The sequence below is a fragment of the Aythya fuligula genome, chromosome 4, assembly GCF_009819795.1.
Source record: "Aythya fuligula isolate bAytFul2 chromosome 4, bAytFul2.pri, whole genome shotgun sequence".
Classification (NCBI taxonomy): domain Eukaryota; kingdom Metazoa; phylum Chordata; class Aves; order Anseriformes; family Anatidae; genus Aythya; species Aythya fuligula.
This window is the reverse complement of record NC_045562.1, coordinates 27648965-27708369: the sequence shown is the minus strand read 5'-3', so window position 1 is coordinate 27708369 and position 59405 is coordinate 27648965. Positions and strand designations below refer to the sequence as shown.

The following is a 59405-nucleotide window of genomic DNA, read 5'->3' as shown; positions in this document are numbered from 1 at the left end:
TATGATGCCCTGTTCTACAAAAGAAGTATATGTGCACGTGTTTTTATAAGTACTCATTCTCTGATTTGTTTGTTTGTTTTTTGAAGGGGAAATGTTACCAAACGTGGAAATTAATGTAAACCCATTCAGGTCTAGTCATGATACTAATTTGATGTAGTAGAATTCACTGCTTGAATAGATTAGAAGAAAAAGCTGATTTCTGAGCCCACTCCTGTCTTTTACTGACATTGCATTTTGGGGGAACAAATCCAAAGGGAAGCCAGTGAGAGTTGCTACGCTGCACTAAGTTCTGTTTGACTGATCAGAAAGTTCTCCAGGAAATGACACTGTAAGTCTAAAAGCACAGCATCAGCAGATTTGTTTATGTATAAGGCATAAAGGAAAGTGGCAGAGAAAAGAATATTTAGCCTGCAGTGTACATAGCCCACAAAACAGATAAAGAATATAAATCTTTTGAAGGCTCTGTCAGCTATCTGTATTTGCAATTCATCTTGAAGCTCTGAGGGTGTTGCACATTTGCATGTAATTTTAAAGTGGCCTGAAGTCAAAAACAAATTTGTAAGGCAACTTGTGCTGCTTGGGAGGAGAAAGTCAGAGGGATGGCTTTCAGTGATTCTAGATCTAGACAGATTGTGGAGTGAGGAAACAACATACTGGGTTGTCTCTACATCCAAATCCCGCAAAACGCTTAAAGCGAGCTTGAATTTGTGTTGTCACAAACCCAGCGCTAACACGATATGGTATGATGGGCATCTCGCACAGTTTTCCAGCAGTAAGAAAGGAGAGCTGAAGGCTCCAAGGACTGCTCAGAAGGTGTTTTTGTGCACAGTTGTGCTCCTGGAATTAAACAGGGCAGGGAAGTTGAACATGGTGGCTTTGAAAGATGGTAAGGACTGGGTGAGGTGATTTTTGGTTCTCGCTAGGAAGATACACATCGAAAAACCCAGGGCTGACAGTCAGGGCAATGAAACATACTGAGTGCATATGAATATACACATTTAGATATACAAGTATTTATTTATTGTAATTGCATTTTTAGGTGTGAGTTTCAGATGCAGGATGAGTTTCCAAGCTGGTATCGCCAAGTGGCCACGCAGATGTTCTCCTAGAAATATTATTTCCATTATCATCTTGGTTGGAACTAGACAACCCGTAATTCAGGATAATATCCATAGAGTTAAAAAGGATTATTACCAAAACTGCCTGCGAATGGATTCAGTGGAAAAGGATGTTACACAGCCTCACCCTTTTAAGTTAGAAGGTGGGGATAAAAGAGGTGTCAAACTGGGGATGAGGTTCTCTTTTTAGAGATGGGCTGGATGTGTGATTTTCAACTCTTCAGTATTTTGAACCTCTGAAAATTTTCAAGTAAGGCTTTGTGTCCTTTAAAAACAAATCTGCTATGGAAATTGCTCTTTAGCATTTTTCTTTTATGGGTTGTTGTTTTGGGGCAGTTTTGATGTAGTCTAAACGCCTACACTTGTATAAGCAGGTTAAAAAAATGGATGGTTTCTGCTGTCCTGCAGCATTGGAGCTCTGTGGCATGTGGTGATGGTGGCTCTTTATAAGTACCTGAAAGGAAAGTGTGGGGAACTGGGGGTTGGCCTGTTCTCACAGGTAACTAGTGATAGGACCAGAGGGAATGGCCTCAAGTTGCACCAGGAGAGGTTCGGCTTGGAAATGAAGAGATATTTCTTCTCAGAAAGAGCAGCCAGGCACTGGGATGGGTTGCCCAGGGAGGTGGTGGAGTCACTGTCCCTGGGGGTGTTCAAGGAAAGGGTGGACGTGGTGGTTGGGGACATGGTTTAGTGGGTGACAGTGGTGGTAGGGTGATGGTTGGACCAGATGATCCTGGAGGGCTTTTCCAACCTTAATGGTTCTGTGGTCCTGTGATTCTATTGCGAGCGGCTCCCCCAGAGCCCCATGGAGCAATCCAGGCTGTCTTCTCCGTGTGAGCAGCCTCCAGCACCAGGTCGTGCCTTACCCGTGGCTTTCTGCGGTGCACCAAAGTCACCTCCATGATCTCAGTAACCCCCCTGAGCCTTCACTGCCCCCAGACATGCCCCGTGGTGCAGAAACACAGCCCCCCTTCACCCCCGGGCAGCAGCAGCAGGTGCTGGCGGGGCTGGGCTGGGCTGGGCTGGGCTGGGCTGGGCGGCCCGCCCCCTCCTGCGGCTGCCGCGGCTCCTCCCGCCGCCCCTCCCTCCGTCTGTCCGTCCGTCCGTCCGTCCTTCCCTCCCTGCCGGGCCGGCGGGAGCCTGAACGCGTGTGTGTGTGTGCGCGGGGATGGCGGCTCGGCTGCTGCTGGCTCTGTGCGGGCTGCTCGTTGCCTGCCGGGCGGCCGAGCCGGCGGGGGCGGGCGGCGCCAGCCGGCGGCGGCGGCTGAGCTCCGAGGAGGGCATCTCCTTCGAGTACCACCGCTACGCCGAGCTGCGGGAGGCGCTGGTGGCCGTGTGGCTGCAGTGCCCGGCCGTCAGCAGGATCTACACGGTGGGGCGCAGCGCCGAGGGCCGGGAGCTGCTGGTCATCGAGCTGTCCGACCGGCCCGGCGAGCATGAGCCCGGTGAGGCGGCGGCGGGCGGGGGCACGGGGACATTTTGTGCCGGGGGGGCGCGGACCTCGGGCGCTGCCACCCCCGGGGGGCAGAGCCGGGACCCTGAGTGGGGCACCTGCGGTTGTCCCCTCGCCCTTCTGGGGGTTTCGGAGCAGGCCCCGAGTGCTGGGTTTGTAGCTGGAGACGGGCTGTCCCCGGAGCGGGTCCCTGCAGCCCCCTGAACTGGACCCAACTTTCTGCATCCTTAGGGGGCTCACGTTTTGACTGACTGCTTAGGGCTGCTGCTGGCACTTCGAGGTCGTTTATTGGAAGACAGAGGAGGGAGGCAGGGTAACAAAGCATCATCTTGCAATAAAAACGTGTAGGAATTGCAGTGGAAGCCAAACAATTTCTCCGTGGTATGTTGCCATCTCGATGCAAAGGGCGATCCCGACGCTAAGGCTTAACCTGTCACCACTATGTAATCTGCATGCTAAAATGATGCACGGCTCCTGTTGTAACTGAGTTACTGGGAGGGGACGGTCCGCTGCAGCTCTTTTTTTTTTATCTGCCACTTCCGTCAAGCCAGCTGAAATGGGGAGAAAAAGAGCCCTGTGTGTGGTCAGAGATGGAGGCTCCTTCTCCTCCTGCTGCTGCTGTTGGGGATATGGGGAAGGGCTTGTTGCTGGGCCCAGGGAGAAGAGAATCTGGCTTTATGTCACTGAGCGATATCAAACTGCAGAAACAAACATTTCCTCCAGACTGCATCCACACAGAAGCTGCGGGGAGCATGAAGGGTGTTCCGTGCTTCCTATACTGTGCTGGGTCCTTCACAAAAGGAGGCCCGTGGATGAAAAAGCCACATGTTTTAATGCCCAAATCACATGTTGGGGAATGTGATGAGCACTGATGATCTGTAGTGGTAGATGCTGAAGATACTGTGTGTGTGTGATTTTTTTTCCCCCCTCCCCAGAGGATTAGCTAGGATTTGAACCAGAGCATGCTCGTTGTTTTATTTAAACCCTCTGTATCCTTCTGCAAGGTACGGGGCATTGCTCAGAAAAGCAGAGAGCTGCTGCAGCCTCTGTTATCTGCAGTGGCACATGAGAGACTTGGGATCCCTTCAGGAAGGACAGACTCGTGCCTAGCTAGGGCTGTGCTTCTTCGAATTAATCGTAAAGGCATTGAAGCATCTGTGCTGCTCTGTTCCAGAGCCCAAGCACCTCACCATGATGCTCATGGTTGTTTGTATTAGAGGGGCTTTCTTCTTAATAACGTGCCCTTTCTTCTGCTGTGCAGTGAAAGGTAGCACTGTTTGTTTTCCTGTGTGTGTTTTTTTTAAGCTGTGCATTAAAAGAAGTGGAGCCTTGTACGAGCCTTGGCAGGAGCTGTGAGGCTGATTTTGCAGTGCTTACCTGAGCAGGGGGGATCCTTGCTCACTGTGAGGAGCCATGCTGGATTCCCAGGGCAGAACAGGAATATTTTGGGTGATTAAAGCTTCCAGGATCAGGACCCATCTAATTTATTATCATCTATTATTAAAAAATGTTTAGCAGATTCATAGACACAGGCATACGTATAGATTTTTTTTTTTTTCATGACAGGTCAAGGAGTTGTTATTCCTGAGCATAACCTGTTTTTACAAGACAGGATATGTGTCACGGGGTTTATTTTTAAATATATATCTAAATGGGATATGATTTACTTACTGGTTTATGATCTGTAGAGAGCTCGTGCATCTGGAAGCCTGGTGAGTATGCAGAGATGATACCAGAACTATCCAGTGAGCCACCATGAAAACACACAAAAAAATGTTTCTGCTCACTTAGTGAGCAAGTTGATGACAAAATAAATCCGCAAAGTGTCAGCAGAGCATCCGTAAAGATGCTTTATACTGAGTAAAGAGGCTTTGCACTGAATAAATCAAATCTGGCACATACACGCATGCATTACATAAGCACATGTATGTTATGCCCGTACAGCATTGTGTGAGTTCATTCAGTCACACGTGGACATAAGAGTCAACTTCTGTTTTAGAATATCAGCTATTTTTCAAAATAAATTAGTAATACTTGTGCAATATTGAAAACAAATTCAGGAAAGAAATTGAAAGAAAAAACTTAGAAACATACTTTAGATTTCCAGAGCAACTGGAAGAAATCTTTAATAAGCAATCAAAGTGAATCATTAAGGCCTCATCTTTTGGTGGAGTAAATATACACTGGGAGGACTTTTTTTTTTTTTTTTTTTTTTTTGTGAAGCCCTGATACTACATTAGAAACTGGAGCAACTCCATATGAGCAAGTCTGATTTCTTCCATAAGCATTTAAATGTATCTTGGCAAATCTTTGAAATACAGATCAGTTACTTGGAGGGTAAGAGTTGCTGAACTATTCCCATTTTTTGACATGCTAAATGTCAAAAGCATGAGAGTGCTGAAAGTTTCTGATCCCTACATTAAATGCTAGGAGAACGTGTCGCCTTCTCTGCAGATGTGGGTATTTCACTACTCACGTTTCCATTTTGGTTCATGCTACAGTTTGTTCTAGTATTTTGTGATATTTTTTTTTTTTGGCAGTAGTTTCTTTAGGCTAATGGAAAAGAAAGTATTGAATAAGGAGAAGTAAAACCTGGAAATTAAGATGTCTGAACTTTACCAAACAGTTCTACACTGGGGAAGCTGTGCCTTAACAGAAAGTTAAGGCAAAGCAAGATGTGAATGAGCTTGTATCAGTGGTTAGGTGTAAAAGGTGTTGTATGACCTGAGACTCAAAGTGATCAAAACATTTTAGAGTGGTTTTGATTAAGTGAGAAAATACCATTTGGTCCCCGTGCTTGCTAAAAATTGGCAAAGTTGACAGAAGACAGCAGAGGGCAAGGCGAGATAAAGCAAGGAGAAAGAGATGATGGGAAACTGATGATGCACCAAAGGAAAACAGAGAACAGTTGACAGTAAAGCACAGGTTATTTCCGGGACAAAGTAAATAATGTTTTGCCTTAATTGCTGTGCAGGTGCGACTACTTGCAAATATAGCAAATAGACTCTGGCTTCAGATATCTGATGTGCTGTTGAAAAAACACCAAGTAGATGCTGATCTCTCAAGGCCTTTTTATGCCCAAAATGAGCTTATTTATAGTCATAAGTTTGTATTCTTTAATAGCAGTGAAATATATTTAGAATCGATTAATGCTCAAAGCAGTTCCTCCACCATTAATGTTCAGCCACTTGTTTAGGCGTGCTGCCACTTCTGACTCATTTGTACCATTGATTTTGGTGGCACAGGATCAGTCCTCTCCATTACCGCTTCCCTTCTACCTGCTGAAAATGAGACATCTGAGATTCTTAATTTTTTTGTTCTTTACCTGAAAAAGTTGCAACTAAAAAATTATCTCAAATTCTACTTCGTTTAAAAATCAAGCAAACATTTATATATACATATTTTCAGTGTTGTAGTTTTATGAAATTCTGCAAGTAAAGATTATTAAGTGACTGGTTGCGTGTGGTATAGATGCATGCCCCAAAAATTTCTTTTGCACCAAGTGGAGAGAAGAGAGGATGGATGAAAATACAGGCTCTGTGACAACAAAACGATCTGCAAGTTTGTGGCATCTTCATCAGATTACTCATGCTGGAGAAGAGCACACAAGGAATCCTGAGAATGTTGGCACTTCAAACGCAGTGTTTCGGAGTTTCTCAAACCAGCCCATAGTTCAGAGTAGTTTTTCAGTTTTAATGATTCTGCTGTTCATCCTTCACCTCGCAAGTGTCTGTGAAAGTGGGATGAGGTGCGAGCACGCCATGTGTGAGGCGGGTGAAGGACGCCTTTGCCTGGCTGTAGGAGCCTGTGGGTGTGATGGCAGCAGGCTGTGAGCAGCCTCGCCAGGCCTAGTACGGCCGCCTCGACCTCCTCAACCTCTGGCACCACCACTCTGTGCAAGACCCCTCTTGGCACAGCGGGGAGGTGGGCTGGATGGGTCACTGGTGGCACAGAGCCAAAATAAGCTTCTTGGCTTTCAAAATGGCTTGGTGCTCCCCTGTTCCTGTGCTGGTCCCATAGAGGAGCCCAATGTTGGGCTCTTACATGCCTCTGCCCCAGCCTTGCCCTGCAAGGTCAGCAAGCACTGGAGCCACTTCCTCCTGAAAAAATGTAATTCAAGTCTGCCTGAGAGAGAAGTGAAAACCATGCCTCTGCTGTGTATAAATGAGTGGGGAAATCCAAGATCTGTCTGATAATACAAAAAACGTACCTAGGTCTTATTTCTGTCATCGAAGCACTCCTGCACTCAGCTGTGGCATCAGCCATCTGGGGTAACACTTGCTGGGACAAGAAGTTGTGGTAAGTAAACCTGACAAATACATGGGACAGAGAGTGTTGTTCACAATGTTTGTATTTCAGTGTTGAACAGAAGCCCATATAATTTTTTAATTTTTTAAAATGATTTTGGCAGTTTAAGATTGCTGCGAGCAAAATGTTGGTCTTTTTTGAAAAACAAAAAATACAAAACCAGCAGCAGCAAAGAGGAACAGCTGTGCAGGAGGCTGCCATGGTTTCAGCACAGCGTGGACAGGATCCTGCTGTGCTCCTGGAGCACTGTTGGGACACCACTCAGTGTCACCTTGGGACCTGACGGGCTGCTTCCCTTCAGCTGGGTGCTTGCTGCGCTGGGGTGGGCAGCGAGATGTGGTAGTGGTGGTGATGTTAGGAAGCATGCTGCTTGTCTCTGGGTTACAGTGATGTCGTCAGGTGATGCTGGTCTAATTTTGTCACTTACAATTTAATTGTTAAAATTGTTAAAAAAGTTAATTGCACTTGGCTTTGTAAAGCTTCTTTTCCTTACTCTTGGAATTTACACATAAAAATCTTGTGAGTTATTTGATAGCTCGCATTAATGGGGTTGCGTCCCATGCAAAGTCTACCTATTGCGTAGGTAGCCTTCGGCATTTTGGATTTTTTCTTTTGTGCATCAGGAAACAGTTTCTTTCTGTCACAGGGGATATGCTACTGACTCACCTTCTGGGAGTGCTGGTGGTCTAGGGCAAAGTGGAGGCTGGCTGCACCTTGCTCAGGCTGCGGGAGGCTGAGAGGCTGGAATTAACTTTCCCATGAAATTACAGAGAATTTCAAACCTACTTGTCAGCACACATTTTTTCAAAAATAAAAATATTTTCTTCCTTAAATAATGTGTTCGTGTTATTTCTGGATTCATCACGTCTTCCTATCCTGACTTTAATGCTCATTTAAATATAAAGAGGTACAGAATACCCGGAGAAAAATATTGTTGCTCACAAAACTGATGCAAATAAAGGAGAGGTAGCTACATTTATAGATCACATTTGCAGTTGATTGGTAATGCCGTTCACGTTGCTATTGAAGTGGATGGAAATTTACAGTAAGTGTTGTTGGGCAGCTGTGCTAGACAGTCTCTGCAGTGTTTCCTAGAGATTTAATACCCTTTCTCCAAATTGCTTCACTGGCTGAGGTATTTCATGTCTTCCATTTTTGTAAGATTGTTTAAAAAGGGTGAAGAGAAGACTGTGTGTTACCTGCAGATGCACTATAGATCCCAGCTACTGCATCTAAAAAGTTTCCTTTTTACTTTCTGGAATAACAAAAAGGTGAAATGATCTGTAGTGAAAAAGGCTATAATCACAAGGAGCATAGCATGACTCCACAGAAGGCAGCTATTTTATTTTTCGGGTTTAAAATTAGTCTGGGAGTGCAGAAGCATTCTGAGTTGGTTGGTCTGACTCAGACTGGTTTTGACCATCCTACTCCTTTTGAAAGTGCTGATTATTTTGACTCAATTTCTTTTAGAGAGAACAGTTATCCTTCCCACCCACACCTGCAGAATGCCATAGCAGTTCCCAGTGAAAACAGGAGGTGAGCCTGTTCTCTTGTTACTTGCATTAAATGGATGTTTAATTCTGGTGCAATTAATGTGAACTCCAGAGAACTAGTGAGGAGTATATACAGCACAGTGATTTCCAAAGATTTTGTGTGATGTTTTGTTAAATATGTAAGTTGTAATCATGGGATGTTTCAAAAAGGGACTTTGCTATTATATTGATTCTTAATTTACTGTATTCAGGGTAAACTATAAATTTGTCTGTAATTTAGAGATCAATATCTCAAACCTTTAAATTTCACTTAGGGCAAAAGGTGCAAAACAGGTCTTCCTATTTTATAAAAGTACATTTTTTTTCTGTAACAGAGGATCTGCCACTAGGTTCATGCAACAGGTTAGTATTAAATCTAATTTAGAGCTAGTTCTATGTTCATTTTACCTAAGTTTTGTCTTTCAAAGGGGGTACAAGCCTACATGCTCGACATTCATATTCATAATATATTCTTTTTTTGCTGGTTAGTAGGTAGACTGTTAGTTGAGCTGCAATGCCCAAACTGACATGCCCTGAACATCTCTCTTCTCCAGTGACTGTGAGAGTTGCTGACATTGGGCAGGCTTTTCATTCAGCAATATGTGCAAGAGCTTGTTGGAAAGACCTGATGAATACCATCCTCAATGTTTCATCATCTAAAAATTCCTGTTTTACTGTATATGCTTGCTTTGAAAAAAATGCTGTTCATGAACCCTACCTGACCTTTTCTCAGCATTTTCAATTCATATTGTTAAGTCTCCATAGCTATTTCATTCGTATTCCTCCATGTCTCATGTCACGTTTATATATATATTTTTAAACAAAAGTCTCGTATGTGTATTACCACAGACTTGTGGTTATTTTTTCCATTCAGTTGGGAGGTAAATTGGAAAGGCTTGTAGCTGAGTCCTCTTAAAATTTAGTGGAATCAAGGAAAAGTGAAAATTGGCATGTGTACTTCAAGACTCCTGGGTAGGTAATTAAAATGATGGGTAGAGTTTTGAGCAGGGGAGTTGCATTTGTTTTGAGGTAAGTTGCAAATCAAAAGATGGGATTCACTGAATTCAGTGGGATGAGGGTGGTTGGCAGCTTGCTTTCTGGTATGCTGAGGCTAAATGAAGACACCAAAGGCCTTTTCAGTTAAAAGGCTGAAAAAAAATCTTACCGGGGTAATGGTGGTAGGGATAGCTGTTCCTTACGTGGAGCCATTCTGTACTGTGAACATGAGCTGCCTGATGTACAACCAAAGAAGGGTGCTGCCCTGGCTGCAGCCTGCTTGCAGCGAGAATAGCCATCGTGTGCCATTTTAAATGCTTACACTTCCATGTGAATCTTCCTTAAAGCCAAGGGTGTTGTTTGGTCAGATGGGACTTGTGGCTGTGTGGCCAAGATTTAACAAACTGTTTTCTTGGCAAAGTCATCCTTGCTGACATGCCAATTTAATGATCCAGGAGGTTTTTATGGCATCTGGAAAGTGTGACCCTGACCTTTGCCATATTGGCTCTCCAAACAAAAGAGAAATCGTGCAGTGCTTTGCTATGAGAAAATCTGCTTAGATACAGAGAAAGCAAAAAAGGCGAAGTATGTCAAAGATAACTTTTTGCATAGTTGTCGTCACACTACTAGATAAATAACAAATATGTTTTGTTACTGCATATTTTTCCCCTGAGATTTCTAGCAGCAAGACATATCATTTGAATGTCCTCTCACTTCTGCATCCCAAAAGACAGCAAAAGGGAGCTTTGTCATTGCCCTTCATTAGCACACTGCTGTCCTTCAGCATTATGAGCTGTATATTCCTTGCACATCTATCATTCAAAATTAACTTCTTTTCTTGTGGTAAATGAAGGTTTTGGGATTTTGGCTAGTTCTGCATTTTGCACAAAGGAATAGGTTTTGCTTAAATTTTTGCAAAAAGTTGGGATGGGATGAGTCTAAGATCTAACTATATAATTCTTACCCACGTAAAAATGTTACTTCACAGAGAGCTGTTTGGTAAGCTTACTGTGTCAGATCTTCATCTGATATGAGCTGAATGGTGCTTTAATTTCTCCTCTCACACAGCTGATGAGCATCTATAAGTCAAACTGAAGTCAGTGGGAGCTGTATCTCTGAATCTTCATGATAAGCAGGAGGCTTGTAAATCCTAAAGCTCAAGCCTGCTTGCGTGCGTACCCTTAAAAAAGAAAACTAAATGCGGCTGCCATTCCGAAATAGCCTGCAGTTAAGCAATGAGCAGTCTAAATTTATGCTTTTCAGAATAAAATTTCTTTTCTTTTTTTGTGACGTCAGTACGTAGCAGAGTGGAGAGAAAAGGGAAGCTGTGGAGTCGGGAGCTGGGCTACCCTGTGTATAATCTTTTCACAACGACATTGGAGGAAGTTGCTTTGCAGAGAAGAAGTGGTCTTGTGATAAAGGGTGCCTGACTTATTTTCCGGCTTTACCACATTTCTCTTGTGTTTTTGGATAAGAACATCTTCTCCTTGTGCCTCAGCTTCTCACCTACGTGACAGGGAACATCATACTCCCTTGCTTTAGTTAGCATGTGCCGATGCCACGTGCCCAGTACACGTACCTGATAGATGGTGTGTGGCTCAGTGTTTGATCTACTTCCAAGACGCAGTTCCTACCTGCTTCCTCTCTCCTTTTCCCAGTAGCAAGCAGCCCCAGTATTAGTGCTGGCTCAGCTATGCTAACAGGCATACAGCGAGGAGGAGTTGAAACCTTCTTCCCGTTTACCTGCTGTGGATGTACATTTTTGTTATTGTTTGTGAGCTGCCCTGATAGGGAGGTACCGATTCTCCCTTTTCTTCCAGGGCTGGCAGGGAGAGTCGCAATAGAGACACCTATATTTGCAGTTTCTATGTGTTACAGTTAGGAGGGCAAACCTGTAGTGGTAATAGTATGAATCTTTAGTGTAAATCAAATAGTGCAAATTTCTAGTGGAGAAACCTATAAATAAACAGAAATAGGGTCCTGCTAACAGCAGTCAATGCAGAAAGAAAAGTCTCTGACAACATAACCCCAGAACAGAGAAGTTTAAGAGCCAACAATCTAATCTGACTTGAAAATTGAAGAATTGTCTGAAATAGATGTAGCCATGGTGACAGAGAGGATTAACAGCCTGAGACTGATTTCATTGGTCTGCTGCTAGCACAAGTTGCTTGTTTGAGCAGCATTAATATGTTGTCTCATGCTGCTTTATATGCTGAGACCATCTGGCATTAGTGGTATTTAAAGGTGCAGTCATGTTATGGAAGGAGTTGGCCAACATGGTTTGATTTATGCTTGTAAGACAAGTTATGAGAGTTAAGAGGTCTTTCAAAAACAGCCTTATGCCCTAAAAATATTCTAGAAAGTCACAGCGCACAGAGAAATGAAGTGAGGCTTTGGGAAGCCACGCAGGGAATTCCTGAAGTTTATCTTCAGTCAACACAAATTTAAAGTATGTCCTGTACAAACATGCACTTTTGCATGTTTCTTCAGGTGTGTATGTGTGGGCAGCCACCATTTGCTTTGCAAAATGAAGCCTATACAGTGTGGAGCTGTTTGGGAGCCACAGCTCCAATACCTTGAACAAGCATGGGATCGTATTGCTCATCATGCTGTGTATTAAGGAAAAATATGTCATAAAGGAACAAAACAAAGCTGACCAAACAGATCCCCTCTAAGATACTTTGGAGTCTGCGCTTTCAAGAAATGGTCTATTTCAATTTTCTTTCAGTTTTGCTACATACTATTGAAAATATATTTCTGAGCAAAGTATTTGATAAGAAAAGGAGTTTTGTAGAGACTAAGATTAGATAAACCTTATCTTTGATCTATTTATAGCTGTGAGTCTTCATCTCCTTTCCTTAATGCGACTGTAGAGTGGGTGTTATCTTCCAAAGGAGCTTATGCCACAGTGCAGGCATTGTACAGATGCTTGTGAATTTCACTTCTTTCCTTCCTCCTTTTCCTTTTCCTTTTCCTTTTCCTTTTCCTTTTCCTTTTCCTTTTCCTTTTCCTTTTCCTTTTCCTTTTCCTTTTCCTTTTCCTTTTCCTTTTCCTTTTCCTTTTCCTTTTCCTTTTCCTTACTTGTTATCGTGATGCTTATTTATTCCCAAGAATTTTCCCCAGGCAGAGATGGATGGTTGAAGAGTGACCAAATACTAACCAGAAAGTGTTCCTGTCTGAGCTTCCGAGTTCCAGCGTGGAGGTCCATGTCTGTGCTAAGCATCATAGCAATGCTTAAATGTGTAAAAATGGAGGGAAAATTAGCCAGGGACTTTGTTGTCCTGTACAGACTTAAAACTAAGTTGAAATCAAAGTTAAATCTTGTTAATAAATGCTCTGAAGGCGTACGACTGGAAGCATTTTTACATTCTCAAATACTGACATTCTGTAGTTACTGATGAAAATGGTGCTAACAGCTACGTAACACCTGTCCGCAGATATTGATGTGATATCCATTGGATCGTGGTGGTAGGTACACTGTGTTGCACAACAAAAAAAAATAAAAACAAAAGACTTGGGATCTATTTCAGAAACCCTTAGGTTTTAAGGCTTTATTCTGGAGCTCTGATGCCAACATAAATTCATTTTATGAGTTCACTTCAAATGCAAGACCCAAGAAACACATAGCTGTGGATGTTCTAGCCCCTTTAAATAGCTTTTCAATTATTATATTTCATGCCTAATGTTTTTACAGCTTAGTCCTATTTTCACTCTGTCAGAAAGAGTATAGGGCTCATGACAAATGGTAAGTAACTTACCTCCCAAGCCCCAGTTCCTTGTTTGTAAGTCAGTTCAATCCCTGTTTTTTTTTATTTCTAAGTCAGTCATTGAGTTATGTCTGAGCCAAAGCTTGGGTGCAGTTTTGGGGAGCTGTTCACCCCAAGACCCATCTCGCTGTGACATGGTCAGGACAGCTACAGGACGGTGTGTTGCTTTGATTCCTGCACAGGCTTCCAGTGCCACCTCATCATGGTTGACAACTTCACGTGCCATCTGTGTATATCCACAGCACAACCAAGGTATGCCATGCATTTTTACAGTGTTGTGACATTAAAATGAGCCTGAGAGGCAGTGACACAGCCCTCACATGATTTCAGGCACTTTAAACTAAATAAACTTACAAATAATTACTTCATAAAGACTCCTGGTGGGGCCATATAGCTTTGTCCAACCATGGAGATGACTGGAAGGCCCCTGATCAGTGAGGGCATAAGGCACCCACACCACTCAATGTGAGGGCTCTGCTGGGTACCATTAGCAATATAGGCATGGCCATCATTGCTCATGTCTAGTTTTAGAATCAGAAGTTATAGTTTCTTGAAAATCATTTGTACTTAAAAACTTAATTTCTGAAGCCATCTATTTTGGCCAGGTGCTACACCATTCTTTCTCAGTATTTAGTTTGTTTCAGTTCTTCAGATACTGAAGTTTAACATATTAATATTTATATTCTGGGAATTAACTCTTTTTTTCTTTATTTTTTCCCCCCATTCCATTCATTTCAAAGAATGGAATGCCATTTCCATTCCTGCTACATTGCCACAACCCTTAAAGTAGCCTAATCAACTGCAATTGATTAAACTATTCACAGATTATTTCAATATGAGGAAAGATGATACAATTGAGAAACAATACGATCTAAAATAGTGGTCGCATTGCTTAACAGTATATTGAGTTGCAAAGTGCAATGACTTGGGCTGTCTGAAATTGAAAGAGTTGCAAGTAGGCTTTCGGTCTCTGTTGTGGCCAATGCAATTCTTTAGATTGACTATTAATATGAGGTGGGATCAACGTAGATGAATTTCTCATATGTTTTATGATCTATTTTATTGATAGCCCTGAAAACTAATGATAAGAAAATGTATTTTTGAAATAACCAGCCAGAAATGGCTAATGACAAGTTCTTACCACAATACCTTTGTAATAGATCTATAGATCCATTTAAACAATATATCTTCTATATTTGGTGGATCACTTATTAATTAATCTTTCCATATTATGGGGGCAATTTCAGAAACCCGTATTTAGAAGCTGCTGAATTATCAGAAGGTGAAATGTCTCCTGTACAAAGAATCGATCAAAGCCTCCAGCAATGTTCTTTTTAAATGTAAAGAGAGCTGCTATTAGATTTATGCTTCCTGTGCGTTGTCCTAGGGAAACTGCACCTTTGGAGAATATTCCAGTGCTATTCCAGTAAGTCCAGTGAAATCAGCATATAAGGTTACTTTGGAGCGCTTAGGTGTTAGTCTAAGATTTGACAAAGGTTTAGTGCCCATCTACGCCCCTGACAACCTCTGTGACTTTGAGAAAGGTGCCTGGACTTCAGTTCGCCCTCTGGGGCACGGGAGCAGTGTTTCATGTCTGTGAGTTGTCCAAATACCACAGAAGCTGGAGGTACTGATGATCCAGTCTGTTATTCACTTTCTGCTTCCCAGGAACTGGAAGAAGGATTAGGATAATCTAAGCCAAAAACCCCAAGAGTTTGAGAAACCAGAGGAGGTGGAGTGTCCTGTTGCAGGTCCAACTAGAGTGTTCTTTAGTGTCCTCTCTAATGACCAGAATTACAAACAGAGCTGTACTTTGCAGAAGAACACGTGAGCATCCCAACATGAATAGCTTACTATTTGCCTATTGCTGGTGCCTGTCACCTGGGATCACTTCCCAGACTATTTCTATTAAAATTAATTGCATGGACAGTGAGTTATATAGACCTTACCTTATTGCTGGTTTAAAAAAATGTAGGCTGAAAACTTTATAGCTCCTAGTTCTAATTGAGACTCATTGCATCCTGGAAACCTGTGAATGGCATACAGTTTTTTGATACAAAGATTCATTTAAAACATTTTTTTTCTTTTGTTTTTTTTTCTTCTTTCTTTCTTTTCATCCTCTTCTTCTCAATTTTTTTTTTTTTTAATTTTATTTTTATTTTTAAATCAATGAAGTTGTCCTTCAAAAGCAACCTCTCAAAATTCAGTGGCATGAAACAAAGCAGAGGAAACAGAAGACTGAATAAAATGTGCTTTTGCTGCAGATTCTTTAGACTTCTGGTTTTCACCAGCTCTGTGGCTGCATTATAGGGTGTGTTGAGATTGTGCTGTGTCGAAGGAAGCTGTAGTTTACAACAACAAAATGGCATGTTAGTAAGCAGTCTGTTTTTAACATTGTGGTTTAGAGGAGAACTCGCCCTTTCTGCGGGAGGATCTCCAGCAGAATCTGAGGAAAATGAAAGCAGCTGCAGCTGTAGAAGGAAATGTACATTAAAAATGCCAGGGAGCAGTCACAGGCAAGGATCCTCCTACATCTATTGTAGCTGTCATTAAAGGTCTCTTTGAAAGCTTTCAACAAAGGTAGAAATCCCATTTACATGCATAAGGGGGTAGACAAGTAATGACATCAGTGTTTCAGCTGATGATCAGGAGATTGCTGCAGCCTGTAATCAGCTGGGATCTGTCATTCCCAGATAGGAGCCTCTCAGTATAAGGGGCAGTAAGTGTGCGGGGTCTCACCTCATTTGTACGAGTGGAAGCAAACCAAATGCCGTGCTAATTTCACAATTAATATTTTTACGGCAAAATGCTGACTTGGTTATTGAGATTTTCATGGACAGACTCAGCAGGAATATGGATCAAACTCCTGCTGCTTGTGTTCGAGGAGGGGTTGGATGATTTCACTGCAGTCATCGTTCTCTTACATTGCCTTTAGTTGCCTTTGTGTTAGTCTCTGTTATCAAAAACAAAACAAAACAAATCCAGCAGTATTAGAATTAATGCAGCATTAAATTCTCTTTGTGTTTACTTGACAAACCGGGTAGCACATATTTAATTTTTGAAACAGTTTTTCAGAAACACAGTAAGTGCATTTCAAGAAATACATGTCAAGAGTTATTTCTTCCAGCTTTCCCATTAACTGTTTTACAATGATGAATGTATCTTCCAGCAAAGCAGTCAAAATTAAACAGCTTGAAAATCTATGGGGATTTCAGTTCTGCACACAGTGAAGTCCATTGAAGCTTTGTCAGTGACGTCAAGGGATCCAGAGATTAACATGCTATCTGTGCTGATAAGTACTGGGGGAGTGAGGCAAAAGGGCTAGCTGTAGGGGTCTTCATCAGATATTATGAACAGATACCATTAATAACATGAAGTAACTCAGGTTAAAATCAAGCATTATTTCTATTATTTCTATTATTTTGTATTATGAGTGCTGTAGCTGGTGAGCTGATCTTTAAAGCTCCTTGAATACTCAAAAGAGGAAAGCAAAATAAAAACAAACAAACAAAAACACACACACACAAAAACAACAAAACAAAAAAAAACCATGACACTAGTCCTTATCTTAGGTACAATTTCACATTATAAAGTAGGTACTTGACAAACTTCCCAGCTTTCCATACTCAAGCTGCAATTACCTATTCATGAAGTGATGACATTTAATAGTGCTGCTGGCTGTTGCCACATCAGTGCAGTGCCAAGGAGACTTCTGACTTATTGTGGGCAGGGCAAGAACCAGTCAGTAGTTGTGAGATTTTTCTAATTCTTTTCTATAAGCAAATGAACCCCAGACCCTGGAAGGATTTGTTTTAATACAAAATATGCAGATACAAATTAACAGGCAATTATGCTTGACCCGGTGTTTGCAAGCTATTTTATACTGTTAATTGGGTATAGTTAAAGGTTTAACAAGAGGTATAATATATGAAGTCCATGCTCTTTTGTTTTTATCAATAACGTAGCTAATTAGTGATGTTCTGACTTTCTTGATCTTATTAGCAAAACTTCAGTGTCCTTCACTGTGTGCAGAATTGATATTCTGATCGATTTTTTTTTTCTGTTTGCTTGGCTATCCCTAGAAGCAATTATAAGTTCAGACTCCCTCAGAAAGCAACCTTTCTTACAAAGCTCTTGGGGAAATAACAAAAAAACAAAACAAACAACAACAAAAAGTAACAAGCCCTTCCCAATGCTGCTTTTTATTATTAAATCCCTAAAAAAATGATTTTTTTTTTTTTTTAATTCATTTGGATTTTGCTCTAGAAAAAGAAGAATAATACTATAAAGATAAAAATAATGATGACCTTGTGCGTGTACTTGTGTGTCTGTTTTTTAAATAATTTGAAATGTCAACAAGTTTTGTGGCTTTTATTTGATATCCTGGTGTGGTCAAGACTGTGTTGGGAGTGAGTGTAATTTCCCAGTGGCCAGGTTTCACCTCAAAGAGATTCTTTTTTTGAATAGTTTTAATAAAGGTTTAATAAAAATGAATAAACATGCAATTTTTTCCAACTATTAATCAGACTTGGAAACATTAAAGTATGCTTTAAATGCAGGTTTGGCATTCTTGGTGCATGTTGCATTTCTAGTAGTCTACAAGTCTTTTTGCGGATGATTTTCTGGTGTATCTTGACAAATCTTTCAAAGCTTCAAGCATTATCATATGTTACAGAAACAGATTTTCTGAACTTTGTGGCAATTCTCTAGAAGCTGCAGTGTGCTCACAGGAGGCTTGTCTCTCTGAGCCATGAAGGTGTGAGAGGAGCAGTGCCCCACAGCAAGCAGGCCTGGCCTTCAAGACCTAAAGAAAGCAGCAAAGGATCAGGTGACAGACAGCTGGGCACTGCTTGACTCTGGTGTCTCATCTCTGAGATGCTAGAGCGGGTTATTTGCCCTAGTGGAACTGCTTCCACAGTTTTCTGGACTACAGAGTTGCTGCTAATCACTCAATTATACCCAAACTGTCGCAGTTTCTGTGTTGTCATCCTGTGTCAAAGCAGGGGGCTGTCACACCAGCCTACCTAATTTGCCTTGCAAGGCTGAGGCCATTGTCTGTAACACTGCAGACAGGGGTCACTAAGGAGAAGGAAAATGTGGAAGTAAGCATCTTGAACTCTTGACTTGCTTCTAATCCTGGAATAGTTTTGCTTTCCCAAATCTTTAGAGTGAGACCAAAGGTCTGACAGTGCTAAACAGAGTAGAATAAATTTAGAATTTCCCATCTCCTGTGGTTGAAATAACTGTTTTTCTCCCATTATGGCCAGTGCTATTGATTGTGGCATTTCTGCCTGCTTCTGCGAGGCTCCCATGGCACTGCTTTCCTCTCTGCAGCAGTGTTGACTTGGCTCTTAGCAGGATTCCATAGGCAGAGTAGAGCTGCAGGTGGGTGAAGACCAATGTCTTCCATTGAAGTAGCAAGCTGGAGTTTGCTTGGAGACTGTTTGGTTTGATATCTGTAGGTCTGTAGAAAAATGTGAAAGAATGGTTATGGTTGGTGCATCTATGGTTAACTTCCTACCCGATCAATATTTTTCTTCAGCATTAAAAACATTTTTATTCAGATTATTTCTTCCAGAAGAAACTTTAAAACTTTTAGATCTTCATGATGAAATACAACTAGCTGTGAAGTACCAGTATGAACATCATTTGTGAAGTGCCAGTTAGAGAGAACGAGGAAGCCATTGCAGGAGTATAATGAAAGAGTCACGCAGGGCCTGGAGGCACGCTGAGGGCAATGAGCAGATTTCCCAGCTCTCATGTGAGCTGCTTAAGAAGCAAGGAGTCCGATGATCAAGGCAAACTGGAGCACCATGGGTAGGTGGCAGACTGAAAGGTATCCCTAGGAAATGTAATTTCAAACCGTTCTCACGGGCTCAAAAGCCTTTAAGATATACTGAGCCTAAACTGTGCTGCAGTCAAGAGCTTGCTTCATTTGCAATTCAGTAATTTCAAAGGGGGAAACAAACAAACAAACAAACAACATAAACAAGTTTAACAGAAAGTAGTTTTAGAGAATAGGAACAAAAATATCAAGGGTAGCTTTCTAAAACTTTCTCATGTATTGAAGGGGTAAAAGCAGATAGGTTAGAGTCATATGACACATCTTGAATAACTGTTTTATTTCTTTCTCTACAGCTAGAGAAAGGAAATAAAGGAAACTACCTAATGCTCAAATCTGTGAAAGCTTTTTTAGATTAAGAGAAACAAAAAAAATTCTCCCAAGGGTGTTATTGTGTTGCTATGTGAACAGTTATAACGCAGTAGCAGAAATTGTATACTGAGTACCCACTATTCCAAGAAAGATTTTTTGTAGGTGGTATCAAAAGAGAAAGCAGTGTTTTGACTCCAGTTAAAAAGATTTGTCCATGTTGTGAGATTTCGTCAATAATGTTTACTCTGAAGAACCATGGCAAGACTATTTAGCAAGACCTGACATGACTCTAGAAATGCTGGAAGACATTAAAGTACAATTTCATTGTTGTTGAATATTGATCTATGGGTAATATATGTGTGAGAGGGACAAATTTATTCAGAAAAGAGAAGCACAAACCTGTCTCTTTGTAGGTGTCTACTACTTACGTTTTGTTTAGGCAAGTGGCTGCATCCAATAGTGTTGATGAAAATATGTTAATAGAGGTTTTCCTATACGTTTTTATTTTTTTCTGAGGTTCTTATGAGCTGACTGGGAACATTTGTTGCTATTTGTGTTGCTAGCCTATGCTTAAACATGCAACTCCATCACTGTTGTCACCCACTTAGGTAACCCAAACTTGTTCCTAGGGCTTCCTAGAGCGCTTTGGTTGCTGAAGGTGAAATCTGGAGATAGAACCAGGATAAGCAACCCATTTGTTAAAGATGTGCCATGAAATTTTTAATAGTGACAGATATGACTTTATTTTGTTTTTTAATAATCTGGAGGTTGGCACCCTCAGAAAGAGAATATCTTTAACAATGTGAGGCGTTCATTCCCATGGGATTGGAGGTATTGTAATAGCCAGGTATTTTCTGAAGACAGGAAAGCAAATAAATCATGTCTAAACATCTCGCTTTGCCAGTCTTGGTAATATTATTTATTAGGTTTTCCTTGATAATTTGGTGTGAAATAATATCCCTACCTACAGCACAAAGATGATGTTGATACGGTCATTGTCTTATGGATGACACTACATTAGTAGACTTCTTAAAATGTATTTTTTTCACATTTCCCTAATAATTAAATAAGTTAAATTTATTAAAGTAGACAAACTTAATAATAATTACTATCATTTAGTTTGTTTTCTTTCTTCAAGGACATTTTTAGTAATTAATATAAATGTAATTTTAAAGTTTTTTTTCTCTATTCCATCCTTTCCTACGTTATTATCCTGTTAATTCTTACTGTTTTGTCAGAACTCTGGAAGGAAATTCCTGAGCTTTTGGTTTTCCCATGTAAGCGCTGAACTACATTTGACATGTCAACTCATAATGTTGTCATATTGTCCTGGTCGTAGTTTTAAGCCTGTGCCTCTGTGGGATTTCCTCAGGAACCAGGGATCATAAGCAGTGTTTGTAGATATACTCTGCAGAATTCAGTTTCACTGATAAGTGGAATGTAAACAATGAATTAAGAAGTGTTTATAGTTAATAATTAAGTGTTATCATCTTTGGCATGATCAGAAGGAAAAGAACTAGGCAAAACTCTTCATAAAAGTTAAATCACAATATATGTGATGTTTTGATAAATTTGATTTATTTTACCTCTGAAAATAACCTGTAATTGAAGTTACTGTTAAGGATAACTTTTCCTTAATCAAGTCTGCTCTACTTAAAACAAGGATGGATGCATTGTTCCTGGATAGTAAAGTCAACACAACAGTGGAAGAATGAGCTCAATTTTGTACAAACATTCATGCACTGTACAGCTACTCTAACTGGAAGCAGAAATTAGTTGCAGGATTTTTTTTCAGGGGAAAGAATACTGTGATTATGAATGTGATACAAAAATGTAAGGTTAAATATGGTTCATGTGGAGCACTGCTTAATTTTAAAGCACTAGGGCTGTAGAGGTAGCAGCTAGAATAATTTCATGTTTTGACATATAAAACTGGTACAAAACAACACATAAATGCATGTGATATTCCATTGGTTCCTAGCACTTGAAAAAGAATCGATTGTGATCCTCTGGGAGGCTAAGTACTACTTATACTATACCACTTCCCAAGGCCATAAAGAGAATAGATGAAAATGGGTTAATTTGGCAGTGACTTAGGAGACTTAGCTGCTGCTGTGTTGGATGTCCACCACGTCTCCAGTGAATAGATGCTAATTACTGTGCTAAATGATGTATTTTTGGGGGTGGATAGGCAGAAATCAAAGGCTAAGTATTAGGATTAAGCAGTGTTTAGTTCACACATGGGAACTACTTTATGAGAAAAAGGTGAAAACGTGAAATCAGATAATAGTCACTTATGGAAATGACAGGCAGAACATCACAGTAATATCCAATGAGTTTGAGTTCCTTGTCAGAAAACACTATATAGTAGATGATAGCTAGAATTTAAGAAATTAAATTAGGGAAATATGAAGAAGTGTACAAGTGTTCCCTCCCCATTTGTTCTTTGGCCAGTGGCTGTCACTCTTGTTAGGACTTTGCCGTGATAAGCCAATTACGATTTTTAAAAAATCTGTTACCCTCATAACAATTCTTTGCAATTTTAGGCCATGTGCCAAGAGTGGGCTGGTGGGATGTCACAAGGGGATTGATGATGAAAGGCTGGTGGCACAGTTGCTGGGCTGTAACAAGGCTGTGGAAGTATTAACCTCGTGGGCCATTGCTGTGTGCTGCTGAATCTGAGTGTGGTCCTGTCTGTAGAGCATGCAGTGCTGGGTCACTGCTCCTGTACAGGCCATGTGAGCTGGCATCTCTCTTGCTCCAGAAGAGAGCACTGTCTGAGCACAGGCTCAGGCAGTGAGGATCACAGAATCACAGATGGAGCAGAAGGAAGAGATTTGCACCTCTTGCAAATCTTTTTTTTTTGCACCTCTTGTCCTTGTGCTTTTTGTGTCCCAAACAGTGCAACTTCCCTCTTCCTCCTTCTTTACTTCAAAGTACCTTGAATTTCTTCAAAGTACTCCTTTGCTGTTCTGGAAAACATCGTCTTGAAGCATGGAATAGCCTTCTAGGTACATGACTGCATTTCAAAGTGCTGCTTTCCAGATGCCGTGATTCTCTGAGACTTCTCCCTTTGTGCACTGACAAGCCTTGCAGCAGAATTGAACTCATGCCTTTCAGAGCCTGACATGGTATCTTATTTCTCATTTCATCCTATTGTCTGCCTGCAGTAGCTTATCCTGTTCTTGTTTTATTCTCTATAATTGTCTTTATTAATAAACCCTTTATGGCAACTTAGCTTAACTCTCCCTGAAATCCGCAATGATTTCTGAAATATTTTGACTTAGTGGAAAAAGTCCAGTGTGATTATCTTCTGCACTGTATTGTAACCTCAGGAAATCCTGGCCTCCCTCTCCCCAAACTAAAGGACTTGTAAATGCTAAAGGAGCACACCGGCATTTGTATTTCCGTAGTGATTTCCAGAGAAAAATCTTGTCATTTAATCTTATTAAATGTTTTCTTCATTTTATTTTTTTAAATAATTTATTTATTTATTTTTTGTTAAGGATGTTCCTTGCTTGTCCTCCAAGTTAATAACTTGAACACATATGTCTTTCTCTTCCATTTCTGACATTCTGTAAAAGATAAGATAAATTCAAAACCCAGAAGTGTTTCTTGGAGAAAATGAGCACTTGGAAACTTGGAAGAAATATCCTTTGTCTTAATGAAACAGCATATATATATGAAATAGTTAATAAATGTAATATTACATATTTGTGCCAGCAAAGCATGGCAGGTTCAGTGGTCAGCATCCCCAGGCATAGATGACAAAGTAAAATCTGAATGTCCTATATTTGACAGAACAAATACATCTAACAGAAAATGTGCTCTGAGGTGAATCTGTCTTGCCTCTTCAGTGCTCTGAAATTTCCAGTGTCACTGAAGATGCACTGTTTTCAGAGTGAATTATTTATGGAGGACACATCTGTGTTATATGGTTGCTAATTAGACAAGTGGTGTGCTTGTTCTGTGGTTTGCTGCCACCCAAACTCAGCTGTGACCATCATCTTTGTGTGTTATTCATTGATAGCTGATACCTGCATGTAGTCTAGGTATCTGATCTCAGTCTACCGTGAGTATTTAGAGCAATCCCAATCCCAAAACTGAGATTGAAAAAAACAACATAGAAGTCTGGCAAGGCGTATCAAACTTGCAAAGAGCAAAATGCTCATTCTCTATGGAATTATACAGCTAGCACAAAATGTAATGGGAAAAAGTAAATAAATGTTACTTTACTAGATCTTATCCACACAATTCTTAAATATGTGCTTATGCATTCGAAGTATGGAGAGTTTTTGCACTTTTCTTTCCAATATCTGGTCCTTCCTTTTATTAAAAACTGGATACTAAACTTAAAAAAAATAAATATTTGGAATGAGTATGATGATTTCTGTGCAAACTCTAAGTTTAGTTCAGGCTGCTTTTCTGCTGTGCTAAGACATTTCCATTTTCTGTAAAAAAGTTAACATTTTTCCTGAATTAGTCTACAGGAGGGTGTCAGTCTACAAATTAAGTGTCAGGAAGGCTCAAACTTTGTTAATTAAAAATAAATGAGTATTCATTGAAGGATACTTTAGAGCAGCATTGTCTGGCAGAAGAAATATATATGATATCCATGTAGACTTTGCCTGCTTCTCTCTCTTCTTCACTTTCCTAGTTAACAAAGCCTATTTGTTTTCACTCTTGCATGTTGACATTTGGATGGTTTGTGGGATTTAAATAAAAGGATGTGAAGAGCATAAGGAAAACACAGTGTCTTCTCTAGTTTGGTCTGATTTACCTGGAGTAATGTTTTATTCACCAGGTGTGACGTTGTTTTCACACAACTCGTGTTTTCCTGTGTAGGTGGATCTGTGTGGGTGTAATTACAATTCAGCAATCCTAAAATAAACTTGTAAGATAGTGCGTTTCCTTCCTTCCTTTAAAGAGAAGCACATGGTTGTAAAGCCCAGTGACAGCAATTAGCAGCTGAACATCACCTCTTGTTCTGCTTTCTCTGTTGCGCACCGATGGGATATCAAAATGACATCTGTTAGGGTCTTTCTGTGGTGAAGAAAGAGCTCTGCTCTTTCAGAAAAGAGCTCAGGACCATTATAACACCTGTTAATTCTGTTAGTAGAAACATTAACAGGATATGCAGGAGCAATTGCAGTGTAAGAAGGGAGTGCTGCGTGTTTCTTCCTCTGCCAGTATTCACCTGCTTTTATACTAATTGTACAGCTAACTGATTTTCATTTTGGATGGTCATACTTTTACTTATACAATCCTCTGCTTCTTCATTTTTTTATTAGATGGTGAAATTAACTGTTCCTTAAGAAGAAATATGTACAAATACATATTAAGTTGTCTATTTGAACAGATGTTGCTTGTTTTGCCGGTGTTTGGAGGTTTCTTTGTGTCCAAAGGCTTGGAGCCCTCGTTGAGATCTCTCCATGATATTTACATTTGTCATAGTGCTGACAAAAGGAAAACTTACTGATGGCAAGGGAGGAAAAGAGGCTAGTGACATCTGTGACAAGATCACCAAGTGCCTGTACTCACCATATGCTTCTATTGTCTTTCCTTCCTTTCCCCAGATAGCAAATGCTCTGGGAGCAGGCACATTGTCTGCTTTGTTTGTTCAGTGACGGCACAGGGCTGTCTGTCCTCTTACAGGGGCTGTTAGGGATGTGTGATAATGATATTAATGCTTGTATGGAAAGTATTGCACTGCCAGAGTGGCAGCTTTGAGTAGCACATAATTAAGGTTGCTGTGTGGCTTTCTCCATTGCGACCGTCCCTTGTATCCATCAGGCTTGTGTACACATAGAGACAGAGGGCTGCTGGCTCAGAAAACAACAGCCTTTTCATTTTGGGGAGGAGCATAGAAGCCAGACTACTTTTACCATGTCGAGAAGAGCTGTAAACCAAAGCATGAGCTGCTCATAATGGCTGTGTGTAACATCATTTGGAAAGCCTGGTAAATTCTGGTTTCCTGCATTATACCCTCTTATGTTTTAGCTTGCAGTAAGTTATGCAGCCTTGACAGAACGGCATCTTGATGGAGGTCTGGGGGTAGCTCTTAGTCATTCTGACTCATACTTCTGAAGCTCATGCTGTTCATGAAGTTCTCTCTCGATTTTTATTTTATTTTTTGCCATAAAACAAGTAAGTTTGCCCTTGTATCCTGCTTCCTTCGACACTTTGAGTTGCTATTTCATTTCCAACAGGGCCTTCTGAATAGTGTAAGATGTGAGAACAATGTTGTTTCCAGTGTGGAATATTTTATGAGCAAAGCTGAGGTTGAGCTAGTTGCTTCCACAGGGTTATACTAGTAGACTAACATGTCCAGTGGGGGAATGAAGAGGACTCTGAGAGCCTAGTACATGTGTTCCCAGTACAGCTGTATCACTAAGGGCTGCTTTCTCTTTCCCCTATAAAAATAATACTACTAATAAAAAAATGTTTTCTACCACCGGAGAGTTTGAAATAGTTGTCTTAGGATAGCAATAATATAATATAAATGTAATTTTACTTCCCGTTTCCTTTTTTAAGTAAAAGATATAGCTGCTGTAAGGTTTCCCTGGAGCCTTCTTTTCTCCAGGCTGAACAACCCCAAATCCCTCAGCCTCTTTTCATAGGAGAGGTGCTCCAGCCCTCTGATCATCTTTGTGGCCCTTCTCTGGACTCGTTCAAATACATCCACATCCTTCTTACGCTGGGGGACCCATTTCTGAACTCAGGGCTCCAGGTGGGGTCTCACAAGAGCAGAGCAGAGGGGGAGAACCACCTCTCTCTCCCTGCTGGCTGCACTACTTTTGGTGCAGCCCAGGATATGGTTGGCTTTCTGAGCTACAAGCGCACATTGCTGGCTCATGTTGAGCTTCTCATCCACCAACACCCCCAGGTCCTTCTTCTGAGGGCTGCACTTAAACCTTTCTCCATCCAGCCTGTATTTGTGCTTGGCATTGCTCTGACTGTGGTGCAGGACCTTGCACTTGGCCTTGTTGAACCTCATAAGGTTTGCATGGGCCCACCTCTCCAGCGTGCCCAGGTCCCTCTGGATGGCATCCAGAGGAAAGCCTCCAGTGTGTTGACTGCACCATACAGCTTGGTGTCATCGGCAAACTTGCTGAGGGTGCACTCAATGTCACTATCCATGTCACTGACAAAGATGCTAAATAGTGTTGGTCCCAATACCAACCCATGAGGAATGCCCCATTCATCTCTGGTCTCCACCTGGACATTGAGCCATTCACCACAACTCTTTGAGTGCGACATGCAGCCACTTCCTTACCCACCAAGTGGTCATCTGTCAAATCCGTGTTTCTCCAATTTAGAGACATGGATGTCGTGTGAGACAGTGTCAAATGCTTTGCACAAGTTCAGGTAGATGACATCAGTTGCTATTCCACCAACATTTTAACTTCATTGTAGAAACCTACCAAATTTGTCAGGAACAATATGCCCTTAGATGAAGCCATGTTGGATGTCACCAGTCACTTCTTTTTTCTCCATGTGCCTTAGCCTTCCCAATGTTGTTGTTTTTGTAAGAGACTGTAAGGCCTCATCTGGCAAACTCCTAGACGTGTGCTTAACTTGAAGTTCCTGGCTGACCCCTCTGAAGTCGCTATGCTGAAGTTAAGCATATGTTTAATGTGCTTCAAGGCCTACATAAAGGGAAAAGATCATAAAACTGAAGTCTCAATGTAGTTTCAATGGTGGTTTTTGCTACTAGAGAAGTTAAAGAGGAGAATGCCTTTATTTTATATGTATATGGTTTCTGTGTAACCATATGGAAGCCTTTAGGGTTAGAAAAAGAGCCATGTCAGGTCAAATATCACTGGGACATTCTGGGGAGAAGAAGGGAATGAAGAAATATTCTTAATACCTGCTGGGTTAGTAGCATGTCTCAGGAAGCTTTATGTGTTTTATTTTCCGAATTTATTGCTTTTCATTAAATGCAATCTTTAATGGACAATATGGTAATTTTCAGTCCATCTGCCTTTGTATTTCTGTGTTCCTATAATCTGAACACTTTGTTTTGTAGAGTATTTTACATTTTGTAACTATTTTTTTTCTTTATCACTTAGCAGACAGCTGGAAAAAATATACTGAAACATGCCTTTGGCAGTCATTACACTGTGATCATGGAAGTTAAGACCAGGATGAAAGAGAAAGTTAAGTAAAAATGCATATAAAAAGAAATAGAAAATGTGGGAAAGACTGGATAGCTCATATTTTATGTAGAACAATCCAAACAGCTTTAAGCTTGTCTTTGAAAGCCAAAAATATATATTCATATGATAAAAAAGGCTTTTTCACATTGCTTGATTAAATAAGATTGAACCACTCAATCATAAGGGCGTTAATAAAGATAGGGAATTTTGAGTTGCTTCCTTAAGGGTTTAGTTTCTTTCTGCTTTGGAGTCATGTGGTTTTGATTTTGTATGTGAACAGTGCCAAATCTGTCTTTTCATATGATTTTGAATATCTGGAAATGCAATTTCTTTAGTTAAAATTAGAAGTGTACTTTAGATCTAAGATATCAGTGAACAGAAACATGAAAAATGTTGTCCTGACCTGGGAATGATCTCCCCGGAGCTGGAGTTTCTCAGTGGAGGACGTTTGTGTGTGTATCTGGGCATATACATCTCTCTCAGACACACAGACTAGTACAGAGTCAGTATATGGAGTCAGAGAAGGCTTTTCCATATACACTATGCTATACTGTTCCCCCCTTGTGTGACAAATTGCTGTCCTTGTCTAAAGAGATAGTCAAGTGCATATTGGATCGGGTACCACGTCTTCCTCCCATTTCGTTGGAATAATTATTTCCTAGACTTCCTTTTCCATTTATTAGGAAGTATGATTTTCTTGAAAGCCTTCCTCACAGATGTGGCACAGAATCATAGAGTAGCTGAGTTTGGAAGGGACTCTGGAGATCACCTCCTCCAGTGTCCTGCTCACCTACAGCTGGTTGCTCAGGGCTGTGGCCAGTCAGATGTGGAGGATCTCCAAGGATGGAGACTCCACAACTTCTCTGGGCAACCTGGTTCAGTACTTGACTGCCCAAAAATAAAGATTTTTGTTTTAAGTGGAATTTCCTGTATTCCAGTTTGTGCCCACCATCTCCTGCCCTGTCATTGGGCACTACTCAGAAGCATCTGGCTCTGTTAAAAATAAATAAATGGGAGCAAATTGTTACATTCCTGTTTGGTTTACAAGGGATTATGTAGCCACCTGCCAGACTATTTCATTGGAGCATGTGAAGGAAAGTGAGTTTAAAATTAGTAAATAATTCTCTTCTGTCTTCTAGCATTTTCTGTCTGCTATTTTTCCAATCAGGTTTCTGAGATGTGCTGTTTTATCCTCTCTGCTCTTTATATGGAGGTCCAATGTTCTTTCCAGAAGGGTGGAAAAAAAAGACTGATATTTGTAAGAGGTGGCTCAAAGTCTTAGGATTCATATTGCATTTCTTCCATGCATTCAGAGTATCTGACTGTTGTTTCATGTTTTCTGTTTGCCTCCTATTGCTAAATCATAAAAATAGAATACAGATCAAATATCCTGTAAAATGGCATTTCAATGAAAGCTTCACTCCTTATTGAAATTACAGTGAAGGTGTCTTCTTTCCATGGGAATTTTTTCATCTCCTGAGAAGAACCCAAATGCTTGAAGCCTCAAAATGAAAATATTATAGTAGAGCTTCTCAAGAGATGTCTGTTGGCTGTGTTCTGCTCTCCTTTGTGGGATAGCTGGGTAGCTCTTTCATGGGGTCTCAAGCCATTAGGAATGGTACTATGTATGAGAGAAAAATTTCCACCCTATCAGAATATTAAGTATATGTTGATAAGGGCACAAAATACAAGAAGTCAGCCTTTAAAGAAGTGCCAGACCTTATTTTCTTTTTCACTGTATGCCTCTCTGGCCTGCATAAAATTGAAATAAAATGCTGTACATTTGGAAGATAGGGCACAATTTTCCTTTCACTGCTTCAATATTGGTCTGAAGAATGACAAAATATATCATCTCCTAGTGTTTTATTACACTTTTTAAAGCTATAAAGTACTGCACAGAAATCATGGTGAATATGCTCAAACTGAAGCCAGACACCAGTAACAAAAATCATTTGGACTGTTATTAGTGAAAGGATTTGCTGATAGATAGCATAAATTTTTTGCTACCATGATGTTTGCTTCTCTAGAAAGAGCTTGTCGGTTGTACAGCAAGTAACATAAAACAGAAAGAAAGTTTCAAGTGGGATGAAAGAGACCACAAGAGATGGATTTGCTGTAGCTTTTTGTGTTGCTTGGAGGAAAAAAAATAATTAGGCAATGCTAGGAAGAGCTACGAAGAGCTAGTCAGTTTCAGGTCCTGCTGGTCATTGCACTTTAATAAGCTTGGCATATTGAAGGCATAGCAGGTATAATTGTGGGAAATTGCTATTGTTTGCCCTTTTGTAAGGAACATGCCTCATTATTTTTAACTAACCTTTCTTCTTGCTTGCAGGTAGAATAAACCCTAGGTAGGTTCAATTTTTATCAAACTGTACAAAGATCTACTGAGGTACGTAGAGCTCATTATATGTATTGCTCAGCTGCCAGTTCACTTTCTACACTTACAGGTGTTGTTCAAGGACAAGATGGTGATTTCTGTAGTGACTGTGCTTCATTGTAGGCTACGTAGCCAACAGGAACCTGTCTCTACTTTCTCTTAACTCAGAACTGTTGTATGACTCCTTGGAGGTCAGATCCAGTGGAAGCTCTGAGAAGAACTAAAGAAGATACAAAGCTTTTATATTTGTTCCCTATAGGAGGAAAAAATCTGCCGGTTTTTAGGACATTAGGACATATGTCCTTGAGCAGATATAAAAGGTGTTACAGGATTTTTGTTAAGCATTTATTTTCTCTCCTCGGCAAGCTGTTCTGTGTCTCACAGCTGTGCTGTGGCTGGCAGTGCTGAGGTCAGTGTTTATGTGGCTTTTTTTGTCTGGAGCTCCTTTGTCTAAATGTAAAACATCTCTTGAAAGCCTTCTGGATCCAATTCCTTCTGCTATTGAGACAAAGGATTTGTCTGGATCAGTCATCGGAATCATTATTCTTGAGTCAACAAGCAGTTATATGATTCACTTCTTCCTCTTACGCACCAAGCTTGATTGTATTAGCCTTTGCACCAATTTAGCTTCCTCTCCTTGTGCTGTCATCAGGAATCATCACTTTTTTTCTTTTTCTCCCTATTTCTTTTCAGTTTTTAGTGTTTCAGATGATACAGAGGACACCTTTTAGGGGCTATCTGCATTTCAGACATATGTGAGTGTGAAGAGAAAGACCTCCTCCAAGCATGTAGGTCTGCATTTCTAATTAAACTGGATGTGAACAAATCATTAAGGTGCAATACCAATTTCAAGTAAAATTTTACATATCCTTGAACAATCCTGAAGTGTTGAAATGCTTGGAGATGTAGTGTTGAATATCAATCTTGATCACTCTCCACCCACTTAACCTTTTTTTCTTCTGCTTCATACTGACCTGATTTAACAGCTGCTCTCGTAAGAACAAATGCAATGAAGATTTACTGCTGGTTATCACACAACATTCATACCTTAAATGAAGAAACTTGAGGGAATATCAGTTTCTAAAATCAGGCTGGAGATGAAGTGCAGCAATAAAAAAGATGCAGGAAGTATTTAAGAAGTGTTTGGACTGTGCACTTAGTCACATGGTCTAAAGTTCTGGGTAGACCTGTGTGGTGCCAGGAGTTGGACTCGATGATCCTTATGGATCCCTTCCAACTCGGGGTATTCTATGATTCTATGAAGCTACTTTTTAATCCCAGATTCACACACTTTGTAAGCCTATAGTGCAGCTGCAGTTTTTCTGGAAAAAAAAAAACACACAACACACCACCAATAAAAACAAGCAAACAAAAACCAAAATAACTCCAAGCAGTCACCAAAATAACTCCAAGCAGTCCTACCTTCTAAAATGCTGGAGTTCTTTTTTTAAAACTCTACATTCATCACACCAAAAGTGTGATGCTAAATTGATATTAGGACTAAAAGAAGCTGACTGGGCATGTTTTTGGTCTCTGAGGCATAAATAGGGTTACTTATGTTCTGACGTAAATGGTGTCCTCTGTTAGTCATCACAAGTCCATCTTTCATATTTTTTTCCACAAAGAAGCAAGTTAACAGCAAAATTAGCTTTTGCAGTTTGCCTATTTCTATCTCACTGTTATTTATTTTAAATGGGCACTTTATAACTCTTCCTGTACACTCCATGGCCAATAATCATGGAAGCAAACATCACTAAATATTAGGGCTCATCTAAGCTTGGGAAGCTAAATAAATAAGCTAAAGCAAAAGCTTGTATGTATTCTGTAACATGTTGCCTACAGGAGGGACTTGTGACAGATGTATATTTATGGGGAGGTTCTGTCCCTCTCCATCTGTTAGTGATGGCCAGTGCACTTCAGCATCGTCTATGTGACTATTTGTGAATCAGTCAAAAATCTGCAGCCCACAGGCTTTTCCACACTTTGTTGCTTTGTGACAGAACAGTGGTGGAACAAAATGATGTTTGAATTACCAATAAGGAAGGGTTGTCCAGTGTGTGTAGCCTCAGTGAAGCAACAAGTGCCATTGTGAAAGCCTCCTGAAAATCAAGGAAGACCAAGGCACAAAGGGTGTTTGCTGCTAGCTGTGCACAGATCCAAAGCACAGACACTGCATTTCCCAAGGCTCCAGAACATCCTCTGGGGGGAACTGTAATCCTTTTCAGTCATAACTAGCTCAGCTCTAAGGAGAGGAAGCAGTAGATGAAGGTGATGAAGGTGAGAGTTTCGGTAGATGGATTCTGTGAATGCGCTTGCCTTGCTTTCACTGATGGAACTCTGGGTGCAAGGCAGCGCAGCTTCGTAAGCTTCCCCAGGTTGTTTTCCTCCTGAAACACAGCCGAGCAGCGAGTGCTGGGGTGTGACAGCCTCTTCCTATGGAGGAGGAATTGTGGGGCTTGACACCTTCCTCCCTTTTCAGCCTTGCTTTGGCCACTGCTGTAGAAGCTGTACCCATGATTTCCAGCTTTAAAAAAGCCTAAGAGTGAAGTCATTCCTGTGCTTTTGTACTTTTTGGCACCGATTTGGCACAACAAATGTTCATGGCGATACTGAAGTGGGCTGGTGTAATGAAGTGGGGAGGAATCATTCATGTCTTTCCAGTGACTTTCTGTTTATTTGTTTCCAGTAAAAAGGGAGAACTACTTTTGTTTCCTTTTCTTTCTTTCTTTTTTATTTTCTTTTTCATTTTTTTTTCTTTTATCCAGCATTTCTGCCTCCCTCTTTGACTTCAGAGCCTGAGGTCTGGATGTAAATGGGTTATTTCCAACTTTTTTTTTTCAGCTCTTCACAAAATGAGGATGAGGAAAAGTAGAGCTCCAAGTTCCAAATGCGTCTCTGCTGGAACCAGCCATTTGAAATAGATTAGCTTTGAAATTTCCCACATACTTACTGCCTGTGAAAGCAGTGGGAAAGATGGGTGAGCTCAGTCCTTTTGAAGTGCTGTGATGGTTGGCAGGGACTTTTGTAGCTGCAGTGAAAAAGCCAAATCTGTAGTTTCCTGAAGAGGGAAAGCTTGTTAAGTGAGCTTGATGAGGAACCCTCATAAGTCCACACCTAAATTATGTATCAACTTTCTCTTCATCAAAAGATCTATGTCAGTGATGAGTTGATGGATTAAAAAAGTGTTGTTGCTGTATGTACCAACCAAAATTGGAGGGTTACTGGAGTGAAAGCCTTTGATATGAAAATTTGCTCGGTCACACGTAGTTATAAATGGAGAAGTTATAAATGGAGAATGTGCTCCTTCTATGGAGCACAGCAGAAAGCTGGATTGGATCTGTTATATCCCACAGCCAGCATCACAGGGGACACATAGAGGCTTACTTGTGTCATCTCTGTACTGCCAGCATCCCTCACAAATAGTCCCAAGGTATGTCTTATTCATTTTTTTTTTTTTTTTTTTTTTTTTTTTCCCCCTAGCAGTGAGAACAAAAGTTGGGAGATGAAAGAACTGCACATGTCTCGTGCTCTGCCACTGACTGGTAGGGCTGGTTCAGGACAGTTCGTTTCATGTTTGGTGTTCTCAGGAACCTCACCTTCAGTGCTGAGCATACCATCCTGGCTGCCGTAACGAAGTAATGAATTCTATAAATATAGAGTGCTGCTCATTTTTCCTAGAGCACAAAAAATGCAATGCAATGGCAAAACCAGTCTGGTTAATCCGGATGTATGTAGAGATTGGTATTTGTTATTGCTAAAATTCTGATGTTTTTCTAATTTGCTCTGAACTTCACAGAGTGCTTTTTAACACATTTACACAAAATCAGGGCTCTGTGCGTATTATATTTCAGTGATTCTTATTAAGTTAAGGGTTTTGATTAAATAACTAAATTTAGTTTGTTACGATTGAAAGAGTCATCATCGATTTCATGACACAGCCCCATCCTTTTATGTATCGTAACAGAAGAGTAGCAGGCAGAAAGCTGCCTTCTTCTCCGTGATAGCACGGGGGCTTTGCTGCAGAAATTCCTTGCTCAGTGCTACACTGTGCGACCCTGCAGGGTAAGGGCAGGGTGCTGTGAAAAGCCTGGCACTGGGATGTGCCAGCAATGTGGGCTGCAGGAGCAGAGCAGATGCTTGGCCCGCTGATGGTGGGAGGCTGTGCCACATCCTGTAGCTGCAGGGGTGGGAGTGGGCTGTTAGAAACACGAAGGAAGCATCGGGTCACACAGAACCTTTGTGGTGGAAAGAGCCATCTTCAGCATGAGGTAATCTGCCTGGAGATTTTTGTTGCCATACTGAAGATACAGAAGAAGATCCCCATATTGAAAGCCCAAGTGACAGACTTGATACCCATTATAATGGAGATTGCATCTTTATATATGTCAAAGCTAGCAGAACTAGAGCTGTTGTTTGCGAGGTTCAGTCCTGTTTTAATGTGCTGTACAGGCTCTGCTGTTAACTTTGACTTTAAGTAATAGTGCTCCAATAGTTATGAAATTTTCCAGAAACAGCTTGAGGCCAGTATTGAAACATGGCCGTGAAAAAATGCATGATTTTTTTAAAGCAGGAGCTTGCCAAAAGTTCCTTGAATTTCTTTTCTTCTTGTTTCTTTCCTAGTACATTTTGTAGTAGTTAATGGCAAGAACATGAAAGATTTAAAGGCCGTCAGTATTGTCCCATTTCTGCTTTCATGTAAATGAACTGTGAAACTTTCAGTAGTTTCCCTTTCAGCAATGCTATACCAATACTACTCCTTGTTAAACGTCACCATAAAATTGTATTAGGCCTCTAGAAGGATTTAGAAGCTAATACTGCCCTGTTGTTCTATCTTCCAGTGCTGTCCATTTTCACACAAGTCATGGAGATCACCTTTTCTATTGAAGTGCTGTTAGAGCAGGTTGTAGACATCTAGTTTATAGAGTGACAGAAATCAAAATTTTCTAATTCTTTCACTCTTTTTCACCTCCTTGTTTATTTTCTCCTTTTCCTCTCTTAAAGTTTTCATGTTCAAAGGAGAAACCCATTTTATAATCCTGTGTAGTTGATCTCCAGAGAATTTCCTTCCCTTTGAACTACTCACAAAAATGTGGAGCATAAGAAAGTTCTCAATCACATTTAGATAAATGAATTTCTTGCCAGCAGGAGTTCTGAGATGTTCTGAGTACTGTTTATCTACAAGAAAAGTTTACTGGTTGCCATATTAAAAATGACAAGCAACTGTAAGTAATCAAAAACACTAAGTCTATTATTTCAGGAACACCGCTTGCTTTTCCAGAAGGAATATAGGAAAACAGAAGGGATTCTAGTGTTAAGGGTAATAGATGCTCATTTGCAAAATGGGTCATTAAGCACTTCAGCTTTCCAGTTGTTAATTTTTTCTTCCATATGGTTTGCACTTCCATGAGCAGACTACTATACATTTTAACATTTCAACATTACACTACTATACATTTTAACTGCTTGGCATGACAGCGTGACTTGTGGAGTGACATTATCTTGACTCGAGGTAAATATAATTAATAGGTGCTAAATTTTTTGTACCTACGTTTTAGAAAGTTACTGTCTTTACAAACACAGGCTGACCTAAAAAAAGGCAGTGGTTAGTCATCTTTAATTGGGTGATCTGTCTAATATTAATGATGTACCTTCTGTTCCTAGGAAAATGCAGAAGACCTTAGCTAACTGTAACTGCAGAACTGAAGTGACATTTCACAATGTTTGTCAGGCACCAGAAAGGCATGACATTTTAAAATACTTTTTCCTCAATTGTTGTAATCAGGTTGTAATGTACCACACAGTCAATCCGGGAGGGATGTAAAAGCCTTCTAAAAGCCATAATGATGTGCTGGTTTAGGCCTCTCTGAGATACTAAGACATTTATAAACTTGATTGCTGCATCTAATTTCTTGTGACTTGCTCCAAAGGATATTAGTAGCCACCCATTCATCTGTTACCAGAAACCTCTGTATCTGGGCTGAAGTTGTATGTAAGCATTTATAAATGCCATCTTCATATGGTTACACAAGGCACGCTGTGGCTACTAGGGATGAGAGATTATCTTTTATAAAGAAATTATCGGAAAGTTAATAATGTTAAACAAGAATTGTAAATATTCAAGCAGCAGATATGTTCCTTTGTGTTTACCATATATTGGGCCAAGGAGATCCATTAATATTTTTTACTTTTTTTACATATGTGTGGGTGTCAAATCAGGAAAAAAGCTTTAATTTCTTTATGCCTCTTCTCCCTCAAAGCTACTTCCAGTTCTCTGCAGTGGAAGAGGAGCATTTCTGCTGCTTTGGAGAAACTTAAAGAAGTTCATCATCAAATTGAGATTTGCAGTCTTTTAATTTAAAAAAAGTAATCTGTGAGGCAATTACAGTTACGGAATCCCATGAAGGGTGATTAAGGTCTGTATTAAATGGCTCATGAGGGATTAGCAGGAAGAACAACTATTCCTCCAGCTAAGTAGCATGCTAGCAACAGGTGACAGTGGGGTGGGCTGTTTTCCAGGGAATGCTGAAAGAAGCAGTGTGGTAGGAGCTGTCGAATTACCTGGGAACCCAGGTGAGAAGGTCTTTTAGTCATCATGCTGCTGGCAAAAGCTGTACTGTGCAGCTTATATGACTGATGTCCTTGGCGTGTGAGGTATCTGTGTTAGCCCATGCAGAAGGAACAGGTTCCTTCAGAAGTGGACCCGGGATGCTGACAGCCTTGTAGGGTCATTCCCTAAAGCTCTGGTCTTGCTCAGCTCAGGCAGAGGAGCGATGAGCATAATTCTGTTGCCCTAGAGGAACAGATGATTAGGAAAGGAGTTAGGTAAAAACAACTCAAAAAAAGGTTTCCAGAATGCATACCCTGAGTTGCAGTTTTTGCTTGACCATTAAGGACTGGAAGAGATGCAAATGCAAATTAAGGGCTTCCCTAACCACAAAACCGTGTCATCAGGCTCTGGAAGCTTCCTCAGCTCCTTGGGCTGTGTGGGGCTAATGAATGACTTTAGCAGCATTGTTCTGTTTTCCAGAATGGACTCCCCGACTTTGCTGGTGATGGGCATGGACAGCTAATGAACAAACTGCTAATTTGCCCACAGCCAGCTTGAAGCATGCATTTGCTTCCAATGAAATGAATAGTAAAAAAAAAAAAAATCAAGTTTGTTTCCCTTGGAACGGCTGCAAGGTTTAGATATGAGAAGGACTCATATTTTCCATTGTTCTTGTAGAAGTAAATTACACTGTTGAAATGAAGAAGAGTTTTCCTAAAACTGTCAGATATGGTCTGCTACATTTTGGGCAAAAACCCAGTATTTCTTTGGTTGCTGTACCTAATGATACGGAAACAGGCGGCTGTGGGAGCTGGCAGGGAGCAGGTTCCCAAGTGTGTGTGCCTCCTAGACTTGTTCTCAGCTGCCAGAGGATGGACGGGAGATGGATTTCTCTGCTGCAGACAAAGGTGCAAGAAAAAGCCCACGGGAGCTAGCATATAGACACAATAATAACTTTTGGAGCAGGGTGTTACTCAGCTCTCTGTTATCTTTCCCTTTTCCTTCTTTTGCCTCCATTTTTAGGTTAGTTTTCTTTTTTAAACTTTGGGTTTGTTAGCAAAACTTGGAGTTCAGCTGACACCTTGCTGCCAACACAGTTCTTTTGACAGCTAGTTTCACAGTTTGTGTTATAATTAATTGTGTTTTTCTTTGTCAGCCTAAAAAATGACATTTTTCTTCCTTTCAATGAAGATCACCACCTCTTGTTTTGTGGTGTAGGGAAACGCTGCTTTCCAGACTGATTACTCCATGCCACGACGACTGGGATATATGGCTATTCCCTTTTCTTGCAGCTCTTCCTAAGGAAAACAAGGCTGATCTCTTCAATGACTTTTCATAGGGGAGGCTTTCTGTAATTCCAATGAATCTCTCTACCTCTTTCTGAACTCCTTTTATCTTTTCATGCCCATGCGGGATGGTTCATTACCATTGGAGGAAGAAGCTGTGTGGTCAATGAGGCTGTACTCTGGGTTCACTGTAGGCTGTGCCTGTTTTCACAAACCTTTCTAAACACTGTTAACAACTCTTTGCTGGTAGTGGTTGTGGTGGGGGCAAGAAATACCCTATGGGAAGCATCTGTTTCTATTCCTTTATTTGAACCAGGTCTGTAAAATGCAAGTGGGAAGCAAAGGCAGGTGAACAGTGCACTGTCTGGAAATCAGGAGAAATGGTTTAACTTTCATGCATCCATAGTGGCATCCTAAGGAAAACCACAAATGCAAAATGTGACCGTGTTCGTATTTACTATGGTAACAGATCTATCTTTTAGCTTGTGAAACACTTTCCCCATAAGTAGCATGCCAGTATGCATATGCATGAGTATTTTAATTATGAGCATATGAGATAATGCAGCACTGCACATGTTATCAAATAGTATTCATATATTCATATTCATGCTCTGAGTGCATGGTCTGATTACTCTTGATGATTAGATCTCTTGCATTCCCTGGTATTAACAGATAAGAGGAAACAGTAAATAGATGTGCAATGCCAAAACAGGAAATGGAGGGTTTTAGTCCCAGTAATGGAATTGGCTGTATCAGATATTAAAAAAAAAAAAAAAGCTATTCTGCTGAAAGTAGAGCACTTTTTAACCTATCTGACAAAAGATATGAGGGAATAATCTATATATACAAAACCACCTTTGCTGGAAGGAAAGAAGGCATGGTATTAATAGCACACTGCCTGCTAGCACCTTATCACTGGATTAAGGTTAACAAGCACAGACTGAAGAGTCGTAAGCAGATGTGTGCTTGATTAGCAATTATTTAGGCCTTGTTTGTGTAATGCTTCCTGGCTTGAATTTGCCACTGTGATAGTGCCAAAGGCTATCAAAAAGCATATTCAAAGACAATTCAAAGCATATCACCAGCAGAAGGTTCAATTCAAGCTGCTCTAACAGATGAACTGTAGTTGAAAAGGAAAAGGATAAGAAAAAAGGGCTTTAACCCAGAAAACAACATGTGATTCTGGCTAGTTACAGGACAATCCTATGAATCTCCTGCAGATACCTACGTTTCTTCTAAAACCCCTCTGTAATTAGGGCAAAAAATATGTTCTTTTAAAGGTAAATCTTTCACAGCTCTAAGACCTCTCTGATACGTTCATTATGTCTAGGATCATGAGAGTGCAATTCATGAGCAATTGGGAGTGTTGGAATGTTTATTTAAATATCAAATTTATGAATACATATATACACATATGTAAGAAGGTGTATGAATGTAAGAATACTTACAAATATACATTATATATTCAAACCTGTATTAAATATATTATTAAACATCCTTATATACATTTGACATAAAAAATCGATTCATATGATTCGTAATGTACTCCTTAAATACATTAAAGGAGGCTGTAGAGAGGTGGGGGTTGGTCTATTCTCCCACGTGACTGGTGACAGGAGGAGGGGGAATGGGCTAAAGTTGCGCCAGGGATGTTTTAGGTTGGATATTAGGAAGAACTTCTTTACTGAGAGGTTTGTGCTGCCCAGGGAAGTGGTGGAGTCACCATCCCTGGAGGTCTTTAAAAGACCTTTAGATGTTGAACTTAGCGATATGGTTTAGTGGAGGACTTGTTAGTGTTATGTCAGAGGTTGGACTTGATGATCTTGAGGTCTCTTCCAACCTAGACAATTCTGTGATTCTGTGATTCTGTATAGATGTACAATTCATATGACCATATAGTTACATATATAGGTATGTTGTTTACTTACATATTTAACCTTTGAATGTTTATTACAATGTTCAGTGGGAATGATCCACGTTACGAGTTAGGTTACTGCACCTGCTTCATAAAGTCTGTGCTGAGTATCCAAAGTGACTGCTGAGTAAGATTTTTCAAGCCACTAGGATCAACAGCTAGGTGTTCATTGGCAGTGCTTTGGTAAAAGAATTGCCGTTTAATGCATTTGTAGTATGATAAGCCTAACCTAATCTTGGAGAGAACATTAAAGATAAGAAGCACTGTTAGCGTCAGTTTATATGTTTAAAAATTGGGACACCCTTTTGTGGTACGGAGGCATCAATTGCATTAGATCTCAACAGTAATAATGTTAATGGCTGTGCTTAACATTTATTTTGATGTAGTTTATTGTCCTCTGGTATTCTTTCTCTGCCTTTGGCAAACTCATGAATGTAAATTACTGTTTGTTCAGCCAGAGTTTAGAAAAAAATCTCAGTCCACTTTTCTGAAAGAGACTTGTAGCTTCCTGGCGATACTGTGACCAGATGGACTCACAGGGATAGCCAGGTCTATGGTGTGCTGTGATCTAGTCCACGCCTGTTTTTGTGTGCTGTTCTAAGACATTTTCTTCCTTTTTCTTGCAGGAGAGCCGGAATTTAAATATGTTGGGAATATGCATGGGAATGAAGCTGTTGGAAGGGAGCTGCTCATCTTCTTGGCTCAGTACCTGTGTAATGAATACCAGAAAGGGAACGAAACTATTATCAACTTGATCCATAGCACGCGTATCCATATCATGCCATCTTTGAATCCAGATGGCTTTGAGAAGGCAGCATCCCAGGTTTGTAAGTCTGTGAATATAAGAATAACTAACGATGTATATTAACCTGAGGGAGGATCAAAATGACACTTTAATTTAGCAGTTTTACAAACACATGAACTCTGTGGTGATTGTTGAATGGAGCTGTGTAACTGATATATTTTCTAACAGTACAGTAGGCTTGTTCTGTTTAACAAGGATTTTATACTTGAGCTGGTATCACAAATAGTTTTCCACAAATGGCCATCTTTGTTTTAAATGAATATACTGCATTTTAAAGTACAAAGATGTTTATGCTTCATGCATATTCTTTCATCCGAGTTCACTGACCAAACTACTTTCTGAACGAGTAACTTCTAGGAATACATCACATTTCTCAAGTGGCAGAAAGGGAAAAAGCTGATGTTCCCTTTAAGACCATTCTCATGCAATCACACTTACGTGAATTATTCACATCCATTAGTGCTTTATCTCAAAATAAGGAAACTTTGTGACCTGTCTTTTTAATAATAGCTCTGATTCTGAATTTCAGGCATAAGGTGCTTTAGTTAATCTATTAGTCAGACTATTTAGCATGTAATTTCGGATAAACACTCAGTCAAGAGAGGTACTAATGCATAGTTAGCATATGGAGGCCAAATAGAACCCTGATATGCTGTGTTTATAGTGCGTATTATACTCTAAAAGAAAATGAGAATTTTCTTGTTCAAGAAGATTTATTGTTTTTTTTTTTTTTTTTTTAATATAGAAATGTTGATTCTTTTTACATGACTATTTATGGTTAAATGTCAAACCTGATTAAGCTCTTCATTAAACAGATTCTTACAAAGTCTTTAAAAATCCACCCTCAGACCTCTTTAAACCATGTCCAAGATGATATCTCCCTCTAGTGGCAATAAAGCAGAAGCTGTCCTCAAATTGGTGCCATATTTCACTTGTTTGAAATCTCTTACCGTAGAGATACAGCAATAACACAATTTGAAACTTTTTCTTTAGTCAAAGTACATTTGCTTTTACAAGATTTCTTTAAAAATTACTTATTATCTATAGTATAATTTCCATTAGTGCTGCTGTTCTAATTTAGCAGCATCTTGATCCTACAGTGTGTGACAGTAAATTTTATATACCCCAAGACTAAAACCAAAAATCAAACTAAACCTATTTTACAGAGTACTGAAAGCTTAGAGAGACAAGCTAGGGAAAACTATGCACCCTCAAGGTATTTCCTTAAAGCAAACAAAACCTATTGTAAAGAAGTAGCTTAAAGAAAAGATTGTGTAAAACATCTCACTTCATCTTTATTCAGTGCCACCCTTGCAGTGAATGAAGCTGATGGTCACTGCAAAAATAAAAATACAGATTAAGGGAAAGAAAGATTAAGGTCCTTCTTAATCCTGAAGCCATTTAGAGGAACTTTGAAGCAAATGCAAATGTTCCTTGCAGCTGGTAGATACATCTGCAACTGCCTTGGTACTCACTGAAATGAAGTCTGTAAGTCAAAAGCGTGTGTGAAGCAATGGGAAAAGCCAGGTCTCAGGGGAAGACTCAGTGGGCACAAACTGGGCAGGCTCTGGAAAATCTGATGCTGCTGGTCATTTTGCCCATCCTTAGTCCAGATCTGCCACAATGGGAATGATCATTTCCTCTGAGACAGTGAAATAGAGTTTTGTTTTGTTCCTGCAGAGCTCTAGGAAGACATACAGGTAACTCAGCTGTTGGTGCTCCAGGTTTTACTCCCACACAATCCATTCTTGTTCTTGAGTACAGGAGAAGTAAAACCATGATGAGAATTTACATGGGTAAATATACCCACATAAGGGTTGGTGCTTCAGCTCATTAATCTGTCAATTTCCTTTCTCTGTCTGCTTCTTTTCCTCATTTAGCCCGGTGAACTTAAAGACTGGTTTGTTGGTCGAAGTAATGCCCAGGGAATAGATCTAAACCGAAATTTCCCTGATCTGGATAGAATAGTCTATGTTAATGAGAAAGAAGGTGGCCCAAATAACCACCTGTTGAAAAACATGAAAAAGGCTGTGGACCAGAATCCCAAGGTAAGTAAGGGCTGTAGAGCCAGTTTCTTGTGTGCCCATATCCTCCCTTTTATGCAACAAACCCTAGGAGCTGTGTATGCAGTCTTTCTGTGATTCATGTTCTTGAAACTATTTTGTTCATTTTTTTTGTCGCTTTACATTTATTCATCTGATGGCATCTTGTAGTAAAACCTTTGATCTGTATTGGTTAATCCTGAGACAATTCCTCATTCAAAACATGCTTTATTTTTAAGGATAGGGATTGTGTAGCCTTCTCCCTTGGTCTGAATAGATTTTCTTGCAGATATTCAGCATTTTACCATTGTCAGAAGTTCACATTGTCAGAAATTATACTGTTGGCTAGATAACTATTCTCACATATAATGTGCATTTTTGTTAAGCCTAAGACTTAAACGTACAGGTATTTTTACATCTGGAGTTTTTATTTATTTATTTATTTATTTATTTTTATTCTTTTTAAATCTTCTTGCATTTACCCTCCAGGTTCAAATTATTAAACAAAGTAATTTTACTTTCAGTGCATAGAATTAGACTACATACTATCAACATATATTTTGAATTATTTTCCCTGGTTTTTAATTTGATATGCTTATTTTCAGCCATAATAAAAGGATAAAAATACTGAGATATATTCTTAGAAAAATACTTCACTCTGAACTAATTTACACCAGTTTCATGACTGATGTGTATCTACTTAGGTTCTGATGTAAAAGATTGATCCAGATCTCTATGAAGCCAAAATAAAAATGCTGCTCATTTAAATGCTTGTACAACATGTATGATCGTAGTATAGTATACTATAGTATACTATAAGTATACTGTAAGTAAGTAAGTCTCTACACTGAATAATCAAATTGTAACAGATGGTAATGCTGCTTTGTTGTAGCTTGCTCCTGAAACGAAAGGTGTCATTCACTGGATTATGGATATTCCCTTTGTGCTCTCTGCCAATCTTCATGGAGGAGACCTTGTTGCCAACTACCCTTATGATGAGACTCGGAGTGGTGTGTAGTTATGAGTTGACATGAAAGTGCAAGAGATATAAATACTTACTCTATACTTTAAAAATTATTCCATGTTAATTATTATAAATATTATTATATATTTATTCTATATTATATTATTCTATACATACATAAATATGTGGATCTATATTTACTACACTGCTACCTGAGATTCACTTGTAAACATCATATCATGGCATTGTAATGACTTAGTTTAGTATTAATAGTCATTAATTAAAATTATGTATTTAAAGCTAGTCACTGTATGACCATGTTGTCTAGATTTTAAGACAGATTGCTTATTCCAGTAGAGTTACATTACAAAAATGATGTAATACCTGAGGGAATCATGGTCCCTCATGTATTTAATGAAGTAACTTAGGTCTTAAATTAGCTGGGCTGCTTATACCCTGCTAAATGAAGCCAGAGAGATGCATCTAGGCTGTCTGTATGATCTAAGGTTTATCTTCTTGAACCTTTAAAAAGTGAATTTCTGAAAGTGATTGTATGCTGATAGAAACAACTATCATTGTTTCTACTTTTTCAGTATTGATCACATAAAAAGAAGGGTCTCTTTGTAGCAGAAATGCTATCCTTTAGCCTATAGTATTATGGACGCATGACCGAAGTGATTTGATGGTATTGTTAGAGATTGACTTTCTTCAATATACTCTCGTACAGTTTAATTGCAAATCCTCTTAAGATCAGACTTTAAAAATATCTATGGAGACACATTTTTCTATGTACTGTGTTCTTAAAAGAATCCAAAGCCTAGAATGTAGACTTTTTGGTGCACTTTGAAATTAATATTTTTGTATAAATCACCTTAATAATGGGGCAACTTGATACAGGCAACTGATTAAGGATTGGGGAAATGTTAATGTTATTTAAATACATGTAATGCAATATTAGTTGATGGTGCTGTAGGAAACTTACCATTGTCCAGGAAATTTCCAAGCACCATCTTGCTGTACAGTGCTGTTAATCTAGGTTATGGCCTGTGACTGCATTTTTAACAATCCTTTTTCTTGGACCATTTTTCCTTCCTAGGCAGTGCTCATGAGTACAGCTCCTGTCCCGATGATGCTATTTTTCAAAGCCTGGCTCGCAGTTATTCTTCTTTTAATCCTGCAATGTCTGATCCAAACAGACCACCGTGTCGTAAAAATGATGATGACAGCAGCTTTGTGGATGGAACGACTAATGGCGGTGCATGGTACAGCGTCCCGGGAGGTGAGACCCATGGCTGGGGGTTCAATGTCATGGGTGGTTATTTCAAGCTTGAGTTTTCACTCTGGGAACTTATTCCCACAGACTGGAATACCACAAGGTTATCCACAATTTTTGGTCTGGTTAAGGGTAGATCAAAGGCTGATCACTCACCACAGTGCGTCAACATAATCTCACAAAGCGCATCATGATTCCTATTCAAATATTCCTCTTTTATTGCTTTGTCGAAAGTATTTCTTAATTCAAGGTTCAGGTCATTGCAAATGTAATAGCTCTGCAGTGGGTGAGCAATTGCTGTGTTATCATGATGAAGGTTTAAGTTAAAAAAATAAAAATACCCCCCCCCCCCCCAACAAACCCTAATGAGAGATAACAGGCTAATAACCATTCATTTTAACCTCAATAACAAAAGTATCCATCCTTGGAAGATACGGAACAGCTTTGTGGCCAGTGCTGAAGATAATGGAAGAAAGGAAGTTTGTCCTTTGATTTCCATGGGAACAAAATCCAGCCATGAAGATAACTTGCATTTTTATACTTCTTGGCTTAATTAGTACTTGATTCATGCTTAGGTGGTGCCTAGACTTTGGCAGAGCCTTTTGTGCTAAGAGGACCAGCAGAGCTACTGCGGTTCCTTGAAAACTGATTTTGTCTGTTTGGGAGTGTAGCTTGAAGTCAGAGCTTTTGTTCCTTTTCAGTAAAGTTTTTGATATTTCATTTTCTTTGCAAATGGAATCAAAGCAGATTTGGGAATATGTAGATTCTCAATCAAGCAGAATCTTCTGTGTTGCTAAACTCAGTTGAAACTTCAAGTGAAAATTCAGCTGGGGATTTTTGATCTGGAAACTCAGATAGCGTGTAATGGTTTGTCTGCACAAGGGCTTTGTTGATCTGTAGCAGATAACTTTGAACACAAATATACCAGTATTACTGTTTGCTTTCATCTTAACACTCAAAGTAACAGCCTCTGAATGAATTAAAAATTTTTATGTGGAATGAGTAGGAATCTCTCAAAGTGTTAGGTAGTCTCAGTGACAGTCTAACCAGGCTTCTCAGGGGCAGCATGTTTCTTCTGCTATGGTACCAGTGTCAGAGACTAGCGATGACATAAAATGTTGGCATTTCTGAATACTGTTGAAAAGCAAGAGTTTTCCTTTGTGTGAAGCTTTCCACAGACTTTGATTTGGAACCATTAAAATATCCTTTACAAAATGGTGTTTGCATAATTGAAAAAAAAGAGAGCTGAATGTGAACAAAATATTAAAAGGTTTAACTATTAAAATTTGTTTCAATTGAGTCCAAAAATATCAAATACTAACTGTAAAAATGTGGACATGTTTAACTTTTAGCTTTTTTCCTTAGGAAAATGTTATCCATTGTTTTTGATGAAATGCTTTTATTCTGACTAAACTATACATGCCAAAGGCATTTTTTTTCCAATGGAAAAAAAATTGTTGGAAAGCTTGAATTATGTCTTCTTTTTGGATCTTATTTTAAGTTAGACTGGAAATTCCCCAAGGGAGTCCTTTCTTTTTCTCATGTATTTGTACAGAAATTAGTAGAAAGGAATCCTAGTTCTAATCCTGGTGGTGTAGGTAATAAAAAATGGAAAGGTGACAATAGACTGTGGACCATACAGCATGAATTGATTTTGTTGCTGTTGTTTTTTCCTTCAAGTGTAAAAACTAGCTGGCAAGCTGTAACTGTTGACTGAAACCTTCATGCTAATAATTGCCACAGGCCAACTTAAGAAATAATAATAATAATAATAATAATAAAAAGACAACAACAAAAAATAATGAAAACAATTCTCTTGTTTCTATGTCTAGGGCTAAGGAAGATAACTAAACATTGCTTAGTTCAAGTTAAGATTTTCTTGGAAGCTTTATTCTGGAAAGCTAGCTGACATTTTGCTATCCATATGATAACACACTCAAAGTTAGTGGTGTAAGCTGTTGAATAGCTATGTGTATTGCTGTAGGAAAAGAGTTCCATTATATATCCTTATTAGAGGTTAGAATTTATCAAGAGGAAACTCTCTGGAGACCTTGTCTATTCAGTGTCTGCTCTGGTCCTGAGCTAACGTGGCTCTTCCCTGCCTTTGCACCTTTGGGTTGCTGTGGGCTTGTTCTGGGGCCTGTGAGCGTGTTTGGTGGCATCCCTGTGTGATCTCTGTGGAGGCAAAATAAAATGTGACTTGACACAGCTCTGTAAAGAAAGAACTGAAGTAATGTGACAGAGAATAGAGGTAGAAATTAGGTGAGAGTGGTACTGGAGCTGTGTTTGGTGTCAAAAGGAAAGCATGGCTTTAGCAGAGCATTAGCAAGGAAAGAGAAAAGAAGAAAGTGGGGAATGGAAGAGCTCAGTGAGAGAGGCTGTGGTCTCCGAGATGCTTTCTTTGATAGTACCTCATCACACCAAGAACTCTGTCCTATGAAGGGCTGATTTTTCTTTCTAACAGGTTACTAATGTTAATGTTGGCCTATAATGCTTGTTATGGTGGTCCTGGTTGTGCTGCATCCATTTCTTTGCCTCTGCCCTTCTCCCACAGGTGAAAGGCAGCACTGCTTGGTGGGCCTGGGTCTTCATATGTATGCAGAGATAATACATTGGTATGAGTATAGGGTTTTTTTTGCATGTATTTTTCTGAGTATCTGGGTTCTTTCAGTAGGAAGACTGGATGTTCACTGGCAGAAGCATCTGTTAGCAGCCTTGCCTCAAACTGGAAGTAAGGATGTACTCTCCATTGCATTTGTTTTGTCCTTACCCTCTTGAAAATCTCAGGACTTGTCAGCCACAGGCAAGGTGGCAATTCTCTCAGGCTTTGAAGTTTTCGTGTGGAGAGAGCAGATGGAGTACAGGAATATTTGACACTAGTTTTGTCTCTTGATACACTTTTCTGTGAGTTTTTTCTAACTATTTGCTGCGTAGTAATTACTTTCTTCTGTGGAGCAGGAGCACAGAGGCAGTCAGCCCCCACAATGGCATCTTTGTGCTAAATCTGAGACCATGATACCTGTTACACTTGTTTTGCATTAGTTGTCATCTGTAATTAGTTGATCACTGTAGGTTTTTCAGAGCACAGCAAGCAAAAGCAAAGAGGTGATTTTTTCTGTGTTTAGGAAAGGCCCTTTTAAGCCATTGGACCCCAGGCAAAAGCAAGCCTATACATAAAATCTGTGCTATTTTGAACACTGGTCTTCTCCCTGTCAGCATGTAATTAATGATTTCACTAATGCATAAGAAAGCCAAATTAAATTTGCACAGGCAGCTTTAATTTCAACAACAATAATGTGTTTTTTTTTTTTTTTTTTTTTTTTTTTATGTACCTTTTGTGTGGAATATCTTTTTGGAAATATGAAAGAGAAGAGCTGATAGCGATGAAGTACTAGCTGGCCATATGTGTGTTCTGCTTGTTCTGTCATAGAGTATCACCTGAGTCTAATCAGATCTTTATGTCGTTACAGAAATATAATTTCAAAGCAGCTTCCACTGCAATGTTTGTAGACTATTGTTTAAATGTCTTTTTATCTTCAGATGCTCTTAAATCACTCTTGGCACTCCATTCATTCTTAACTTCAATTACCCTTCATGTTACCAGATTTGGAAGCAATGTTAAAGAACGTTTGTTTAGGATTTTATAGAAGCATGTAGGAGGCACATGTTCTCCACATTCTGCACAAGGCTCCATCCTGTCCTGCTAGAAGTTACTGTCTTCTGATGTGTGGAAGTGGTCCTAGCTTAGTGTTGTAGTTTGTAATTCAAAGTCTAGGCAATTATGATGCCTGGATGCAAGGGGCATACCCCTGCACTCCACTTTCTTTTCAAAGGTTGGAGTTCCTTTTGTAAAAGCTGAATAAATGCTTTTTTTGTCCTGTATTCTGTGCTTATTTACATAAGTACTAATGTGGGAAACTGTAGTCCTTCAGAACAGTGCAAGAGAGGAGTGTTTGTGTGTTGCTCAGTTGCAAAGAAAAATAATACTTGTGGTCAGCAATGAAGGGTGTGAATATCAGTTATATCTGAGGTCTGCTAAGCCTTTCTGATCTTCAGGGTGGCTTCTGCTAAAGTGTAGGAAAATAAGTTTTGCTGTCCTTTGTTAACATGAGAGGCTTTGGGAGTGTGGTGATGTGCGTGCATGTGACATGTGCCATGTGTGTGACAAGGAGGAATAGGGCAGTAATAACAGATTCAGCCACTTTTACAAAACTTGAAACTATATTTCTGCTGTCCTTGAGGAAGTAGGGTGTCCCTGGTATCACCTTGCTTTGGGAGAGAAGAGGGAGAAACTTCCTGAGAACTGGAGCAGCAATGGTCCGGAGCTGTTGGCATCACAGTAAATTACATCATGCCCTTTGGCTCCCAGTTCTTCTCTTCATGGTTTCTTGTAGAAGAAAGGCAAGAATCAAGAAAAACAACATTATCTGGTGTCTGGAACATATGCCTGGCAGTCAGCACTGCGGTCAGGATTTTGCTCATGACTCTCTTGCTCTCTTGCTGTGTGCTGGTGAATGGTCCATCTTGCATTGTGTGTGGTGAGACATCAGAGCCAGCCCTTCCTGGAGCACTGTTTGTCCTAATATTTCAGCCATCTAAAAAAGCTTAGAAATAAAAAGCTTTAGGGGGTCTGAACAGTCCCTGCTCCTCTTGTTAGTTAGGAGTCTACGTGCCTGGTTGGCAGAAAACAGACTCTTCACCCATATGTGTTGGCAAATTCCCACCTGACTCAATCTGTTTGCTGCCTTCAGTGTTCTCTTTTGGGTATGACATCAGGTCTCTGGGCATTGCTGAGCACAGTGCCAGTACTTTGGTAAGGAGCCTACATTAGGTCTCATACTTAACTTGAATGGGGCAACACAGAGCTAAACAAAGTAGCTGCTTTTAAATCCTTTGGTGACCTCCATGGGAATGCTCAAAATGCTTGGTAGCTTTTTTATTTTCAGCATTTTTATTTTCACATTTGTGAGTCCAGTGATTTTGCTAGATACCTAGACTGGGAGGGCAAGTGTCATCTGTATCAGCTTCTGCAAGGAACGTATTTGTAACCCTCCTGGGGACAGCCACATTCCCACTCCAGCTGCTTGATTCACTTAGAAAATTGTCTTGGTTTTCTGTTGACTGATTCGCAATAGGCAATATTCCCATGTAGCCAGAGGAGTGCCTCAGAAGTGCAAAAGAGTATGTCGTTCCCGCCAAGTTTTTATGCCTAGACATATATATTTTTATATATACTGTATATATTTTTAAATTCATATGATTAAAGTTGCATTAATAATGAGGTTTCTCTTATTGCATTGAAAGCTACCTAGTATTTCTTTTGCAGAGGCTTTGAGTGGGTGGGAAATATTCCTATCTACAGAAAAAAATAGTGGGATGTTTGCCTTTTTTTTTTTTTTTCTTTGTGGGAAATCATAAATATTTGGTATTTATTTACTTTGGAACAATGCAAAATCCACCACTAACTCTCTTTCCTGGCATTGCAGGAATGCAGGATTTCAATTACCTCAGCAGCAACTGCTTTGAAATCACAGTGGAGCTTAGCTGTGAAAAATTCCCACCTGAAGAAACTCTGAAGGGCTACTGGGAGGACAACAAGAACTCTCTCATTAATTACATCGAGCAGGTAACAAAAAAGAGGATGGGAAAACTCTAGTTATTGTATGTGAAACTTCTGAACTTTGTCCTGTGTGCATATCTAATTCTAAAGTTTATATTATTCTGATTGGTACTCCATAGTTCTTACATGTCTCTGTAAATAAATCCTTTGTGATCTTTCTAAACACGTGGAAGAAGAGAGGAAAAAAAAGATGTATAGTATGGAGTCATCCCACCTTACTTCATCTGTTACAGATATCTAACTTAAGTGGTGCATGTTGGCCTTCTTAATGAAGAGAAATACACATCTCCAGAGTATAATTCATCCCACCAGCACTGATGCGTACACTGACAGAAGATGAATTGCCCTCTGCAGATAACTGTGTACAGAACATAAGCTATGAATCAGTCTGGATATACAGGGAGCCTAGATGATGAGGCTGGGCTATAACTGCCTGGCAGTTCAGTGTAAGGCCAGGGGACATCTGTAATCCCAGTTTTGTAGATACTCATCTGCTCTGCGATTACATGAGCTGCTGACACTGAGTGAAGTGCTTTTCCTGTGATTAAAGTGAGTGATTCAATTAAAAATGATACAGAGTCTGGTTAGAATTTTAAAGCACTGTTATGAGTTTAGATAACCTTGTGCTAAATGGGTTGTTACAAGTTAAGACTCCTGAAATAGATCTCTGTGTGAGTTTTTTGTCCTTTTTTTTTTTTTTAAAGGATTACATGCCAATGCAAACAGGCTGAACCGAAAAGAAGATTCCAAACACTGTGGCAGTTTCAAATGTCTGTAATCCAGATATTATAGTTAGAGACTGCAAATATATCTGGCTTCATTAATGGCTACACACCTAGGATTGTGAAATCAGAAACACATTTTTTTACCAGAGCTGGTCAAGTAACACAGTAATTTCTTTATGAAATTTTATAAATTTGTGCATAAAATTGCATAAAATATTTGTATGCATAAAATATGCATAAAATTTATTTATGCAGAAATGTTTTATTTAGCCAGAAATTTGAAACATTTGACTATTTGAAATGTTTGAGTTGAATAGTTCTGGAAGTTGTATTTAGGGTGAAGAACAAGCTTTATCTGCACTGGAATTTACATGTATTATGGGATCCGTATATCAGCTATCTAGACATTGTTGAGCTCCTTAGTGTATGGGTTAATTTTTTCTGAGTCATGGAAAACTCTGGTGTCACTGCATTTTCAAAATTACTAACATGTAAGAGATTCATTTGCCAACTTCCTTTTCTCCTGTGGAGCTGCTGGCATTATCCGCAAAGCTCAGATGGTCTATCTGGCATTGTTTTTTAACTCATACATGGTAAGAGATCCAGCCCCATGCTCCAGCTCCCCAGTGACTGCTGAGGACATTGCAACTATGTACTTTATGCTTTTCTCAGCTGATCTGTGTCAGGCTTCTGCCACAGTGTAAACTGGAGGAATCTGGTGAACTAAATTATAGCAGCTGAATACATCACAGAGCTTCTTAAAGGAGAACATCACAGTCTCAGACAACAAAAAAATAAAAATGTGTGAGACAGAAATCTTCTCAAATGCCACAGAATCAAAGCAAATCTTTGATTCTTCCCCGCACTTCCCTGCTTAATTTCCAGGCCCTCAGTAGGATTCCTATCTGCACAAATTCAAAACTTCCCATTCTGCCCAGAGTTGAGAGCTTCTCTGTGGAAAGGTGCTTGCCTCTGAGGAGCTCAGTCTGCTTTCAGACTAAGCTACAGGAATACCAGCAGGATTGTCTCCCTACACACTGCAGTCAAATCAGTGCTTTAGTTGTATATATGCTGGGAACAGATGGGTTAGATAACTCTGATGTTTACTGGGCAGAGTAAGAAGTGATTGTAAACTTTGGTCCCTGCTCTCAGGTTGTCTTACCTTAAACATTAGGGCTACTGCTATTCCTCCTTTGATTTTAAAGAAAGCAGGGAACCTGGTTCAATTTTTAAAAACTGAACAGAGAAGGTTTTAAGATGGAGATTCCAAAAGCTCAGCCCTGCTGCAGCCAGGAGAATGCTGCCCACAGGGCAAGAAGGAAGTAGGACGTGACCCACCATGGCCTCTCTCTTGCAGGCCACACGGGGAGTGCTGTGGCTCCAAGTGATCCCAGCTCAAAGACCTGGGAGCTTTGGGTGCTCAATGAAGAGAGCTCAGGCATCTCACTCAAGGTCCTGGATTGCTCGTGCAAGTCCAAGTGCCCACTTTTAACTTTGTTAATGTGTGACTTTTACGCTGTTGTGTCCATTATGGGCCCTAAATTCTTACAGCTGATGAAACCTTAAAAACAAAAAAGAAGTAATTTCAGACTGTTTTTCAAAACTTTTCAGAACATTTATTAATTCCCCATGACAAATACTTTCAAAATAGTGTTTATGTGAATTATGATTTGCTCTGTGTTTCTGAGAAATGTTTGCATAATGCAGAGAAATTAGTATATCAACTAATTTTTTTACCTCATCACTGTTTGTGCCATTATGATGTTTAATAATTATTATATATATAAAATTCTATATTTAATAATAATTAATATTATCAATATTAATATTATATCTATACTTATTAATAATTATCTTTGATAGTTGTCAACATGTAGACTGGGATCCATAGCATGCATCCTTAGATATACATGTATCAGTATATTTCACTGATGAAAATGCCTTTTCTTAAGAATTGTTAAATAATTTCTCATGTGGTTTTATTTAATTATTTTAGATTCATCGAGGAGTGAAGGGGTTTGTTAAAGATCTTCAGGGCAATCCAATAGCAAATGCTACAATTTCTGTGGAGGGGATAAGCCATGACATTACATCAGGTGAGTACTGCTATATCCTCTGCTTCACAAACTAGGGCCATTTCAGATCTTATTTAGCTGATGCCTTAAGGTACCAAAATTTTGGAGCTAGAAAAACATATTGTGCCTCAAGAAGCTTGTTATCTGCAGGATTTCATGAATATTCCTCCAGCTGCTTACTCTCAAAGGAGCTGAAGACCCGTTGTTGGGAGTTAATGGATCTCCAGCATGGATTGGTTCTGATGGCTCTTGGTTATTCATGCTTGGTTTTTCTACTGATTTGTGGTGCAAGCAGTGTTTCACAAATGTGCCAGAATGTAAAGTTCTGTTGGCAGTGCTGTTTTGAGTCGAAAGCCTAAATGGCAGTATAAAACTTATATTACGATGTGATCATACCTTTTCATATGTAAATTCTTGAAAGATTTTCAGTTTACATAAATTTGTCCTGAGAAGGTAAATTCTCTCTGCTGTTGTGTGATTTTTTCTTTCTAGAAGGGCAGTTCTAAGAGAGACAAATGTCATGTTGGTGTTTATAGAAAATTGTGTCACCTCTTGGGTGTTACTGTGCTTTATTCTATGAAAGAGTTGAAGGTAGTTTGCACAGTGCCAACTTGCAGACTTCCCTATGGACCATGCTTTCTTATACTAAATGGCATTTGGTTGTTGTTGTTTTTACAAGATACTAATTAGAAAAACAATAATAAGATCATGCATAAAGCATTGGCATTTTACAATATGATAATTTTGCCAATGATACGTCTCACCGTACTCTTACAGAGATGCTAAACACAATGATACAGGACAGGTAGACCCTCAGTTGGCTTTGATTGTGTTCTCACATCACCTGCTAGTTGGGCAGCATTTCTGCCAAACAGAACAGTCTCTTATAACATTAACTACCGTCTTTCACTACATATAGGAAAGCAAAAGGTATAAAGGCTGGAAATAAATTTTCAGGGAATAAGCTTTGCAGAGATACTTTGCAGTATAAGAGAGTGATACATAGAATACTCACACTTCTATGGTACAGAAGGGTATTGTAGTGAATCCCCTTACATTATTGTGTCTGTATATGCCTGGAAGTTGCATTCTGTCAAAACAGTGAGGAAAATAAGTATGTAAATTTTAGCACATTTGAAATGAAGGACAGATAATAAAATTTTTATTCGTCTTTTTTTTTTTTTTTTTTTTTTTTTTCCCCCTCTTTCTCCTGCTCCTTTGTTCATGACTTAAAATTCATCTTTGTTTCATTGCCAGGAAGTAGAATAGATCATTATCGTTGCTTTGCAGCAGTGTTTGCTTTTCCTTTTGTTTCATAAAGAAAAAAGTCTGTGGACAACTGGCTTGACTACTAACATTTTTTGACCATGCAAATTGCAGACATTTAAATAATATTTCCCCAAGCATGGACAAGTGCTTTGAATAGCACTGCTAAATGGACTTTGTAATAATTTGTCATGCTTTCTGAAGTTCTGTGTGGAGACATTTGCAATATTAGCCTGAGACAAATCAGATGATTGGCCACTCCTTGTGCAGAGAGGATCAGATTCTTTGTGGAAATGGTAGAGGGTCATTTCAGAAAACAAGATTATGCATTTTTATTCTGTGGCAGAGAAAGATTGTCTGAAGTAACAGTCAGTGCAGCAGGAGCCCTTCTTTGACCTCAGTGGATCAAGCTTTCATTTCTTTTTTCAGTTAAATGGAAGAAAAAAATCCCTAGACACAGCCTGGATACTGAAACCTGTAGATACTGATACTTTCAGGGGTGACACATGGAAACGAGCATTTATACATGTAGCTATCTCTGCAATATAACTTGAGAAAAGTAGTCTTGTTTGTTTGAATTTGGGGAGAATAAAAATTATTTACATTTGGATTTCCAGAATATCGAGGGATATCAAAAAAACATGCTGCATCGCAGGCAAACTCAGATGCTTGAAATTGGCTGTGCATTGGTGGAGTCCTTCTAAGCAAGGCTTTTGTCCTTTTCTTCAGCGTGCTGGAGAGCCTTCCACTTCAGAAGGCAAAATCTTTTGTGGGGGCTACAGCACAATGTCAGAGTTAAAATGCTTGTTTTGATTACCTGAAAAGAAGAAAGTCTGTGGTGATATATTTGTACAGCCTTTACAGAAAAATTCTTTCAGACAGCCAAAAGAAGAGGGCTGACAGGAACACAAAAGATGCTGACAAGCTAGACAGTCCATTTTACTTGGCTGCATAACTAGTTTTATACATATTTATATGGTTTTATTTTTTTCTTCTTCTCCACAGCCAAGGATGGTGATTATTGGAGACTGCTTGTGCCTGGAAATTACAAACTTACAGCCTCGGCGCCAGGTTATTTAGCAATAACTAAAAAAGTAGCTGTGCCCTTTAGCCCTGCTGTCATGGTAAGTGCTCATGTGTACATCAGTTTAACATCTATTATGGCAAAAAAAGAAAAACTCTCTCTTTTTCCCCTTCATGGTATTTGTGTAACCAGGAGGTTATTTTTCAGAGTATTACTGATATATGCTATTTTAGAAGACAGTCTGGAAATCTGCTTTTCTAGTATATGCTGTGTAAGCCACTAAGAGTAGTCTCATTTTAAACTCACTTCGTTTCCTTACAGTCTTGTTTAAAACAAGCTGACACAGAGAAGGATAATACTGAAATATTTGTATGTTTCTTATTAGTGGATGCATGGCTAGCAGATCAGATAGAATCTGATCGGTATGGCTGTAAATTTTGTGGCATAAAGAGCAAGAGATGTTGAGGTTTTCAGTGAGACTTGGTGTTTGTAGTCTAGTTTGTAGTGACTACCTGCATAGGTTAAAAATGATGTTCAGCTCAATTAGTGAGCTAAAGAAAAGAATTTGGAAAGCAACTCAGAAAGATAATGATGGAGCTGTGCTTCATATAGATACCCAGCATGTATGGCGAGTAAAACTTAGCTCTGTTTGAGAGTTCAGAAGCATTTTTAATTCATCCTCTGTATAAGTGTAGATTCCTCTCATAAAAATTAAAATAGATGCTTATTTCTGTAGTGTGTATCATACAGGAAGATGTACATCATATCTACACTAGTGAGCCATATGTCAGAAAAGCTCCCTGGATTTTCTTTATGGCATAAAATAGAATACATGTTTTGATATGCTGGGAGTCCGCACTGTTAGGTGATAGACAGCAGAATGCTGATGAGACACAGTATTATATGCTAGAAGATTTATGTGCCTTACTACTATTTAATTTTTAGTTTCCTTGGCCCATATTTTTTTAGACAAGTTTTTAGACAAGTCAAGGACTGGTCACATATCTGTTTTCTTTTGGAAATTTTGTTATACGTCTATATGCAGTTTAAGATAAGTTTACTGTACTGATATGCAAGTGTTGCACATATTTAAGTCAGCCTCAAGAGACTTTGTAATAGCCTGAAATAGGAAGTACGTCCATAAGGCTATATTAAACAACAGCTTTCAATAAATAACTCTTCAAAATATCAACTTATTTCTCTCTCTGTCTCTTACTGAAGTTATTGTTTGTTTCTCTTACTCAGGTTGATTTTGAACTGGAGTCGTTATCTGAAAGAAAAGAAGAGGAGAAAGAAGAGTTGATGGAATGGTGGAAGATGATGTCAGAAACACTAAATTTTTAAATGAAGATTTTGGCTTTACAGCCATGAATCTTTTATGTGTTGATTTAGTATATTGTACTGTGGAAAGTCCCTATATTTTAGATTTTGTGCACTTCACAATAATTAACTTTTTTTTTTTCCAGTCATCTTTTGATTCATATGAATAAAAATAACTACTAAACTCCTAGGTAGATACAGAAGTTATTAATTTTCTTTCATATTGTTATAGAAAATCTACTCTTATATACAAATCAGAACAAAATGAGTGAATGTGTCTGCAGCCTATATGGAAGTACAATCTGTTGTGTATTATGTACAAGTTCAGAATATGTAGGTTTAATCTTGGTTTAAAAATAAATAAATAAAAAAAAATGCTGTAGTCAATTCCCAATACTGCCAGAAATATTTGACAGTGCATAGTAGTAGACAGTGCTCTTACCGAGTTCCATAATGAATGTTATTGAAAAGATTTATAATAAGTGTGGTAGTGTAATGATGTTTTACAAGGATTAAAATACAGTATAATATTTTGTATGTTTCTGGTGTTGGGGCTATTTAAATACATAAGAAACATAAGCTTCTGGCTTCATTTTAATAAGCAGAAAGAATCTGCATAAGCTCTTTTATTGAAGATGGCATGAAATGAATTCAGGAAATAAAAGAGCTATATTCCTTAAGCTGTTAATGACATTTCAAGATCAGGTTTTAATTATTTCTCATTACTTATTAACCAAATTAAAAATTTTGAATGGACAAAGAAGAAAAGTTTGTGTACTATGTTAATATGCTGCTTGTGTTTGTTTTACAGGAAGAAAAATAGGATTTCAGGTGAGGTCTATTTAAATTAGAAAACTGCTTTTTCAATAATCTTTACATGTATCAGTGGTGTCTAGATATTCAGCCAGAAGTTCATATGCTCACTGAAAGCTACCAAAGCTTTACACAAAGTTTAGACAATGAACCAAGAATTACAGAGGACATGCATCTAGTCTCACAAGCCAAGAACAGTTTTGTTTCCAACTTTGTCTCTTCTGTTGGTTAGTCTTATCTAAATCCAAAAGCAATGGAGAGAATTGAAAATTTTATCAGTGGTGAAATTTTACCAAATAAAGCAACTTTGATTAAAAAGATACCTCCCCACCCATTTTAATTTTTTAGTACACTTGAATTAGCTTGCTTTAGTATTTTGTCTGAGTGAAGATTGTGGAGTCAGAGAATACACATGAACTGTAGTGGGTGCACGTCTGGTATAATTCTTCTGAAGCTGCTGCAGGTATGCTACTTGATATCAGCTAAGCATCTCATCTGTTTGAAAGCTTAGACACTATTGCTGGCCTGTTTTAATTCCGGATCAGGTGTTTGATACAGATTTCCTTCCTCTGTTTCTTTAGTATCACTGTGTGTTTTGATGAGCACGTTATTTTCATTGATGTTATAGAAGTTCAGTACTGTTCAGAACCACTGAAACAATTCAATATCATGCTCCCCGCCTTAAGTGAAAAATCACATGTCCAGGAGTGGGATCCAAATTTACCTCCTTTGGGTATTTAAAAATCTACTAAAAATACTTTTTGAGAATTTGATATTCTTTAATAAAAAACATAGTTGGTCCTTTACAATAAGATTACATATTACAGTATTACAATACACATTGATAAATTGAACAGCAATAAAAACAAATATACTTTCTGATCAAGAATTTACCATGTAACCTGTAGATCATTTAGGTGTTAGTTGGTGAATTCCAGACTACAGGAGAACTTCATGTGCTGTACGTCATCATCCAGTGATGACCTTAGAATCTCCAGTGTGAGGAGGAGCCTGTGTGGCAAACCAAGAATTTACCTTACCTGTGCATGTCTTGGTAACAGCCTGCAGCGATATGGGCACAAGCACGTGCATGGATAAAGGATGCTCAGTTACACCAACTCAGCTGTGTGGTCCCTGATCATCTGAAAGGTTAAGACACAGCATGACCTGTGTTTGGAAGTGATGATACCATTTTCAACAGAACCAGGCAAAACTCAAGCAAGCAGTATGAAAATTAACTAAAGAGACTGTGGGCATGGAGGCAACTGGCTACAGGAGTGTTTCTGACCTGTAAACTAACATAATATGGCAAGTGTATATTTGTACAGAACACCCTGCTCTGCCCCTTCCAAACCTTACAATTTCAATCCAAACAATATTACTATGTGGTGCAATGCCTGTCTTGCATCCAGTCTTCCTGTGGTGGGTTGTGTGGCATAGCTAGTGCAGATGTTACATCAAACTGAGGTCATGGTGCATCTCCAACCCTTACCTGTGTTACATGTGGGATCCTCTACTGTTTTGTGCATTGGCGATTAAATGTAGTATCCCGTAAATGATCTCTATGTTTTGCTTTAGATAGCTGCTTGCCATTACTGTGCTGAGAACAGGTTAAAGTAATTAACTGTTACAACACCAGAACCACTGCCACTGTTCTTGCTGTAGGTATACATCCTTCAGAATAGCATAGCCAGGACTTCAATGAGTTATGTAGCCTTCCTAGCTGAACTGAGCTGTGTTGTAGGACCGTGTATGTTTAAATGGAAGATTAAAGTGTTGTGTGATGCTGAGCTTTTGGTTAAAAAGACACATGCTGTACTATTGTACAATAAATCTACAGGTTTATTTAAAATGTAAAACGTGTGA

The 59405-nt window shown here is 39.3% G+C and overlaps 1 protein-coding gene across 1 annotated transcript; it reads left to right on the top strand.

Annotated features, from left to right (window-relative positions):
- The first annotated feature begins 2244 nt into the window (after positions 1-2244).
- On the top strand, positions 2245-57083 carry CPE (carboxypeptidase E). The gene is made up of 9 exons (XM_032186850.1): positions 2245-2563; positions 40239-40435; positions 42298-42465; positions 43352-43469; positions 44520-44702; positions 50183-50322; positions 53038-53137; positions 55388-55506; positions 56652-57083. Exons 1-9 carry the CDS (start codon positions 2287-2289, stop codon positions 56748-56750), a joined length of 1401 nt encoding a protein of 466 aa, XP_032042741.1. The 5' UTR covers positions 2245-2286; the 3' UTR covers positions 56751-57083.
- Positions 57084-59405: the final 2322 nt, after the last annotated feature.

Bases quoted from the DNA above. Each gene is read 5' to 3' on its own strand.
- CPE (XM_032186850.1), top strand. From the start codon at position 2,287: ATGGCGGCTCGGCTGCTGCTGGCTCTGTGCGGGCTGCTCGTTGCCTGC. The intron at 53,138-55,387 runs GTGAGTACTGCT...TCTTCTCCACAG, and splicing joins AAGCCATGACATTACATCAG to CCAAGGATGGTGATTATTGG. The intron at 55,507-56,651 runs GTAAGTGCTCAT...TCTCTTACTCAG, and splicing joins CCTTTAGCCCTGCTGTCATG to GTTGATTTTGAACTGGAGTC.